This window comes from Physella acuta, unplaced genomic scaffold (genome assembly GCF_028476545.2).
Source record: "Physella acuta isolate Inbredline_101_S28 unplaced genomic scaffold, ASM2847654v3 ptg000571l, whole genome shotgun sequence".
Taxonomy (NCBI): Eukaryota; Metazoa; Mollusca; class Gastropoda; family Physidae; genus Physella; species Physella acuta.
In genome coordinates this window covers 85,005-140,058 of record NW_026732090.1, presented here as the reverse complement: position 1 = coordinate 140,058, position 55,054 = coordinate 85,005, and the positions used below count along the sequence as shown (strand labels likewise).

General features: G+C 32.5%; 3 protein-coding genes across 3 annotated transcripts; 2 read left to right on the top strand and 1 right to left on the bottom strand.

Moving 5' to 3' along the window:
• Positions 1–242: 242 nt before the first annotated feature.
• LOC131946773 (activator of 90 kDa heat shock protein ATPase homolog 1) lies at positions 243–4,589 on the top strand. The gene is made up of 9 exons (XM_059307701.1): positions 243–484; positions 1,644–1,723; positions 1,902–2,012; positions 2,156–2,241; positions 2,428–2,548; positions 3,239–3,315; positions 3,533–3,685; positions 3,850–3,951; positions 4,078–4,589. Exons 1-9 carry the CDS (start codon positions 405–407, stop codon positions 4,300–4,302), a joined length of 1,035 nt encoding a protein of 344 aa, XP_059163684.1. The 5' UTR covers positions 243–404; the 3' UTR covers positions 4,303–4,589.
• Positions 4,590–5,615: 1,026 nt separating this feature from the next.
• Positions 5,616–38,322, bottom strand: LOC131946774 (ubiquitin carboxyl-terminal hydrolase 34). Its single transcript, XM_059307702.1, has 80 exons — positions 38,179–38,322; positions 33,350–33,440; positions 32,586–32,985; positions 32,238–32,288; positions 31,683–31,832; positions 31,132–31,392; positions 30,912–30,970; positions 30,658–30,736; positions 30,436–30,528; positions 30,209–30,334; positions 29,955–30,063; positions 29,761–29,846; positions 29,340–29,604; positions 28,633–29,231; positions 28,097–28,272; positions 27,778–27,989; positions 27,553–27,665; positions 27,162–27,289; positions 26,904–26,993; positions 26,222–26,317; positions 26,002–26,084; positions 24,993–25,147; positions 24,714–24,827; positions 24,442–24,627; positions 24,146–24,340; positions 23,640–23,885; positions 23,361–23,549; positions 23,043–23,171; positions 22,792–22,911; positions 22,567–22,641; positions 22,263–22,349; positions 22,022–22,174; positions 21,388–21,464; positions 21,230–21,273; positions 21,002–21,126; positions 20,695–20,850; positions 20,483–20,581; positions 20,217–20,390; positions 19,926–20,109; positions 19,673–19,836; positions 19,494–19,559; positions 19,183–19,329; positions 18,906–18,962; positions 18,671–18,748; positions 18,440–18,534; positions 18,152–18,321; positions 17,889–18,018; positions 17,096–17,174; positions 16,850–16,903; positions 16,649–16,747; positions 15,794–15,858; positions 15,567–15,696; positions 15,414–15,479; positions 15,138–15,289; positions 14,969–15,041; positions 14,578–14,760; positions 14,305–14,484; positions 13,885–13,989; positions 13,755–13,796; positions 13,530–13,634; positions 13,294–13,441; positions 12,955–13,049; positions 12,790–12,822; positions 12,641–12,689; positions 12,419–12,528; positions 12,232–12,315; positions 11,765–11,871; positions 11,454–11,631; positions 11,159–11,316; positions 10,974–11,052; positions 10,631–10,754; positions 10,435–10,545; positions 10,159–10,263; positions 9,936–10,057; positions 9,699–9,822; positions 9,495–9,577; positions 9,002–9,145; positions 8,683–8,820; positions 8,220–8,550; positions 5,616–7,144 (listed from the first exon to the last, which is right to left on the bottom strand). The coding sequence occupies exons 1-80, from the start codon at positions 38,219–38,221 to the stop codon at positions 6,468–6,470; spliced, it is 11,058 nt and encodes a 3,685-aa protein (XP_059163685.1). The 5' UTR covers positions 38,222–38,322; the 3' UTR covers positions 5,616–6,467.
• A 185-nt stretch (positions 38,323–38,507) lies between these two features.
• On the top strand, positions 38,508–46,563 carry LOC131946828 (uncharacterized). Its single transcript, XM_059307800.1, has 9 exons — positions 38,508–38,581; positions 41,884–42,029; positions 42,156–42,201; positions 42,435–42,506; positions 42,875–42,958; positions 43,202–43,247; positions 44,228–44,279; positions 44,456–44,558; positions 44,959–46,563. Exons 2-9 carry the CDS (start codon positions 41,894–41,896, stop codon positions 45,107–45,109), a joined length of 690 nt encoding a protein of 229 aa, XP_059163783.1. The 5' UTR covers positions 38,508–38,581; positions 41,884–41,893; the 3' UTR covers positions 45,110–46,563.
• The last annotated feature ends 8,491 nt before the right edge of the window (positions 46,564–55,054 follow it).

Genomic DNA, 55,054 nt, shown 5'->3' with positions numbered 1-55,054 from the left:
CGCATCATACACGCTACACACAATACACCACATTTTTACTGCCTCTTTTCAGGTAATATTTAGATCCAGGCTTACAGTTGATATCTTGATTGTAACAATCTCATTAACTGGTAGTTTTATTGTTGAACCCGTCGATTTACAAATAGGGTCTACTAGCCTTTAATCATCGAGAGGAGGGGGGGGGGCATAACGGGCCCATTTTTTGTAGTATTAAAAATTTGCCGTGAGATGTCGTTGTTAGGAACATGCTACTTCCGGTAAAGTATTTATAAAAGTTTAGGACCTGTGTTCCAGAAAAGTCCTGTATATTCGAGTCTATTTGTTACAAATAAACTAAATCTGGGCCTAAATAAAACTCCAGTTGTCTACGTAAAAAAACATAAACATAATAAATCCTATCTAAGATGGCTAAATGGGGAGAAGGCGATCCTAGATGGATTGTAGAAGACCGTCCTGACGCCACAAATGTTAATAACTGGCACTGGTGAGTAAAAGAAATCTTTAAAAACATCGCAAGTGGGCACCTGGTTGGTAGGTAACAATAACGTAACAGTAAAACAGATCTAGATCTCTAGATCTATAACCTACTCACGGTTGAACTCACCAATAATATTAATTTAATTAATCTCTAGTCTAGATCTACATATTACATAATATAGTATAAACGAATAATTTCTTATGAAATCACCTTTTTTTCTACGAAGTGTCTACTCGGAATAAGATTTTTCGGCAAAAGATAGTTCTGCGCATGCGCAGTGACCTATGGCTAGGGTTAGGGCTAGAATGAGGGGTAGGATTAGGGTTAGGGATAGGATTAGGGATAGGGTTAGGGATAGGGTTAAGGATAGGATTAGGGTTGGTATTAGGGTTCTGCGGTTGTAAACACACGCATGCGCAGTACCATCGAAAACATCGCCGCTAAGTCGTAATTTCTCTCCATTGCGCATGCGTATCGCATGCGTATCTTATTCCGACTAGAATCGGCCTTTTTTCTATTGGTTAGTTCAGTTACAGTGTTAGAGTCTGTTAGAGAGGAGTTGAGCCTGAGGAGAGTAGATATTCAGATATTCTGATTATTATGTCTGTTAGTAAACAGTGTTAGCCCTAACTGTTGGTCTATTTAGATCTAGTATTTTTTAGTAGATTTAGTATTTTAGTAGACTAGAATCCTAGATCTAGTACTAGAGTAGACCTGACCTACTGACAAGATTATTGAGTTTCTTCTAAGTTTTGAATTAAATTAATAATATGGCACTGATTGGCACCAAACTACTCTATTTAATAAACTGTCTTAAGTCTTAGAATTGAGATTTAATTTTTATGTTTGCTTTGGCATTGTGATGAGACTAATTATTTATTAATTGTTTCGGTACTCTACAGTACACTACACACATTTACATGTTTCTTTCAGACTTATTTTCTATGGGAGGGGGGGGGGGGGCACAAGTAAATTATATATTTTCTATACAGCAGTAGACTTTCTTCAGGTGGGGGGGGGTGGGCCTTCCCCCTGAAGAGATGCCAGGAAGAATCTGACATTTACAAGTGAAATGTCCTTGGATCTGGGTCCTTTTACAGATTTTAAAAAACATTCGAGACTTGCAGTTACTCCTAATTTGATTTATTTTATTATTTAAATTTAGGGTTGAAAAGAATGCAACTAATTGGTCTAAAGATCGTATAAAAGAACTACTTCTGGGCTTAAAGGTTGAAACTGAAAAAGGTAATCTATTTAATCAATTTTGTCATATTAATTTTTCAATGTATTTTTTTTATTAAAAGTATCATACTTTATTTACAAATCAATCCCATTTTAATGTTTGGGCCAATGTACTTTTTCCATTTTTAAAATTGGATTCTGTCAACTTTTTAATTAATACAATTTTTATTTATTGTTACAGGAACCTGTGAAATAAAAGAAATATCACATATCGAAGGAGAGGCTAGTGCTAATAACCGAAAAGCTAAATTAATATTTTTTTATGAGTTCGAAATTAAAGGAGAATGGTCAGGTAATTTTTATTTTTGATAATTGGTAATTGTTTTATATTTTAAAATAAAAATAAATGTGGGCTCTTAGTCAAATTAGATATAACAATTTCAAACATAATTTAATAAAATGAGTTGGAGAGACAATGATAATTTTTATTCCCAGGTATGTTGAAGGATGACATAAAGTCGTATAAAGGAAAGTTTGTCATACCAAATCTTAGTGAGGAGAACGAACCCAGTGATATTGATGTATGTAATGAATGAAATATGTACCCAATAATCTATTACCTCTTTGTGGAAGTTAACCAACCTTTTTATGTGTATTGGTTGTAGATGTGACTGTATTTTTAATGTAGTGGTGCATAGTGTAAGTTATAAATTGTGGTTTGCCGATTTAAGACCTTTTCAATTTGAATCATGTTTTGGTTTCACCAGGTCAATGTAACAGCAGATAAAAGTTCTAATGAAGCCCATGAATTAAAAGACATTTTTAGAACTCAAGGAACTGAACTTATACGCCAACAGCTTGCTAAATACATATCTGATCTCAAAACTGGTAAGTATCACTAAATTTGAATAAATCATAGACAGTGTCATTCCACTGCTAGGTTTCGGTATTTGAAATTTAATTATTATTTATCAGATTCATCTGTATTTTGTTACAAGTGCCTAAATAAGATTTTTAACATTTCTAACTTCTGACAACAGAAAAAATAGAAATTTCATTAATATTCTTTTAGATTATCCACAACATGAATACATGTCTTGTGTAAATGTGTAATGCTATTTTCCTTTATTCATTACAATTTTAGACCTGTTCTTTATGAATCAAAAATATTCTGCATTTTTTAAAAACTGTTTTAAACTAGTTATGCTTTCAAATATAATATAATATATGTAGTATAATAAAGAAGAGAAATTATTTCTTTCACATGCAAATTTAAGTGTCAGGTTATGGCTAGTGTTTCCTTATTAGTGATTATTTAATAGCTAGTCCCTATGATGGATAAACTTGTACCTCAGTATTGGCTTAATCTATGTGGAAAATTATCTGTAATGAAAATGTAAATATCATGAGTGAATACCTAAGGAAGTGAGATTTAAAAATTGTATGCATATAATCCCATCTAAGAAAATTCTCAGGAGGCATTTTTAGGAGCATTGCAGTGTTTTTTGAAAACAGTTTTTTCTCCCCATTTTCGTAGAATGAAAGTAATTATATTCTAGTTCCTCTTGTATTTTACAGAATATGGTCAAAACATAATTCTTCCAACAAAATCTAGTGATACAGCTCAGACATCTCAACCTGTCCATAATAAAGAGGTAAACATGGACATTGTTTTTATGTTGATTATAAAAGAAAATATTGTTGTATTTCATGTTTTTTTTTATAATATAAGGTAGTGTAATGGTAGCTGCAAAAAGCATTTGCTAGTTAGTTACATATAAATGTAATATACTCTAGAGTTTAATTCTAAACAACATATAATGTTATTTCATTTTAAATCATTCCTTAACCTACCACTGAATTTTTTTACAGAATAAACCCAAACAAGAATTAAACAAGTTTGTAACTATAAACAATGGTAAACAGCCTGAAGTAGGCGTTCGAATTCACACAAAAACTTTGACCATGTCTGAGTCTTTTAACTGTCAGGCGTCTGACCTCTATAGGGCATTAACATACAAACCAGTAAGTTATTTTCACTTAATTTGTGGTCACAAATAATTAAAACAAAAATATAATTTAAAGTTTTTAATAAACTTGCATAACATAATTTTTAGGTTGCACTAATTGGTTTACATTATATTTATAATGACTATGTTTTTACTACTCAAAAATGACATGTTTAACAGATGGTGGAAGCTTATATGGGATCTGGCATCACATTTGAACCAATCAAAGGGGAAAAATTTTCATTAGCTGGTGGTAATATAACAGGAGAATTTGTTGATTTGGTAATTTTTTTTCTTTTTAGCTCTAAACGTCAGCAATTAACTATGAAATCATTATTTCTGGCTTATTTATTTTTGTTTATTCAATTTTAAAAAGTTCTATTCATATTTTATTTCAATTAAAATTAGGTGCCTGACCAAAAAATTGTCAAAAGGTGGCGAGTTAAATCATGGCCGTCTGAACACTATTCTGAAGTAACAATAGAATTAATAGACAAGGAAGGGACGACAACTTTAAACTTGAAGCAAACGGGCATACCAGAAACTGAAATTGACAAAACAAGAGAAGGGTGGAAAGAAAATTATTGGAATAGAATGAGACAAATATTTGGCTTTGGTAGTAGAATTTTCTGACATTTGTTTTTTGTACAATGTAAGCATTTAATATTTGGTACACCATGCTTCATCATTTTTCCTGTGTGTTTGATATAGTATGAAAGTTTTGAAATTCACTCTTAAGTTATCAAAAAATTAAATGATTTTAAAAATTTCAATTTTTAAAATACAAAAAAAAAAACTTTTTGCAGTAGCTTTATCTTGAGTCACATCTCTTCTGTACATAAATGGTAGTCAACAAGTAAATGATATTGGCTGCCAGAAATGTTTTTTATGCCATATTTAATAAATTATGTAAAGTCCAGAGGCCTTGTTTGTGTGTTTAATTTTTTACTTATATCAGTAATGTGAGGTCATTGGAAGTAATGTGTTGAGAATGCCAGTGTTGGTATACTTTTTAGGGAAAATTTTTTTATAAAATAGTTATTGGTCAAAAAGCAATGTGCTTTACTCACTAAGGCTATTAGTGACACACCAATATCTAGTAGAAATATACATTATTAGTCAACACCTTTTTAAATGCACACACTAAGAAACTTATGTTTCGTTAAAAATCCAGCTCTTCAATGTAAATTGTGTAGTTTTTTTTTAAGTAATTAGTATTAATTTAGGCCTAGATAATTGAATGACATTTCATAAATTATGTCTTGAAAAGTAGAGTTCTGTATCTAAATCAAATTTGAATGAAATCGTTCATTTCTTCATAAATTTAAAATTGGAAAATGATGCCATTAGTGTTGTGTACTTTCCATAGTAGTTTATCATTTTTTGCCTTCTTGTCACAACCATAAACACTTTTCCGGTTGCATAATTATGTGTTTCTACATTCGAATATGCCTTTATTTTATTCTTTTAATAAAATTTAGTTTATACATTTAAATTTAATACATCCAACAAAAGGTCCGTATTAAGTGCTCCATTTATTGTTGAATATACTGATCTCATACCTCGGAAAATATTTTGCGGACAGAGAGAAATGCGCACATGGGCTTTTAAATTTATACATTAGGATTATTTGTTGACCACTTGAGTTTGATCCACATTCAAAATATATATACAATAAGATCATCCAGTGCATTTGACCTTGCACAAGTCATACTGTTTAAAAGAAATGTTATGTAATATGCAAATATTTCATTTTGAAGTGTAATGGGGGGGGGGGGGTTCCCTTTTTTCTCATTGTAAAAAAAAATAGGTTAGTATAGCAGCTAGAGTTAGCAGTTCCTGAGCTCTCAACATCTGAAGAGATGATCAATAATGGTAAATTCACTGGTTAAAATGGGTACCATGTTGATAGTAGCAGTGAATCGTCTAACAGATGTGTTCTGAATTAACAAGCAAAAAAACTGTTTTAAGAAATGAAAGAAGAATCATTTATTTCTGGACAACAAGCAAGTAAATATTTTAAATTCACAACTACATTCATTGAGGAGGGAAAATTTTTTAAAAAGCTTATTTTTAATCTTACGATTGCAACTTGCAATCTAGGCGATTGCAACTTGCAATCTAGGCTTAAGAGACAGAAATGTGTCATTTTTTCTTTACCGTATATTATCTGCAGTGTATTGAATTCAATATAACACATTTTAAATTTAGCATTAACATATTTTCAAAATTATATTAAAAACAAAAATACTAAATTCACAATCTAACAATTTAGTTTTCGTAAAAGCAGGACCAAATATTTTTAATTGGTCCCTGGATATAGTCAAAGAGTTAAATAACTTTTTTCTTTTTATATACAAATAATAGTATGTACACCAAAATAGGACAATGCATTGATTTACAATGTGTGTACTGTGTTAACACAAATGACAAAATAAATGCTGATATGGTAAAAAGTTCTAACAAACTGGGGCAATTTTTGACATTTCTGGAAAAATAAACTGACACTTACTTCAGACAAAATATTTACAACAAACACAAAGGACTGACATAAGGCACCAATTACTACTAGAAGCTTTGAAATAAAGCAAATAATGACACAAAATTATGAAATGCTTGAGAGCCCAGCATAAATTATTTCAAATTTAAGTTACTGAAAATTACTTCAGATAAATGCATGCATTCATTAAAAAGTGGTCTTTTCTTGCCAAACAAATAAAAAATAGTATTTTACTGATAATCCTACACACAAAGACATGATTTTATTTACATTTACCTTTATTCATTCAAGTAAAACATCAATTTTGTGAATTTTCATGAAGACGAGACAAAAGTGCCATCACAGCATCTGCACTTTTCACAACCTTTTCATAAATATCAGCTCCTTGAGATCGGATGCATGAACCTATTCCTTCACTAGAAGATGTTCTCTGGGCAGGCAGGATAATTCCACCATAAGAGGCTTGTCTGGAGGGGGTCTCAAGCCGTGAATCGCAGCATTTATCTGAACTGGTTGATGGTTCATTTAAATCACTGCATTCATTCTCTGTGCTAGATGTAACTTCCATGTTGGATACAAGCGAGTCTTTAGTTGAGTCTGGAGTGCTTTCATCCCTGGGCTCTTCTGGGTCTAAAGATGAAGATGAACATGGCTGAGGTGAGACAGGCCCACTGGCTGAAACAGTTTTTGAACTGACTAGATGCTTGGAGGATGGAGATTGTGGTGAAGAGGAAGTGGATGTGGGTAAAATAACATGTTCAGATTTCGCTTCATCTGGTGCTTGTTGTCTGCTGCCTTTGTCACAGGGATCTGAGGGTTTTTCGGGGGAGACATCACATGAGGCTTGGTCTGTGGTGGACAGTTGAGAAGGTTTGTCAACACTGGAATGTGAGGCTACATCAACCTCACTTGATGAGGATCCTACTTCTTCTGATGTTTCACTTCCATTAGGTCGTCTTCTCTTAACTTGCTCACCTATAAAAAGGCATAACAAGTTTAATACAATCTACATAGTAGTGAAACTCACCAGGGTTGAAATGTCAATTCAATTGCCCTAAGATTAGAGATTAGCACATCTTTTTTACTTGCAGCATTTTTAAATAATTATGTAGGGAAAAATGAATGTGGGAAAGTTTACTTAATAATAAATATTTTAAACCTATAATTACACAAATAAAAAAATAACCGAGCTATTTCCCTTTACTGTTTTGCTACCAAGCTCCCTAGTAGTAGAAACTTTTAAATCTTTTTATCGAGCACCATATTCTTTGAAGATTACAAAATATTTTTTTAAATCAAATTATGAAATTAAATTATGAAACAGAATTTCTAACTAGCGCATATTTAATTATTTATGTTGTTTAACTTCAACACTGTATTTATTAGAAAACTTTATTAATTTACATTAAGTTACATGTAGGGAAAAATGAATGTGGGAAAGTTTACTTAATAATAAATATTTTAAACCTATAATTACACAAATAAAAAAATAACCGAGCTATTTCCCTTTACTGTTTTGCTACCAAGCTCCCTAGTAGTAGAAACTTTTAAATCTTTTTATCGAGCACCATATTCTTTGAAGATTACAAAATATTTTTTTAAATCAAATTATGAAATTAAATTATGAAACAGAATTTCTAACTAGCGCATATTTAATTATTTATGTTGTTTAACTTCAACACTGTATTTATTAGAAAACTTTATTAATTCTTTAAAATTATTTTTTTTAACCTATTGTGAAATACAACTATTTTCAAAATTTAATAATAACCCCAAACTGATGAAATTATAAAATGAAATTTTATTTATTGCATAATTACTAAATTAGTTACTTAAGTGGCTACTAGTAATGTCGGTTTAAAATGGAGAATGTCAGTTATTTTGCTGTAATAAAATTTAATTTGCTTTCATTATTTAATTTCACTTTTAAACTTCTATTATTTAAAAAACTGAATTGCCTTTTTTAAATTAATAATTTTAAGATATAACTACTTTTTTTACACAGTCGAGACATACTTAAAGTGAATATTTTACAGCTGTGATTACTGACCAGCATTGTGTTGAGAAAGGGGACTGGATGACTTCCTTCTCCTGGATATCAACAAAGTGTTGTCCTCATCATCAACAGATCTCATGCCTACATCTATCTTCTCTTCATCTTCTTGCCTTCTCTTCTCAGCCTCATCTCTTCTCTTCCTCTCCTCTCTTTCCCTCCTGGCAGCTTCAGCATCTGCCCGTGCCTGTGCAGCTGCTAACATATCAGCCCTCTGTTGCTGATGTAAACGACAAAGTCTAACAATAGACTTCAGAGCTTTGGGTAGCAGACCACTGGGATGTTGCTCTGGTCTAACAGTTAGGATCAGTTGGATGGCCCTTAATTCCTTACATAAGAGAAAAGTAACAACTGAAATATCGTTCAAATTAATACAAAAATACATGTAACCAGCAGTTTATAATAACTACAACTTTGACAATGGAAATTTTTTTTTTCCTATAACATCATAAGTACTTACTCCTAATAATCTGTTGAGTACTGGCATAATATCTCTCTCTGTTTCATTCCTTTTTAAAGTGTCAGCCTCAGCAAGAATTGAAGCCACTAAGTTCATAATAATGTTTTGGCCACCATCAGATATTATATGTTCGTGAACCTGAAAATAATGATTTTATTAGATTTATCTTATAATAGTACATTAATGATTTATAAAGTTGTACAGAGTACATTTCAAATAGTAATTAAAAAACTAAAATAAAATATTGAATTATAACTTATATGAAATTTTCTAAACGGCAATAAAGGACAAGATAGAGCAATAAATTGTGTTAACAAACCTTAGGAAAGAAATTTCTGAAGAACTGGTAAATGTGGTCATTGTTTAGAGATCTACGCTCATCCATTAGCACAGTTTCAATATAATCAATAAAAGAGTTGCATTTACACAAAGTATTTACAAGTGTGTGGTCTGGGTCAGCAGTCTGAGAAAAACAAGGAAAAGATCACATTACAAAAATATCAGGCTTCCCCCCCCCCCCCCCCCATGTTTCTGACAACAAATCAAAGGCATTTTCAGGTTTTTCCAAATTTATACAATTTAATTAGTACAGTAAACAACACATTTGAAATGTAGGGTTTTTAGTTTCACTCTTCAAAATTCTTGTTTTGAAAAATTTACCTTTAAGGAGATTACCACAAAAAAAAGTATTAATTGAAATGACATTTTTATAGTGACAACAAACCAACAAAGGTTTCATGCAAGTAAAAAGAATCAAGCAGTAAAAGCAATGCTGCATAATTTCTTATTGGTTGGATAAATAGGAAAAGTACCTGAGAAGTTTCTATAATTTCATTCCACATCTTGGCAAAGTAAGGTAAGTGGAGAGGAACACCTTCATATGCCACCATAGCATCTGGAGAAAAACATCAAATAATGTGGTTTTATTGTCCATTACCCTGGTTTTTTATTTATATACTTATTTTAACTCATATTCTAATCACAGTTATTACTTTCATATTGTTATGACAACTTACATAAAGTAATGAGATCAGCATTGAGAATCTTTAAATTGATTGCCATTCTACACATCCTGTCTATGAGACGATGATAAGGTTCATAGTAATTCAATAGAGCTTTGTCATAGTCTTCATCTGTTCCCTGAAACAAATTATTAGGTCAAAATGGATTAAACATAAATTAATGTGTTGGTGAGAGAAAATGCTAACTTTGAATGGTGACTTAGTTTGATATGAAATAATAAAGGAACTCACCTTACTAACCTCCACCTGCCCCGCATGCAAATACATCTGAAACTGTGGTCGGGAAGGGCGAACATTTGCCTTGTTGCTCAGTCCTTGATAAGAGCGAGTAGGGAAGAATGGTCCCACGTTCACTGTTTATAAAGTCACACAATTTTAGTTAATTTTAGAGAATATAAGTAAACATTTGCAGGTAATTTTTTTTTAAATCTCAGCAGTAAAAAAAATGACTTACTAGCAGTGTTTGAATTTTGGAAAGCACTATGAGCATGAAGTAAAGTTGTAGTGAGAAACTGTGTGATGTCCTTTTGGATGACAAGCACCATCTTGTGGAGAACATCTGAAATAAACAAAAATTAATTTAAAATTATTTATGTAAATGTATCAGTTTCTAGAGGGGTTAGCTTTTATAACTTGAACATAACTAAAAGATAAAGTACATGTTAAGGTTAACAGATGAGTCAGTTATATAAGCAAGAAGAACTTTCAGATGAGCTACACAAATGATTACCTAATGCAATGCCTCTTAGATTATTTGGCACAAAAGAATTGAGCAATGTAAGGAGTTTCTTGGCTACATCAGTTCTTTCTTTCCACTGATTAATCATAGACCGGATCTCAGCTGAAAGGGTAAAACAGATTAAATAACATTCTTCATGATTATTTTTTTACTATATTTTCAAATCAATGTAATTCCAGAACCCCACCTTTTCTCTCTCCGTCTTTGGCAGCCATCAGTAAAGAATTGATGAGCTGTAAGACATCAATGAGGTCACCTGTCATGTGACAGGCTGTTGCCTCATGGAACATGGTGTAGATTATTGAGAAAGACTGGAAACAAAAGAAAACAGTATCAATCAGCTGGCACTGATATAATAATTATAGTCACTCAACATATTTATTACAGAAACTTAAATAATTTTTAGACATCCTAAATATAACAGGCTCTGCTGTATACCAGATACATTGTATGAAAAATAGTGTTTATAAAAAAAACAACTCAAAACTGTGTTGTTTGGTTTGAATAATTAAGCCAAATGAGACACTCACCTGGCTGAGGACGGAGAGACCATTCTGATAGAGCAATGTCATATAGTCATCTGTTGTTACTACCAGAATTTTATAAATTCTGAAAAGAAATGAACAGATACAATTGTCATTACAAGCAAAATATTACTAACAATCTTTCATCAAGTAACAACTAGCAAATGAAAATCATCCATTGAATAACATACGAGCACAGTGTCTGCCACATGACCCTTGGATCCAGTCCTTGAGTGCATAAAATTAAAGTTGTTTTTCTGAAATTCTCAACAAGCTGTGCTTCTTCCTGTGAGTGTTCACGCTTTCTTTCTGCCATCATTTTCATCATGCACATAAGCTCTTCAGTGGCCTAGGATTTATCAATATGAATTATTTTACTATAATTCAGTCAATATGAATGATAATAGAATAACTCACTAAATATAAATGATTTTAAATATAACTGCAAAAAATGTGCAATTGTTCTAGATGAAAAATAATAGTGACCTGTACATATTGATGTGGATAGGGTAAAATGTTTTTAAAAGCCCACTGTAGATTCTGGTGACCTGCCAGTGATCTCATAAACTGATTGGAGTACTCGCAAGCCATTCGAAGTAGGCCATAGTAAGCTGGTAACATTCCACGATTAAACAGGATGTTTTGTTCATCATCATGATCAGCTCTAGAAAATTTTGAATCAATAAAAATGGTCATAATTTATTTTATAAGTAACACAAAGTTAAAAAAGTAACAAAAATAGTTGTAACAAAAATAGTTGTGACAAAAATAGAAAAAAATTACTCAAGAAAACTTACAAGATATAATTGAAAGCTATGTTTTTGCACACATGAGGGTTTGATACCATTTGCTGCAAATTTTCAGGGCAATCTTGACTGACATTGTACCAAAACATAAGAAGAGCCTAAAGAGTAAAACAAAAAGATGAGAAATGAAATTTTAATAATGTTCAGCAAGGATAGTCTAGAGATTAGTTCAATAAGATGGTTAACCCTTTACAGTCCTATGTGCCAGCGTTTTATTTACACTTTTTTGGGGTTAATTAATTTATTTTTAGTAATTTATTATGCTATTTAACCCCATATATAGTAAGCTCGGACCTATTATGTGTATAATGCTTTTTATTTAATTTTTTAAAGTAAGTGATTGTTTTTTTTTTTTATTTTTAAAGTGCAGTGATTAAAAAATGTGTTTTCTTTTCACCTGGCCACAGGGGTGGTAAAATAGTATTGATGCCCTGGACAGGAAATGGTTAATGACCTACCTGTTTATTGTGATTGAGTGGAACTTGAGGCTCCAGCATAAATGGATGGAACAGCTGCCACAGGTCCATGAAGTAAGGAGTAAACTGTAATAAGAACAGACATTTTATCTTTGCCAACTCTTATTTGAAAAAATAACTCTTCCAAATAAATGAGTAAATAATGAACTATGTCAAACACAAAACCCACCAGAAGTTTTTCTCTGCGTGAGTAAAGACAGTAATTTAGAACAGAAAACAATGACATCAGCTTGGCATGAGATGGGCCAACCATGTTTGCTTGATTACTGTCATATGGTGCTGGGGATACAAGAGTTTTATTTCTGATGAAATAAATACACAATTGACATTAAAATATTTTCATCTTTGATATGCAATACAAAACAACTGTGGAAAATGTAATTAGACCCACCTATATGTACATGCGCTCTTTTAAGTAATAAGAGCAAGTGCTGATAAATCTGTGGAAGAAATATAAAAACAATTAGTATTACATTGTGTTACACTGAACAGATAATTATTTAGCTAAAAGATAAGTATACAAATATTGACAAGTCTTACCCTGTGCATAACTGCTAAGTCTTCTTTACCCCACTGAAACAAAAAAAATTATATATACTTTTTCAATGTAAAAATCCAGGACTAAGGATTAATGAGTTTGGGTAATTCAAAAATATTAATTCCTAAAGCTATCATCCAAAATAAATAGCTAAAAGAAGTAGTTACCACAATTGTACTCGGGCATGTTGCAATGACCCTTGGTCTATATGTGGATCTGAAGAGTTCATTTGGTACAAGAGACACTAGAAGCTGTGCACTGGCTGCAAAATTATTGAATATAAAAAGTTCTCATTTTCATTTTTAGTTATATTGTTTAACAAAAATTTGAAATTATAAAGAAGTACTAGTTTTCACTTTTACCTTTTTTTTCAACCAAAAATTAAGAATCAGATTAGTTATGAAGATGTAAGCTTATTGATATATTGATAAAGATACCTTTTCCAATGTGCTAGTTTTTATGAATTTAATGTTAAAAAAGTATTTAAAAACCTTTCCTCAGCTTACCCATTCTCACAAGATTGCTGTTGTATGCTACCATGTATTGTTCAACCCATCCTTCCATACAGTCCAATGTCCACTGTCTGGCTAAGCGATTGTGGGTCACTTTATGGGTCAACCATTCTAGACATTGCCTAGGTGTAACTTTAGTCAGCTAAACAAATGAATACAAGAATAGTTAACTTTAATGCTTCATAGTACTCACAATATAACTATGAGGTTCTTGGTTTGATTCTACTCACCTCCCATAACCTTGATACAATTAACTGTGTAAAAGGTGGATAGCCTGCCATTCTGCCTGAGTATTCTGTTAGGTGTGTCAGGAGATCAAAAAATGGCTTAGCCAACTGAAAATAAAAATCTTAATGATGCAACTTTGAAAATAATGCATAATTGTCATGTATAAATGAAAAAATTAGAGTATAACTAAAAAAATATTTTTTATAACAGTATTAATGATAACTTACATCTCCAAGTTTTTTAATATTGTTAAAAATAGCTGTCACAATCTGAAATAAGAGAAGGAAAAAGTGTAAAAATAACTTTTAAATTTCAGTATTCTTTACAATGTAATCAGGCAACAAGAAAAAAACTTACAGAGACTGCTAGGGGTTCATTAAACATACAGAGGCTGACAATCAGGTTACAGGTGTGTTCAATGTTGATGTTGTCACGCACTTGGTACATCAGGAAAGGGTGGCCCTATATAATATAACAATTTGTAATATTTAAAATAGGCGCTAAACTGGACCCCTCAAGGAAAAAGAAAGGGAAAACCAAGAGAGACGTGGAGGTGCATGATGGGGAAGTAGCTGGCAGAGGCAAGACTGTCAAAAGGGACTGACAGGAAAATTGTCAGAGACCAAGTGGAGGGAGCTTTATGTGGCAGCCCCATGTGCCTTGGGCACAAAAGGGAAAAGATAATGAACATTTCAAATAAACAATTTTTTAAAATTGCTCAAATTGCAGTACTTTTAACTTAAACCTTAACAAATCTGGTTTTAAAAGATGAATTACCCTTCCTCTAATTAGATAGTTCATATCTGATTCACTGAGCTGAAGTATATGACCATCCCTGGATGTTTCCACCAAGTAAGCAATCAATGAGATCATTTTGTTCAAGGCTGTAGGTCTGGTCTCATCAGGCGACATGACTAGAACTTCCTCATCTTCATCTTCGTCAGACAAAATTTCTACCTGCAATACCAAGTAACCCAGTGTAAACCTAATTGTAACATTTGCAAACTGTGCAAGACACATTACAATAAGCTGATCAGTTGGTTCACTCACATAGTCTGGCTGAGAGGTTTTACTGCCCATGTAGAATCTGACTACCATGCTGATGGTGTTGATTGAGTTGAGGAATGATGCTGATGGGAAATCTGTGTTTGTGTCTTGAAGTTTAGCAAACTCAAAGAGAAAGGTGAAGTACTCCATCAAATACTTGTTAGTGGGCCGCATGCCACACTCAAGCTGAGGGGGGGTAAATGTCATGACCTTAATAAAAAAAGCTAATTAGGTTCTGAGCTGTATTTAGCTATTACATTATAATGTTTATTTTCATGTTTCTGAACTTAACAGAAGATATAATACATTTAAATACAACACACTTTTTTGCCAGTGTTTCTACTATTTATGATAAATAGTATAGATTTTTATTTTTTCTAAACTTTATACTTACATTTGAAAGCACTTTAGTAATGAACCTTGTAAGACAGCTATGACCACAGAGCTCTGATGTGTCCATGTCACTACTAGAAGATTAGAAATTTTAATATTAGTAAGGCCATGTATAAATCAGATAAACATACACAAAAATGTTGAAGATTAAATAAAACAGTGTGGCTCACCCTAAAGCAATGTACTCATTAGATGCCTTGCTGAGTTGGGTTATCATCATGATTAGCAGCCGTTGAAACATTTGTCTTATCATGTTGTTTGGGCATTTAATAAGTATGTGTTGTATCCACCAATCATCTTCAGCCATATGGTCCAGTAGCCACTGAATAGAATACACATTCAGTATTCCTCATTTAAAATATACATTAGTAAATAAACAAACTTTGAAATCATTTAAACTACAAATGTTTTTCCCATTACAAAAGTTATTTATTAACTTATCTTACCTCACACGGACCCAAACAGCTGCTGAATTTCTTCATAAGGTAATCAATCCAATTGGGCATTGATTTCTGTAAAGAGTTTGAAAGAAAAAAGGATTCATTTCCTTTTTTTTAAACTACACATCATACACTTAAAATGTTATATTAGCGACAAACCTTTTCTTTAGCATGAATAAAAGACTCAAGGAAAAAGCAGGAAGCTAATATAACAGCCTGGTGATTGGCCCTCTCTGTATCATCTATGTGAAGAGTGCTGGGAATGTGTGCACACATTTGCCAAACATGCCTGTTTTAAATTATAAATAAATTTAAAATTAGCTCATTAACTTTTAATAATCAAGTGGAAATAGAAAATTAGGATAAATAAATTTCTTAAATCTTACTCAAAGTACATTCTGTCAAAAATACTTCTGTCCTTAAGAAACTGTGTGTTATCATTCCAGATCCACTGTAATAAAAAAAAAGCAATCAACTGAAATCCTATTAAGCTGAAAACAAGTTAATTAAAAAGTCTAGTGACATTTAAGCGCAATTTCCTTATGTTATCTAAAAATAGCTCTGTCGTAGCGTAAATCAAGAGCAGGGTTAGTAAGACCATTGGTTAAAATACATGTTTTATTTACAATATAGTTACATGACTAAAAACCATTGCGCGCCTAGCTACTGAACGTGATTGACGCAGCCATTGAACGTGATGGCGCCGCTATTGAACGTGATGACGCGTGTGGTGTGGTTGGAAAAAATGCCTACTAATTCGGTCAAAATTTTAATTAATTGAAAAAAAAATTTGTGACCGAACGAAAGGATATTTTTGAAAACTTTCTTCGGCAATATTGTTCTAAATTATAGCAGGAATCGATTGGTACATGTTTCAAGTCGCTAAGTTGTCTGGTTGCCGAGATATGGGCCAAAAACTGCATTTTTTCGAGGTTTTTTGGCTTTTCCGGGAAATCCATGAAAGAAACCCGGAATTTTTATGGCCTATGCTCATCCTCGTAACTTACTTAACATAATTGCTTTTGGAACTAGTCATCGATATTGCTTCGTTGAGGAGGAGATACGACTTAAAGCTGCGGACACACATTCATACATTCATACATCCATCCATCCATCCATTCATCCAGAAATGACGGGTTAATAAACGCAATTCTCCAGAATGGAAATTGCGCTAAAAATATTAACAGAAAGTGAAATGTTTAGAGCTCGAGTTAGATTTTAATTTTAAATTAAAAACTTACATTGGCCAAGTCAGGATTCAACTCAAAGTTGTATTCTTCTTTCACATCTTGTTGCTTTGGAGATACTCTTTGGTAAAACAGCATGTAGGCACTGTTTGTCTGAAAAGGAATGCAAAGGGACACAATTGTATGATTGTTGGTTTTTTAAAAGGTATGAGTATCACTGTAACAATATCACTGTAACTACTAAATCAATCTTACCTTCTCAATAGGGAAATCCAGATACTTCTCTGATACAGAGTCATACGTCTTGCCCTGGAGATTCACACCACGTAATTTATATAATTATTTTAACAAGATCAACTAATAAAGATTAAGATAACAGTTTTCATAAACTATTTTTAGATTTTAGTTTTTAATTCCAAATAAGATGAATTACAACCACAGAATAAAACAAGAATAGGTTTTATTTTTCTGGTTATCTAGTGAAGTCTAGTAAAACCTTACATTCATTTCTCCACCAAAGGCTTCATGAGGAATGTTGCTTGCATCAAATGGCTTGACATCAGCATCATTAAAATGGTACCTACAACAGCAATCAAGATTATTTTAATAAGAAAAGACTTTAATTTTTTTTTCATTATTTGTTTTATTCATTTGCAATCACTAGATGCTCACATGGCTAAGAAGACAAGAAGGCATAAAAACAGAGTGTTGTATCACAAAATATAGATAAAAAATAATTGCACTTGTTAAATCCTTATAACTCAGGCATTTTAAAAGCTAAATAAAATAAATTAGTTAAAAATTATTAATGATGTTGGAAATGGAGCAATGTCTATAGATGACTAGTTATTTATGGGTTGGGGAAATGTTTGGGCTATGCAGAAGCAAATAACAAAAGAGTTGGTAAAATACAAAGATTAGGTAGATACTGATGCATATTAGATCAAATAATTCATTTGTTGGTAAAAATTTGCTGTAGAAAAAATGATTTTTTTAATAAGAATTGATATTAAAAAATTTCATTCAAATAGAAAATATGATTTATCTGCTTTATTCCTTTGTACTATTCAGTTAGTAAATTCTACAACCATAATAGTTTAAACATTTAATTATCTCATGTGTGATAAGCCATAACTTAAAAATCTTTTTTTTTTCTCTATCCTTTTGATGGGCTTCATGTTTTAATATCTGATAATTTAATATATATTACTAAATGAGGCAATGAAACAAACACTTTAAATAAAAGTTAGTATTGAGTAAACTAAAATGTATCCAAAATGACAGAACAACTTACCATTTATTGGTCTGAGTATCTTTGATAAGGTTATAGTAATGACCACCTTCAGCACTACCAACATGAACTGTAACTCCTATTAATTTGTACTCATATGACTCATCTTCTTGAGATCCTTCACCTTCTACATCTAAAGACAAAATGTTATTGATGTTAAGAAACACTTCTATTTTTAAATTTGTTTAGTAACGATACTATAAATTATAACACTAATAAGAATACTGTTTTAATGGGAGCAAAATGCATAAAAAATGTACTGGTACCTTTGATTTTGTCTTTCCCAATTAAATTATGCTCCATATATCGTGACATATCAAGTGTATCAGGAAAAGAAAAATGTGTATTCACTTTTTCTTTCATCATTGTTAACATATTAAATGAATATCTCAAAGTGTTAAAGCAAAGGATTTGTGGCAGCTTGCGAAAACAGGTTCTGGAATAACAACAGAAAAAACGCATAACAAATATGTAGTGATGCTGTCATTAAATACTACCTTTATTATAGGTTTTATTTCAACAACAAAAATATAATTTGTATCAAGTTGACTGACCTTTTTTCAGCCCTGACTTTTTTGTGGCAGTGTGAGCAAGTGTACATATTATCACCCTCTAACATGTCTTTCACTGTGACTTCATCCAAAGATTCCTGTATTTTTTAACAGAGATAAACACAAGATTTTTAATACATGAAAGGGATGATAATATTATGTTAGGTGTAAAAAAAAGATTGTGTTAATAAATTATTGATAAATTTAAGCATCTATTACTGTGATTCAACTTACATAAAGATCCTTCATGTGGGCAACACCACACCTTACAGTATAGAATTCTTCAAATGTTCGACTCACATGGTTACAATCCTATATAATAATCATCATTAATTTGAATTATCAATTTATGTAAAATCAACTAGTAAAATATAAATTAAAAAAGTACCATGAAGACAAAAGATGATGGAAAGACAAAAAAGAAGACAAACCAACAAGAAGGTGATATAACAATGTATAAACAACATACCAGAGAGACAACATTGTTTGTAGTTTCTCCTCCAAACATTTCTTTTATCACAGTTTTCTGTGAAAATAAAATTTAAAAATCTTCACAATTGCAATTAAATCATTACTAAGTGATGAAGTGTCCTCATCTTAGTGTGTTAATCAATTTTCATGTGGTTAATCACAAAAATTTTCAATTGTTAGTAAATTATTAAACAATTTGTAATACTACCCTGAGCTAGAAAAAGAAATATCATGCTTAAAGACTTGCAAAGAAAGATGCAGATAAAAACCCATACCATTTCTGAAGAGGTTTCCTCCAGTTTAGTTATAATATCAGTAAAGAATTCTTGCATATCCTTTTGTTCTCCTGTGTTAAGGGGACATCTGTCCATTGTGTATGTCTTACAGAAACTTTTTGGGTTGTATGCTCTACGTTCACTTTCCTACATAAACATAATTTATTGTAACATACAAATAGTACGGTTGGATAAATGCAGTTTAATCATCAAAAAGTTATCATTATTTGGAAATTTTTACTAAGTGAGGTGAGTCAACTTTTAAATTACTGTTTACAGTGACAAAATAATGTCATGTATATTTTGGTTACCTGAAGATAGGCAAACATTCGTTGCAGCTCCATCATCATAGCAGCATGAGGCCGAGAATCATCAGCCTGTAGGGTTAAATGAAGGTTGTAAAGCAGCACGACATAAAATAATGCTTAACTTTCAGTTTGATAGATGCATCCCATTAATTTGACACAATTGAATGAAATTCAAGACAAACCTGGAATTGAAGAACTGACTGATGAATCCTGGGTATCATAAAAAGCTGCTGAATAGCTGTTGCCATGTAGCAAGTTGCACCTAAATTTGTAAGCCCAACATAGCCACACTTTGCCCTGCCATCTTCCTGGGGCCAGTAATCCCATGGATAAGGTGCATGAGCCTCTGATAAAATTTCAAATTTAGATTCATATTTGACTTGTGTTTCTATGTTATTTCATGGTTTAAAATTTAACTATGACTTATAATTATACCTCTAGTGTTCTGGCGCCTGAATTTGTCAACAGCAATAGAATAATTCCTCATATTTCCACTGCACATTTCAGCAATAAGATCATAAGCTGCTTGTCTAGTTTTCTGACTTTTACACTTTGGAAAATGGGGAAACTTCGGACTTGGCACCAGAAACAGGAAATCAGAGAGGGCATCAAGGAAATGCTACAAGAGAAACAACAGATTATCAGCACAACTTATAAAAATATCCTCACACATTTAAAACCATTTTATCTGATCAAAAAATAGAATGATCTCTACAAACATCTTACATTGTTTTCCTCAGACATAACAAATGGAGGGTTATGCCTGTACAAGGCAGCAGCCACATTAAGGAGTCCTATCAGTCCTTCATCTTCTTCATAACCTTTGTATGTCTCATAGAATGGACGGTTCAAAATATCATCTGTTACTTGCTTCAACAAAGCATCCATATTAATGTTTGTCTGCTCAAAAGGGAATAATTATATTTTATTCACTGTAGCAATAGCAATTGGTTGACATAGTAATAAAAAAAGCCCACTTAAAATGATGTTACCTGTTGTACATCGAGCTCATCAAGGCACATAGGTATAAACAGAAAATAGTCATGGCAACCTGCTCCATAAATTTCTTTTTCCTCCCTGGTAAAATCCATCTATTTAAAAGAGATGTTATAACTTAAATTAGTAAATGATTTGGTGTTTCTGAATTATTATTCATCTTACTTAAGTATTACTGAATAGTTTACCAAACAAGTTTTAAACCCACCTCAAACTTTTTAGGCTTAAAAAGTTCTGTATCAGAAAGAAAGCTAAGTAGCTGTTCAAGCACAGGCGCTAAGAATGCAGTTCCTTTTTTCTCTTGCTTTGTCTTTCCTAGGCACAGACGGTGTAGGCCTAGACAAGCCTGTTTACGAACATGAGCCTTCAAAGAAAAGAAATACATAAACATTGGACAGGGTAGCAATTTCTCTTTCCATGCTTGCTTATTCAATGTATTAAAATTACAATTTACATTATTAATTCATGTAAAAAAATGTCTAAATAACGAAGAATGGATAATTCATTAGACTTACCTCAGGTGCTTCCAATGTAAGACGTTTCAACCAAGAATGAAAATTATCAGCATTGCACAGATAGTCTAAAACTTGATCACAAGAAAATGCCAGAGATACCAAGAATGACATTGCATACTGCACAACTGAAAAGTAATTGTTCATGGGTAACCACTATGATTTCTGTAGGGTAGTAATTATTTTTAAAAATGTTGTACATTAGGCTAATAAGAAACAAGTTTTATTTACCTTCTCTTCTCCCCCAAGTTCCACAGTACAGTTGATTAGAGTCCCTGATTGATGAGAAATGTTCAATTTAAATTATATGCTCCCTCGGTAATCTACTTTTTAATGAATTTTTTAGAAGCACAAGTATGAGAGACAAGGTAAGGTGGGTTTATACTTACATAGGCATGGCAGCATCAAACAGGATTTGCATTAAAATTTTCACAACTGCTTGCACATCCAATTTCTCCAAGATAGACTAAAAACAACAGAATGACATACATGAAATAACTGGTTTAAACCAGATTTGGTCACCTGAGCTACTTTCTTCTTTGAATATTACCTTTTTTTTAAAATTAAATTTTAATAAGTTTTAATTTCACTACCTATGCTGAAACAAAGAGAAAAATGTAGCTCATTACAATGAGGCTTCCAAAACTGTGGAACTGAAAATACTATACACTTCTGCCACAATTAGGTACATGAGAAATAACCACTAAAGAAGCATCTTTAGATCCCTTCTAAAACCTGACGTTCCTTCCGGCAAGTGAAGTAGAGTTCACATGTTTCTGTGACCTCTGCATATATATATGGATAGTGTAGTCAGCACTATGCCCAGCTGCCTTTACTTTCCCTAACATGAGTTACGTGCCCTTCAGAGCTGGGTGGACTTAGGGACATTTTACTGACTTGAACCTAGGTTTGAACTTGAGACTTTCCGGGTACCAGTCGAGCACTCTACCCTAGTAAAGGGTTTAAAAATAATTACCTTTTAACTTTAAGTTCATAACTTTTCAGAACACATAAAGTTTATACCTGTGATATAGTCGAAATAATGAAAGAACTGCCTTTTTTGTTCACAGCTCTTCTGTTACGAGGGCTGTTACTGCCCTCACCTTCTTGGCTTGGGTCATCCACAGAGAACTGGGAAATTAGCCTTAGCAGATAGCCTAGGCATTCCTGGTTCCACTAGAAAGAATAACAAGAAGGACATGCGTAGAAAGTTTAATAAGTGAATTAGATCAACTAAAACAGAATAAAAAAAACTTATAATTACTTGACTCCAGATATTTCCTTCTTTGCATTGCAGAGATCCATTCATAAAGATATCCATCATATGGCTGAGCCCTCCTTTAGAAATAAACTGCAAAAAATACATCAGAAAAGCAATTACATAACTAATCACTTTAAATAATTAAATCCTTTTTTATTTTAAATACAATAAGATAAAGATTAGATTAAATGTGGATTAAAGATTTCCAAAACTATTTTAATGCATTAAACCTCAGCAAGTAGTTGCTAACTAAGTTTATTTTTGCTTTCATCTGACTAAACATAGGATGGTAATTATTTCCACTTACTTTAATACACCACTGGGTTTTACTCACTCCATATGCCTTTTTTTCTTCTGCAGCATCGCCACTACCTGACCGCATCTAACAAAAATTGATGTTTTTTAAGATAATTTTATATTGCATTCTATTTACCTTTATTTTCATTAACCTAAAGATGTAACTCAAAAACTGTGTAATGGTAAATTGAAATAAAGAATTAGAGTTGAGTATTATTTTTTAAAGGAAACATACCATATGTTTTTGACCAAGCTTAGTACCGTGCGCAAGAAATTCAACAGTTTGAAGTGAATAATACAGTCTGTGAGGGCTACTGGGTGGGAGAAGCTGATTCCATTCATCTTGAGTAACAGCCTAACACAAACAAAAATGAGGCATATATTTATTCAACTAAGATTACGAAAAGACAATCTAAAAAATGTAAGATACAGAATGACGAGACTTTACAAATATAAAATAATATATAAGGTATTTGAGCAATTAACCTGATCAGTGGAAATTTTCATGAATCCATTGATAAGACTTTCATTTGTTGGAAGCATCATTAGCAGCTCCCAAACATCTCTAGACAATCTTCTTGCTTCTGCCTGAAGGCTGGCTTTCCTTTCTTTTTCCTTTTGAAAGAATTTTTTTTTTTTAAACATCCTTTAACATTTTAAGTTTTTAATTATTTAGATTTAAAGTAAATTAAATAGACTACATTTAGAATCATTATCACTAGTGTCAAAGTTTACATATTTTAACACAGTAATACACATGAGTGCTACTAATTGCCTATAAGAACAACACTTAAATCAACATACCACATTATCTAGTTGAAAACTAAGGTCACTAAGCTGTTCTAATAATTTAAATAAATTATCAAAGTGAGGCTCAGCAATCAATAGATTCATGGGTAATTTCTTTCTGTCTGGAACTGACAAGCCTGATGATGGAATAGAACCATCACTTTTTCTCTGTTGTCTGTTTGCACCAATAGACACAAAAACATGCTGTGGAAAAAACATTAGAAAATCAATATTTATACCGTTTTAAAAAATCTAATTAAAGACAGTTATGAAGAAGAATCCACATGTTCTTACTTGACCATCGGTCATATGAAGATCTCCTAAAGTTCTCTCATCCATATCAACAAACAGCTCTTGACCAGAGCTAATCATACGAAGAGGCCCTTCACCCAGCATATGTCCTAGTAGAGGGGACATTATCCCAGGACTTGAGGATGAGGATGTCTGTTTAGGTTGTTGCTTTTGAAGATCTTCCCACCAATGGGTAACTTCAGCTCTTAACTCAGAGACAAGGTTGGTTGGATGCATCTCAATCAATGCCTACAAAATAATCAATGGTAATTATTGAAGTGGCTTTTATTTCTGCAATATCAAGTAGTAATTTATGCATGGGTTTTTTAATTTAATTTATTCTTATACTAATGAAAAAAATAGTTTTAAAAATATATAGCAATACATAAAAAGAACATGGTAACAAAATACTAGACCAAGATCTCTAGATTATTTCTAGATTCAAGGCCTATGAGTAATTTAAATTTCTAGTTAATAATCAAGATATTTTAATTTTTTAAATTCTAGACCTTATCAGACATGTCTGTGTTCTGCAGATAAATATTGATGGTCTGTGGTTTATTTGCTGGAAGATGGCTAGAAATGCCAACATTCTCCAACTGCCACATATGTAGATGGTATGCATAGCGCTGACGGAAAGCATCAAGATGATGCTTGTAAAGGAAAAGCCCACGTTGAATAATGGGGAGCTTAGTAGCTGGATCCTGTAAATCATTTGTATATTGAAAATTAGAATATGGTTATCCTACAATAAAATATATACATTTTCATGGACCAATATAGGTTAGCTACTTTTAAAATTTACCTCTTTTAATGTATTCATTGTCTTCATAAGACTGTTCATACATCGCTGCACAAACTCTTCTTCCTTATCTAAGGTCCCACCACCGTAATTAATGTAATAATTGTTGAGAATGTGGATGGCTTCTGTAGAAACAGCCTTATTGTTGGCTTTCAGTGCAATTTCCCACAGTTGGTCCATACCGCAAGCCTGTAGTATTCAAAAATAGTTTCACTAAGAAAATGTTACTTTAGTTCTTCTATCATCTAGCAGTAAACAAAGAAGTAAAATCTTACTTGTTCATCAGTTAGGAGAGACTTGCCATGCATTGCCATACAAGTTATGTTAGAAAGCTGCTGGAAAAGGTTTAACCCAATCATAGGCATAGTCTCAGCCTTAAGTTTAGGCATCTGAAACAATTATAGTAATATACAATGAGAAAAATGAAAGCCAAGAAAGGAACAATGATGATACAAGTACAGGCATCTGACAATGCCTAATAGAATTGAGTATTTGAACCATACTTCAATGTTTTAAAAAAAAAAAAAAAATCAAACAAGATTTGCTTTACTTACTTTTACAATGAAAATGTGTTTTAAAGTGTCAAGATCAAGAGCATGATTCTCTTTTCCACGAGCCTGGTCATAAAACCAGCTAAGACAATCTTCACAGCTTTCAGGGTTGGTTGCAAGACATTCCCATAGTTTGTCTGTTTGTTCTTGATTTAGACCTACATTTTAGTAATATATTAAAAAAAAAATGAGATATACTGAAGCAGGTAACTACAACAACCTCTGCAAACTATATACAAAACAACAACTACGAACAAAACATAAAAAAGAGGTCAAAGTCAGCTGAAGTCAAATAAGTTCTAGAAATTTCATGAATGACAAATTATTTGCTCAAGGTTACACAAAACATAAAAAAGAGGTCAAAGTCAGCTGAAGTCAAATAAGTTCTAGAAATTTCATGAATGACAAATTATTTGCTCAAGGTTACAACAGCTTGCGGACCTCACTTTAACTTTCAAGTTATGGCTATATATACCTTCCAATACTCTTCAGTAAGAAAGTTAAGGGTTTCAATATATGAATTTTCCAAGGATTTAAATACAAAAATATATCAGTAGTTATTTGACTGTTTTTATTTGATGAGTTATCAACATATTTAAATTGATTTTCAAATATAATTTAGCCGCTAGTAAATATGTTGTAAATAAAAATGTGTTTTTAAATACAAATATACTTTTTGACAAAGGAATTTAGTTATTTCCCTTTGTTGATGGATGATTATGTCCCTTGATGTTAAATATGCTACTCTTATTTTCTAAACAAATAACCTATTTTAAAAAACGTAAGGTAGTCTATATCTAGTTCCAAATCAGTGGTAAAAAAAAAACTTTTCTAACAATTGTTTATGTGCTATGAAATCTATTTACAAAAGGTTTTTCCTTAAGTAGTTTGTAGTTATTTATTTCATTAACAAATAATATATAATAAGCTAGAATCCAATTATCAAAATAAACATCATAGAGAATGAAATAAAAAATAAAAGGAAGAAATTGAAAATAAAAGGGAAACTTACGGAATGTTTCAGGAGAATACTGGCATGAAAACACACATGATAAAAAAACAAGTCGAGCTGAGACTTCTTCTTTGAACCCATGGCTAGAAAGAATAGGTAAAGAGGGTATTTCTAAGCCATTTAAAAACATTTAATTCTCTTTACACTTGCATTTAAGAAGTTAGATTGTAAAAAAATTTAATGAAAGTAATTAATTTTCTGGAAGTTTGTATCAACATACTGAGATGTCCATGTTGTCCTGTCTTTGGCTTGTTCAGTGAAGTAAACCAAGTTATTAAAGAAATGTTTCATCATGTCCAATGTTTTCTCTGCCCACCTAAATAAAGTGTAAATTAAATTAGCAACATTTCTAGGAAATAAATTTTATGGGTAAGAAGACCTTCAGAAATGTAGAAAACAGAAAATAAATTATAACCAATTTCCTTTGATACATGAGTCTACACTAGTTTAATAAAGTATAAGGGTAAACAAATATTATTAGTACATATTTTGCTGAAATTCAGGCTAGGCAAATGGTCTTTATCTTAATTAATATATTTTTACCCATGTTCTATATTTTGTAGGATGTGTTTAGTAAACCTAAAACCATATTTGTGCAAATAGGCAGTAGGAAGTGTTTTAAAAGCAGTTTTTATTTCATTGTTTGTTAATTTTTTTTAATTTATGTTGTATTTCTTTTCACACTATTACTCTGCACATTTTATTAAAGAGCAACTAGTATCAATAATAGCACAGTTAAATTTTAAGTGTCACAGTTTTACAAAAGATTTTTTTTAAATGTATTATATAATTTGCATAGTATAACAGCCGAATAGATGGAATTCAATCTGAGTGAATTTTATTCCTTTTTAATAACTTTAGTTTTTTCCACACTGAAGGATCTAAATGGAATAAATACTTACAAAACAATTTTATAAGAGCCTCCCATTGGGCGCATACTGTTAAAAGAGCTGAACAATTTTGTCAGTAAACGCATTGACACAACCACTGATCTGAAAGTTAAAAAATAATTGACTAAAACAAACTAGCCCTTTTAATATTTGAAGAAAAGTGATTTGATTAAGTGAATTCAAATGCATATTTTATTAGAGTGTTCATATTTGTATAACATAAAAACTTATTTCATTAGAATTAAATTTATTTTGAGACAACATACTTACTTGTTATTTGCAAGATTGTCAATTATTGCCTCAATAAATTTAGTGCGGATTTGTCTATCATTAGAACAACATAGCAGATTAGTCAATGCCTTTTCAGCTTCACTAGCAATACCTTCTGGTAGCTGACTCTAAAAGAAGATGTTAAAGAAATTAAGTTTTAATTTCATTCTTCATGAACAAGAAAAATGTAATAATTCAAAGAAATTATTTTTTAAAAGCTATTTTAAGCTAGTTAATTTAATCAAATAAGAGTTTTGATCAACAATTCTAAACACTTTGATTTTTATTTGTAATTTTTAAAGACTGAGCTAATAAACGATCCCAATCCCTATTTGAATACTGAATGAAGCTTGGCAATGTACCACACTAAATGAGTCAATGGACCACTTACTGCCATATTGTCCTGAACTAAATCCCACAGTAAAGTGTGTCCTGGTTTACAGACATCACTCAGGCAAAAATCTGATGCTGGACTTTTCAATTTTAGTCTAGGTCTTCTTACACCTGTAGTTTTGTAATAAAATATTAATATATATTAATAACAACCATCACAGAACAATTTTATTTTCAACATACACAATTTAAATGTTAAGTAAGCCAACAGAAAGTAAAATACCTCTAGCATGTGGATGGTATAGAGCTGTCATATGTGGGGTTGTCTGGTGAGCATTGTATCTAACATGGGCATTTATTTGAGCCAATTCTTCTTCGCTTAATCCCTCTTCACCATCAAAATCTGCCATATTTTTTTCAGATTTATTACTGATGCGAGAACTGTGGCAACTGCCTTCATCATCATCAGGGCTTAGGATATTTAGACCATAAGTTCTAGAAAAAAAATATAAATGGTATTGGTTATCTAGATAACAGGAAATAAAAGAATGAAATGGTTGGTAACAACTATAGAAAATAAACCAATAATAAAATACACTTACCCTGGTTTAAGTTCTTTTGAAGAAAGATTTCTGATTAGAGTATCATCATCTTCAATCATTATGTGATGATGGCTATGACCTCTTGCAACACCATATTCACGTAATCCATGAATAGCTTGCCATTCTTCATCACTCATGCTGTTGTGCTTTTCATCACTTTTGCCATGAGCTGGAGCCTTTAAAAAATCATTTTATGTTGCTTACTATTTTAGCATTCTGTGCTGTAGGTAGTATTTTGCTATACATATACATACATTACATATATGTCTGTGTATATATTTTTATATATTTATTTATGTGTGAATAAACAAATTTATTGTAGAATTGAAGTTTTTGAAATTGAATCATTGCAAAGCAAAGCTTAGGGGTACTCCTCAACCACCACTCAGGGATTTGCCAGTCTAAAACATATTTGTGAAACATTTTGATACTCTTAATTAAATGATAACTAGAAGATTCAAATTTCTTTAACTAAATTCAAGTAAAAAACAAAAGTGGGTTTTTTCAAACAGTTAAATACAACACTATAACAATACCTTTGAAGCTAATGTTTCCTTCGAGTCTTCCATATCTTCTTCTTCATCTTCTTCATCATCTTCTTCTTCCTCATCATCATCTACCTCATGAACTTCTACTAATGGTGCATCTTCAGTTCCTGGTGCCAACAACTGCCTAGTCAACCTTTGATGCCGGATAGCTTTTTCAGCTTCCATCTGCAACTGCCTCTCTTGCTCTTTACTATGGTGACGATGATCATGATGGCCATCACTTCCTTCTTCATTGTCTGAACTCACTTCCTCATCTTCATCCTCCTCCTCCTCTTCATCTTCATCCTCCTCATCTGTTACATTGTTCACCACCCCAACCAAAGCATCTACTTCAGCTTCATGGACATCATGTTTCTGAGAAAATCCTTCTGGTTTTCTAGCCATTCTAGCCCTGACTGTTCTTGGTAAAGGGATTCCTTCTTTGCTAACTACAACATCAGCACCACCATCCTCTTCACTGGATTCCCCACCATCATCCATTTCTTCTGACTTTTGCTGCACATTTCTAGCCATCACACTCTGAACTACTGCTCTAAGTTTTGGATTTTCTTCATCATATTCCTCATCGAAACTAAAATCAGATTGACCTGAAAATAAAAACTTTATTAAAATTTTAAAAATTTATTCTTACAACGGACCAATTTATATATTTTTAAGTATTATATGGAAACTGATATATCTGAAAAAGTAATAACCTTCCATAGAACTATCTGAACCAACACCAGCTCGATGAAGATTCATGTGTTGTCTTGGGCCATGATGATGATGTACATGTCGATGATGGTGCTGTGGGTGATGATGACCTAATGTATGGTGAGACTGTGGTAGATGATGAATGGTGTGTCGTGGTACACACCCACCACAACAAAGTCCTTCCTCTGTTCCTAGAGCACCAGCCAGCTCATCAGCTACAGCATTGACATTGAGATCAGGGATACGCTGCAGGAGGTATAACAGATACTGACATTTTTTAAAGTGTCATCATCAAGTAATATTTCTTTTTTTTTTTTTAAAAACATCAAGATAAATGCAAACTAAACATTCTTCTTGATATTTTTAAAAAATTATTTTTACATTTTATTAATCAAGAAAACAATATAAAAATTATCTTTTCACCCTTTGCATCTTGGAAGGGGGAACACCCCCATCATCAGATTCACTTTCACTGCTACTCATATGATCAGCTGAGGTTTTCACAGCTCCTATCAAATTAAAAAAGTAATCAGATTGGCTATGTTTATTCAATATTTTATCTTTAATGTGACTGCATCCTTTAAAATGGCTCAGCCTATAAAATATTACAAACTTACTCCTGTTTCCAGCAACAGCAGATGCTGAGGCTAGTTTGCGTTTCTGAATTTCTTCAGATTGAAATGCCTGCCATTGACTGCGTGTCAAAATAGAAGATAAGCACAAAACCTGTGGAACAGATTGTAAGTGATAATAAAAAAGTTTAAAAAGTAAATTTCATACCAAAATGGAAAAAGAAAAGTAAAATATGTCAAATCTATTTTGTTATTAAGCAGTCAAATAATATGTTAGTAAAAGGTCAGTAAAAACTTACAGATTCATTGAAACTTGCAGGATCCAATTTGTCAATGAGGTGTCTAAGATGAAGATTTTGTTCCGGTTCTACTGATTTAATCAGTGGGAGCAGAACTTCATAAACTTGTTTACCACAGTGTTTTAGCTTGAAGAGGTTTAAACAATTGGATTATAAGTGTTGTTCATTTTATACAGATCTAAACATATCTTTAAATTTATAAAATGAAAATTTTGAATTATCTATACCTGTGCAGCAGCCCAAATGCAATCCAAATGCTGGTTGTTTATTTTTCCCTCAGCTCCTAAGAAATTTAGGATTATCTGGCTTTGTTTAATAATCTGGAAAAAAAATTGGTGATCTCTGAGTTTACTTTTTGTAAATAACTGCTGTAGAAAAGAAATATGGCAACCAGTACAGAGGGGGTATAGAATGAAGATTAAATATAAACATTTTAAAACTATACAAACCTCAATATGCAAATTTGGTCCGAAAATTTGTTCTACGATCTTATTTTCAAGCAGCCACTTAGCCATTTCTTCTCCAAAACTGTAAAAGGTATTGTAACAATGTTAATCAAGAAGTATAACAAGTAATCTGGTTACTGGGCCAATATCTTCTATTTATCATAATACTTTAGGTAACTTAATGATGTTCAAAAGTTTCCTTGTTCCACATAGAATAATATATAATTTACTGACAAAAATAAAACCTGATCACTTACGTTTCTACATCAATTATTGACTCATTTGTAATGTTATCGTTGTAAGTGTTGATCAGTGTCTGTAATAAAACCATAGAATTACCAGTTAATGGATTAATTAATCTCAACAAAAAAACTAAAACGTTCAGTAATGATAATTTACAATCATGATTCAACAGATTTTTAAAAACCAAATAAAATCCAACAAAGTGCTTATGGCAGGAGAAATTAAACAACTTACACTTATTTGACAAATACTGCCTAATCTGATGGTTAATGTGGTACTGGTAAAGCACTTGTATACCAGAGCCATGACTTCCCTGTCAAAGGTCATTTGTGAATCCACAGGCTCTTTAATAGCCTGCCACATAAGTTCCATTGTGTTATGAGCTGCAGCTGCCCTCATATCAGCTTCAGAAAGTGTGCACATATATCGAATGATTGGTGAACGTAGAGGTAATATACAGGACATTATAGTTGGTGTATTCACCCACATTCGAAGCTAGAAAAAAAATATATTTTTTATAATAACAGGCACATGAATCATTTTCTAATTTAGGTTCTCATTAAAATGTAACTTGAAAAATGCAGTATCATATTTAGAGTTTGCTCTAAGACTATCACTGTACCCATAATGATCAGGGTAAGAATCAGACACAGATTACCAAGAAATAAATAGCTATAACACAACATGCCTGCAATTTTATAAACTTTTTTTAAACTTATGGGCCAAGCATTTTGAAAGCCTGAAATAATTTATTTTATTTTATATAAATATTCAAATTTACTTACATTCTGAATAATAGTAATAAGAGTGTGTGCAAAAATTAATGGCACATTTTTGTTGTTAGCCTTTTCAAAACATTGACTCATTGCACCTACTCCGTTGCTATCGATGAAGAAGCAAATATTTCTGAGCAGTAAAAGTGGTGCATCTATATCCTATAAATCGAGGAAGAGGTAACAATTTTTAAAATTATCAATAGTAATTAATTAGTCCTATCTGACTAATTATTGTGAGTGAACATACTACAATACTTTAGTTTCAAAAATAAAAATCTCACAGGCAAAGTATCTAAGTTACAACAAAGTAATATAATAGCTTTAATATAATTAACATTTTATTTTGTGCAAAATAACTATTCTGTGAGGAAATTGTTTCTACTTTAAAATGAAAACTTATTTGTATTTTATGTTTATAAATATCTTTTTTTATATTTCACTTATGTTTTAGCAACTGTTGGTGGCAGTGTATTCATTATAATTCATATGTCATGAGCCCCCAAAAAGCTGACTATTTAAGAAAAAAATGATCTTATAGTTTAATGATCTTATTGTAAAACTTACATTGATCTCACAATAGTTATGTAAAGCTGTTGTCTCAGCAGATGATAGCTCCTGTAATTGGTCATAAAAATCCTATTATTTTAGCAGTAAAACAAGAAAGCTAAGTGACCTTTTACTTTAGTTGTGCTTTTATTTCATGTGTTAAACATGAATTAAAAGCAATTAATAAACTTTAAACTGTTAGTAAAATTAGAAATTTTTAATTGTCTAAAGAAACCTTTAAAAGAATTTTAGGAAAGTTACTTAATTTAATTACTAGTTTATAAAATGTGTAGATTTATATAAATTTATTACAGCTTACTCAAAACAGAATTTTGTATTTTGCAACATGATATGAAAAAAAAATACCTCCATGTTGTGTGCAGTCATTACTTTATGGGCCACATAAACAGCAAAGTTAGAGAGGAACAAAGTAGTCTGAAAGTCTAACAACCGCTTCAGTTCTTCAATGCTCCAATCATTCCAAATACTGTCTATATCTGGATCTAACCCAGACTCTTCTTTATTCTCATCTTCCATGCTTTTGGTTTCATCATTTGCAGACTCTCTCTTAGACAAATCATCATCAAAAGATGACTGTGATTGTGTACGTTCTTTTCTTACTGCTTCCAAAGCATTTGTTTTAAGTTTGTGTGGAAGTATTTCTGGCAGTGACTGTATGAGTTCCATCCCCATGTTCAGGATTACCTGAACTAGGTTTGTAAGCTTGTCAAAGTTTTTAAAGTCTTTATAAATGCACAGGCATCGCCTAAATATGAAAAAAAAAAAAATATGATGAAATTAAAATGTGATTCATTAGCATAGGAAAATGTCATAAAAACATAATTTTAATCGATTTATTTAAAAATATCAATTACGCCACCGTGACTAAATACAATAAAATCTAATAAGAAAAAAAAAATCCCTTAAAATTACTAAAACAAATTTTCATTAATAATGTGGATAACTGAATGTGGTTGTATTATAAAAATTTTCATTTGGGCTTGAGTCCGTAAGACATCCCAAGCTCTAATGGGTACCAGACCAGACTATTCGGTTTAATGCCTATCAAAAAAACTGGGGAACAATTCAACTGCACTATGGGTAAATTTTTACTTTTTACTAATACTTACTTATTGTTCCATGTGATGGCATATCTAATAAATATCTCTACTTCAGTTCTAGTCAGCTGTGCTGGACCACCAGATACATGCCGACTGTGATCTATTGAAAATTAAAATATATTTAATATTAAATTTTACCAGAATTTGTGTATTGGAGGGCTTTTTTTTTATTCTTTGAAACAGATATATATATATATATATATATATATATATATATATATATATATATATATATATATATATATATATATATATATATATATATATATATATATATATATATATATATATATATATATAAATCAAATAGAAAGATAAGACAATAAGTGAACAGCTCATAAAAAGTAATTTCAGTCTACTTATTTACAACATATAGGGGTAATTTCCACATATTATAATATATAGGGCTATTAAATTCATTTTATTTTGCAAATTCTGCAATAATATTGACTTCTTAAAAAACTGTAGTAATTACACATTAAATAGTACATAAAAGTTACTTAAATGTACTAAAAAGTTGTCGTACATAATTATTTCCATCAGAAAATAAATATAGACTGAAGAAAAGTTGGTAAAAAAATAACATTTTCTAAATACAAAGTATTTATTCCCAGTTCACAGAGAATAGCACATAGGCCAAATATGGACTATTCATAGAAGGACAGCTTGGACTGTTATAAATAGACTTAAGATTTACACTAGTGAAGATGACATGGCATAACATGGTCAGATAAAATACAGCAGGAAAGTATCTGTATGCCTCAGGTATAGATCCCAGGAGTACCCAAATAATCTGCCTGCTAATAAAATGATATATGTATTTGTTATTTACACAAGGGAAAATACTTATTTTTATAACAAAAACCCCTGAATAATGGTGTTTTATTTCTTTTTTAATGCAATGAGATCACCAGCGTATTTACCACCTTGCCATTTTGTGTCTTGAATTGCACACTAACACGATAAACACTTGTGTTTGCTGCAAGGTTGTTTTAGCATTTTCCCCCAAATGTGTTCAAATGTTACATTTCACACTATCTGAACCTGACTCCTAATGTAAAAGTATGTCATACCACCCTCCACTGGATTGATCGAGGAATTATGACCCACAAAAGAGACTCATTTGGTAACTAAGAGTCAGCTTTCATATTAATGTTACTGCATAATTAATAATTTACTTAGCAAATAATAACCTTAAATCTTACCCTAATACTTTTCCTTTTACAAATAATAATTTTTTTTTAAACTCTGTTCTCTGTCTAAATCTACCTTCCTTCTGAAGTGCCGATAAATATCATTATACTAACACCGCGTTTACACTTACAACATGTATACTATACATTTCTAGAACACAAAGCCTGCCAAAAGTTAATTGTATTTGTAAACATTTTGTCCACAGAACATGTATACTTTGGCGTTCACACTTACAGAACATGTTATAGAACATTTTATAAAATAATCAAGACCTTTGACCTGGAGCGTCTACTATAGCCTAGCCTATAGGCCTAGATAATTAAAAGAAAGAGTAATCAAAGTTGTTTTTTTTTAAATCGTAGATAGTAGGCATGTAATTTTATTATTTAAAGGAAAATTGTGTAGCTTACAATTCAATAATAAATTATACAAAAATAAGAACATGCTAAATTTTAGAAATTTTATTAGAGTGTGAGCAACTGAGCTAGAAAGTTTTTATAATGCTATATATAATAGCATGGGTCTGAGACATTACCCATCTGCTATTACCCCTGCTATTACAACGCTACGATTGTAAACATTTTGTGTGAACTACAGCTCACCAGACGGTGAACATGTCCTTTGTTTTCTCTCAGCAGGGGAAAACCAAAACTTGACACAACATAAAAAGGGCATGGTTTTGTGCCCTGCGACTCAGAAGATGTTCCATATACCCATAACATGTATAGTATACACTGAAGTAGGTCAAGTCTATTGTACATGTCATAAGTGTAAACGCTGTGTAAGATATTCCTAGTTGTATTGCTGATGGAGTGACTGCAATAGGCATATCAGGAGTATTTCCAGTCAGTTGGGAATAGCCTCTGCCTAAGTACTTTATTTTAATTATAGAGCTTTAAAGATTTATAGTGACAGCTGGAAAACATAATGATAAGTAGGCTTACTACTAGTTCTAATGATTTGATCTCAACCCAGTCTAATATAAATCTATAGCCTAGACCCCTATTTAATATAATAATGACAAAGTAGCCTAAGTAGAGTTTTTCTAACAATAAAATTAGATTAGCCTAGGGCCTCAATAATTTTTAATAGATCTGGGCCTAGGGCAAATAAAAAAAGACTTGTAGAAGTAGAAGTTCAAGAAACTAGTCTAGATTTTTGGAATTATGGAGGTAATTCTGTGTGACTGTATAGACATATTTGGGAAAAATGTACCTAATTAGGACTAACATAGGACAATAAAATAGGCCTTTACATAGATTAATAGGAAATTATGTGCTGTTTATAAAAACACTAAGTTTATCCTTCTATGTAAAATAGTTTTTTACATACATTTTTTAAGTTTTAGGCATAATATAGGTCTAATTTGTTCTATATTTTTGAAAACTAGAAAAAAAAGGTGTGATTAGCTTTAGATCTGCATAACATTGCTTCTTTTGAAGATATGATATAATTAGGCCTATCCAATGGATAATGTTAGCATTCATGAAAATGCCATGTTCATTAGCCTAAGTAAAAAAAAAATTTAATTAAAATTAAGTAGATGTGAAAAAGTCTGGATGTAGATCTAGATCAAGTTTGGATCTCAAGATGGTGGCGTAAAACAAAAACTCTACTGTGTAGCCGGTGGGCCTAACTTTTAAACCTGTCTTTAACTTCCACCTAATCTACTAATAACTAATCTAGGTCTAGATTCTAAAAAATTCATCATCCGTCATCACAAAAAGACAGACCTCCCCCCCCCCTAAAATGACTTCACACCTCAGCCTACAACCCCCCTCAAAAATGCTGTTGAATTTTTCTTAAAACATCGAAATTTTTCCAAAATCTTGTCAGAAGTCTGTCAACATAAACTATTCTGATCAATTCCTATTACAATTTATTGAAACTGTTTTCTTAAATGCGAAATAATGGCTAAACCTCGTTTTCTAACATTGCTTTTTTATAATGCAAAAAAGTGACATCACACCATCTGAACCCCCTCCCCCTTATCACACCGTCACAAAATTACAACTCCCCTACAAGTGTGATGTCATTTATGGATGACCCCTTGTTAGTTATTGATATTGTCAGTAGTTTTGTAGTGTGTTGGATAAATTAATAAATTGTCATGGGGAAAATATAAAGTTAAAATAGTTAGGCCTTGAATCTAGATCCTAGATCTAGACTCAACTAGATCTAGATCTAGACTCTAGCCTCGACTAGATCTAGAATATCTTGAAAATAATAGTAAAATAATTAAAAAATTTTACTAGATCTAGAAATCTAGATATTCTAAATCCTAGTTAAAATTACTAAACTATAGGCCCTAAAATAAATTAGAATGTAGAATTGGAGTAGAGATCTAGATCTAGGAGATGTGATGTCATGTAGTTTACTAGATCTACTGCTAGTCTAGATCTAGATCTAGAATCTAGATTCTATTCTAACAAGTAGTGAAGTAGACTAGGCTCACTAGTACTAGGTGACTACTGACTAGAATCTAGATCTACTTAAAATAAGATGAAATACAAATATAGATGTCTACTGTCTAGGCCTGCACTACTTAGATCTAGATTTCTAGATCTAATCTAGATTAGTTCTCTAGATCCTAGAGTAAAGTGGCGTCTGCGGACAGACGTAGCAAAAAAAAACGGAAGTGCCGATTTCCATTGAGCGCCGTTCAGTAACCGCTTCACATAGAAACAAACCGAAAGTACCGTCTCACTCCGCATTCTTTCTAGTTTAATCACGTCTGATTCATTTTGTATTCATACGCATAGCATTGAATGTATTAACATTTTCAGTGGTGAGACTCTGTGCGGACAGTAAGTGCACTTTTTTTTTACATTTTATTTTCTGTGCGCACACTTGCTCCTTATGCGGACAAGGCATATTTTGTTCATTTTATTTCTATTTAAATGATTGAAATAGACACGTTTGATGATCAAAAATATTTTTAAAACCTAAAAACATTACTAAAAACTTATAGATCTAGATTTAGACTTAAATTTAAATATAAATCTGGAGTATCAAGATTAGTTCAAAGCTCCTTTTTACTTAAAGTGTAAGAAATATATTCTACTCTGATTTTTCATTAGTGTCCGCAAAAGGTTAACCCTCAAAAAAGATGCGGACACCCCAATTTTTCCTCTAAGATGGCTTAAACAACCTTAACTATGATATTTATAGCTTTCTATATATATATATAAGCTATTTATAGTTAACCCAGTTAACTAAGCTATGATTGGTTCGATTTATTCCTCTAATCCGGAGACTAGTGCTCTTCATCCGGGTGAGGTTCCCTTTCATAAAACGTCTTACATCGCAACTTTGAAAAATTCCAATTAATCTCCCTATTGAGTGAAATAGAAGAAATGGACTCAGATGTGTTTAAAAATGGACATGCTTTGTGTTGTTTGCGTTAGTTTCCTATAAAACATTCATACAGTTATTGTTTAAGCGAAAAACAGCAAGGTGTCCGCACAGAGGCAACTGTCCGCATACGCCACTTTACTCTAGATCTATCTATTGTCGATGAACTATTAAAAAAATATTAAAATATAAAATACCGGTTGACACTCGACTGACTGGGGACAACAACAACAATTCATTTTATTTAATAATGTATTTAATATAGCCAAAACATATTGGCTAATACATACGGTTATTTATTAGAACCAGCACTTCGCTGCATTGGTCACACATTGTTTGATAGTATGTTTTATTAAATCCACAGAGTAAAAATTATCCATACAGAAATATTCATGTTTAATATTGTTTAACCATATTCCCGCAACATTAGGAGAGAACAAAATTTGTGAATATTGTCTTTGCGCATGCGTTAAAGGAAGCAGTCTACTGATAATGAAACGAAATTATATTTTTAAGATTCAATGAAATATATAAATATAATCGTTTACATTTTATTATTTATTACTATTCATTATTTTAGATGCAGTATTTTAATTATTTTTTTCAACATTAATTTACTTTAAATATTAAATCAAAATTAAAGCTCGTTGCTTCATTTAATGTGCTTCAGACTTTTGAAAAATCAGCAGTGATGTAAGGCCTAATAATAGATTGTATTTCTTTCTGTTACTAGCCTTACGCATAGTTATACACTATACAGTACTACTACACATGATCTTATCTAATGAATTGCGTGTATTTAGTATTTGCGTAGGCTTGAATAGAAATCTAAACGTCTGAACCGAATGTGTTCATGATTAAGTCACACATGTAGCAAAATCCGAGGATTCTCATCAATCACTTTTAAATTCACTGCCAATTCATTAAAGTTAAAATTGTTTTAATTTTTTTTATAAGCAATTTTTTTTCTTCGACATTTTTCTTTCCCCTATCATTTTTCACAGCTCACACAGTAGGCATACCATATAGATCTAGTTATATATATATATATATATATATATATATATATATATATATATATATATATATATATATATATATATATATATAGGCCCTATATATATATATATATATATATATATATATATATATATATATATATATATATATATATATATATATATATATATATATATATATATATTTATATATATATATATCAGGGGCGTAGCGAGGGGCGGGGGGCGCGGACCGCACCGGGTGACACCATTTAGGGGGGTGACACCAAGGCAAAAAATAGCAAAATATATAGAAAAAAACTTGAGGGGGGGTGCAAATCGAAAGTTTGAGGGGGGGGGGTGCAAATCGAAAACTTGAGGGGGGGGGTGCAATTCGAAAGTTTGAGGGGGGGGTGCAAATCGAAAACTTGAGGGGGGGGTGGTGCAATGCGAAAGTTTTAGGGGGGGTTGCAAATCGAAAACTTGAAAGTTTGTCCCCGGGAAGGGTCGCAACGCCTCTGGGGGGTGACACCATTAAGTGCCGCAACGGGTGACACCCGACCTCGCTACGCCACTGATATATATATATATATATATATATATATATATATATATATATATATATATATATATATATATATATGCCAGTATTGCTGCGTGTTGTAGGACCACGTGAACATAATGGGAGGGGAAGGGAGGAGCTTTGAATATGAAGCTGGTAGGCGTCGAGGGTATTGGGTGTCTGAGTCACATAGAGTTTTTATTTGACTATGTTAAATGACAGAAGAAACTCTCTTACTATTTACAAGCCACTAACGAATAATATAAATCATCATTTTCGTGGAATCCTTGTGAAGTAGATAGGGATGCAACCACACCTCTCCATCGTATTCGGTTTAGGCGATTCCTCTTAGGTCCATCTCTTCAGCATCCCCCCCCCCCCCCGAACGAAACAGAATCTATATAGAGAATATATACGGGTGTCCGCACCCTGCCCCCCCCCCTCTGAAGGTTTTGTCCGCCCCTTCCACCCGAAAGTTTCAAGTGCTCCCCTCCCCCCCCCCCTCCCATACTGGAGAAAGGGAGTCTGAAAGAAATAGTGCATTCCGGCTGCTTAATTATGCTTCATTAACAACTGATCTTTTCCAAGTTTGTTTTGGCCAATGGGCAGAGTTTCTTCCAGGCATCTCTTCGGGAGAGCTTCGCCCCCCCCCCCCCCCCCAAAAAAAAATTTCTACCGCCCCCCCCCCCCCCCCCCCCCCCCCCCCCCCCACGAAATGAAATTTATATAATTTATATAGAAAATATATACTTTTAACAGTGTCCGCCCCCCCCCCCCCGAAGAAAGTCTACCGCCCCCCCCCCCCCGAAAATTTCAAGTGCCCCCCCCCCCCCCCCCCGGAGAAAAAAGTCTGGAAGAAACACTGCCAATGGGTTTCCTCTTCCTTGGGGATTCTAATCTATTTAATGCCTGTCTGGGTTTGGGCAAGGTGTGTCCAATTCATCCCCATTTGCTCATTTCTATTTCTTTGCTAATAGGGTTTTAGTGTGTGTGTGTGTGTGTGTGTATTTGATGTAATACAGTAATAATATGGCCTTTTTCTATATGATTAAGAATAACACGCAATAGAAAATCTGACTGCGACGCTACCCCTTTGGGTGCCTTCCCTCATCCCCTCCGACCGCTTAAAAACTCCTCCCCGTTTTCTAGAAGCGAAATAACTGTTTATTTGTAAACTTCCGGAAGTTTTATAATCAATTAATCCATCTCAACAGATATTTATTATCATTCACTAAGTTGACTAGATCTAGAAGATCTAGATATATAATCTGGATCTAGATTCTAGATCTAGTAACTTACTAGATCTAGTAAGTAAGTAAACAGAAAGAGTTAAGAAGAATTTAGCAGTAAGTATTAATAAAGTAATGTTACAGTAACTTGAGTAAGTTAGTCAGTGTTTGTTGAATTGTTTACATTTTGAATTTACTACACTAGCACTAGACTACTAGTCTACTACTACAACTACTACTTGACTCTAGACTAGTCTAGACTAGATCTACTACTAAACTTTAATCATTTAGCCCAATATTACTAATATAATATAATAAATATTTATTTAGGCAGGACTAGGTAGGTAAAATAAAATCGCCCGCGGCTAGTAATGTACAATGTACACAAAAGGGATGATTAGGCCTATATTTTAAAAAATGAGTAATAGTTACTAATTACTAATTAATTAGGGTTAGGCGTATGGTTGGTAACTTGGTATGGTTGGACCAGAGTTGGTGTTACGGTTAGGGACAGGGTTAGCATTGAGATTAGCCAGCCATGTGTGTATTAGTATTTAGTTAACTTAGTTAACTACCACTAACCTAACACCCCTTTTTTAAAGAAGATTCCATAAAAATTCTCCCTGATAAAGTTACCTAATTGTCAAGGGCTTAATAGAAGTATATTAATATTATGATATATTTGTGTCAATATTATAGATAACTGAATAATAAACCAAAATCAATGGCTAAACATATCGGCAATCTATTGTTTTAGGTACGTAAAATTGGCTGAGGCTAGTAATGTGCGACAAAGTTGCCTCATTGTTAAGGCTTTAACGTTAATAGAAGTATAATTTTAGTATATTGTGAAACACTTAAAAATAATTAGCAATACAAAATGATTAGTAAAGCAGTATTTAACATGGAATTTAAAAGCAATCTATTTTTTGTTGTTTTCTGTAACCTATCACACAAATGATTGTTAAAGTAAAATGTAGGACTATAGAAAGATTTCTAGAGATTTTATGTTGATTGCAATCAGATGCATCCATCTTTGATTTAGAACAGCTACCAGTTAAGTTTTAATTATTAATTAGTTTTTCAATGATCAGCAAATATTATTTATATAATCTTTACTTTATCATCTTGCAGTTATTGAGTTTTAGAAAAGTATACTGCTAACATTGATAACAGAGTGAATCTTCCTTTGTTACAACTTTTCAGTATTAAAATAATGGATCAATTACATTCGAATGAGAAAAGCCAATGGCTGATGGATGATTCAGATGATTTGTCTGCGGAAGATTTGCTAGAGATGAAAAACAAGCTTGAAGATGAATTGAGGCAGCTTCAAATTGCACATTCAACAGGTGAGTTTTAATAAGAAAAAGGCTAGATCTAGGTCTATATCATTAGAAATTTAAGAAAGCTTACTTCACTAATCATATTGTATATCTTCATACTTGTTTTCACTTGTTTGTTCACACTTTCAATAGTTCAACAACAAAGTTCCACAAGCGATATTGAAGAGCTGTATAAAAGGTAAATATTATTTAAATTTTATTTGCATTTTGAAATGTTTTTGTGATAGCTGTTCAGTTCTTGCATGCAAGATACTTTTTTTTTCTAATAATTCTATGATAACTTTCAGAGCAGGAAATTTTTTTTTATTAGACAGTAGGTTTTGTAGAAATATGTAAGCCTGTCTTGGCCCCCATATATTTATTTTTTAATAGAACGTAAAAAGTTATTAATGTCTCCTTTTCATTATATAGAGTTACAGATTTACAGGAAGAATTATTGGAAGAATCAAATGTGTGTTCTAGAAATGAATTGTTCTTAAAAAGGTAAATAAGCCCTTATGTGGTGGTGTCTTGCATGGTCCCCTTTATTGTGTATATGACTTAGATTAAGGTATTAATTTAACTTTGAAGATACAATATTTGAAAATAAATGATACAGCTTTTGTGTCTACTATTCTGTAAAGCCAGAAATACGGGAATAATGCTTTATTTCTTAATTTTAAAATTAAGTTTGTTGCTAGTAAACTGAGTGTAAAGTTTACTGTAGGAAGCATAAAGCAGATGCCATTTCTAAATATCAGATTCTGTTAGTCTTTCTCAATTCAGGCTACACTAAATACTTTGTTAAATTAAGCATGTGTTTTTTTTCCTATTTTATGGTGATTTCATTTAAAGGTTTTATATTTTTTTAGAATTCAACTGGGAGAAGCACAGTGTGAAGAATTGTTTAATGAACATAGAAATGTGAATGGGACAAATCAGTTTGTAACTAGAAGGTGGGTATTGCTTCATACATTGTTTTAGTAATTTATTTATTTACAATTCCAAAATTTCATATTTTTGTTAGTTTGTCAATCAAAAGCAACATAAAATCCTGTTATAAATTCAAACATAAACATTTTTATCTGACTAGTTTGCAGGAAGAGATAGACATTTCTATTCTTTAGAATTAAGTATTACTTCATTTAACAAGCAGGTATTTCATTTTTAGTTGGTTTTTTTTGTTACTCTCCTATTAGTCTTCAGGAGTTGGAACTTGCAACACAATTAATGAGGATTCATAGGGTATGTTTCAAAACAGTTGTTTGCCTTTTTGTATTTTTGTCAAAAATATTTTTATTTATTTAAAGTTAAATTGTAAAACTAGATGTAATATATTGTTAAGATTTTTAACTTATAACTAAATGTCTGAGAAGTCAGCATGGTCATGTCAGTAAAGCTCATGGTTGCTGAACCGAAAAGTCCAAGTTCGAACATCGGGCAGATGAGGCTCGATAGCTGAGGACAGCAACTCATCTAGGAGAGACATCTAGTTTGTTCTTGGTTGGAAACAAATCCAAAAAGAAAAGCAGGCTGAAACCGGAGTCTCTGGTCTATATGGCTCAAAAGAAGTTGACACATAATACTTAATTGTGTTTGAGGGAATCCCTCCCAACATTAGAATTATGAACAAAGAAGAATGAAGACTAAATGTCTGTGACATATTAAATTAACATAATTTATAGAGTTTGTCTAAATATTGAACTTTATTGTTCTATATATTAGATTCAATGAATTTTTACATCTAGGGGGTCATCCATAAATGATGTCACACTTGTAGGGGGGAGGGGGGGTCCGTAATTTTGTGACGGTGTGTGATGAGGGGGAGGGGGGGTCAGATGGTGCGACGTCACACTTTTGCATTATAAAAAGGCAACGTTAGAAAATGAATTTTAGAAGTTATTTTGCGTTTTTGAAAACTGTTTTAACAAATTAAAATAGGAATTGATTAAAATACTCTATTTTGACAGAGTTCAGACAAGATTTTGGAAAAATATCGATGTTTAAAAAAAAAATTCAACTGCGATTTTGAGCGGGGTTGTAGACTGAGGTGTGACGTCATTTTAGGGGGGGGGGTCTGGCTTTTTGTGACGATGTGTGACAGAGGGGAGGTAAAAATCGTCAAAAAAGCATGACGTCATTTATGGATGACCCCTAGACGTTTTTTTCACTTTTTGTGGAAAACATAATTGGTGCTTTTTTTTTTAATCTTTTAAAACATTCAGGAAACCTGTCAGTATCAAGAAAAACTAGATGCTCAAAAATTAGAAAACTTGAGTAAGATTTGATGTTTTTAGGATTAAATACATCTTGTTGGCTTGAAGTTTTGTTAATTCATTTTCAAACAAGGAACAGTATAAATTTAGTTTACATTGTCTTACATTTATATTTGTATATTTGTGTTAATTTCAATTGTCATCTACAAAACTGTTTATACTTTTTCTCTTTTACAGAACTGAAAAAAGAAAATTTAGAACTAATGCAAAAATTAAAAAGTAGCAAAGCAAAAGCACAGCTGTTATCAAGTACAGTTGCACAAAATCCTGATTATAAGAAGTAAGTAATTTATTTACTAGTTTTCCTTTTCTTTTTTATTATTGATTTAAAATTATTAATGCTACAAGAAAATGATTACAAAAAGAAAATGTTTATACAATTATAGTGATTAGCTAATTCTAGAGCATCAGTAATGAAAATCTTACAACAACAAAAACCACCATCATTATAAGCAGTACATACAAGATAAGAAGTTAATAGTTGTAAGAGTAATCACATTTAATAATATTGTGAATTATCAGATGAGTTTTTTTTTTATCTTAAAGAACGATTGCATCAACGCTCCAAATGTAAATGGAACATGCTACACAATAGCCATGCTAGTTAGGGATCTTCACAGGAGAAGTTCTTATAGTTCAGTTATTTCTTTTAATATTGTTTCATTTTTCAATTTTCACAGATTAAAGAGTAAAATAGAAGTAAAAAGTAATTCACTGGAAATCTGTAAGAACATCCTTAGACTGCTGGTCATGGGAGCAGAAATAGACTGGAAGCAAGACCCAGAACTTTGCCAAAATTTGTTTGAATGTGGTGAACATATTGGTATTTAGTTACATTCCAACATATTCATCTTAAGTTGTGTATGAACATATTGCTCTTTAGTTATGTGTCAACATATTCATCTTTAGTTGTGTATGAACAAATTGCTCTTTAGTTATGTGTCAACATATTCATCTTTAGTTGTGTATGAACAAATTGCTCTTTAGTTAGGTGTCAACATATTCGTCTTTAGTTATGTATCAACATATTGCTCTTTAGTTGTGTATCAACATATTGCTCTTTAGTTGTGTATCAACATATTTGTCTATAGTTGTGTATGAACATATTACTCTTTAGTTGTGTATGAACATATTGCTCTTTAGTTATATGTCAACATAGTCTTTAGATATGTATGAACATATTGCTCATGTGTTAACATATTCATCTTTAGTTGTTTGTAAACATACTTGTCTTTAGTTATGAACATTACAATTAACGTCATTGTAACAAAAATAGATGACTAGTTTTGTACACATTTCTTTGGCTTTGTAGAGAATCTATTAATCTTAAGATTGGTACATAATAATGGTATTTTGGCTTGAAAGACAAAAAACTGAACAATTGTCATTGATAATTTAAACAACTTTTGCACATGGTTGATTTTAATCTTCCACACAGCTATATTCCCCTTAAATTTGAGCATGTCAGACAATGTTGATCATAAATGTATAGTAACTAAATGGTATGTTCTTTAATGTTTTATAAATATACAATTTGAAAAGGCAATACAAGTCATGATAAATGTGAATATTATTTTAAATTGTATTCATTTAAGGTCATTACTTAAAATGACTCATAATTATATATATATATATATATGTGTATATAATGTAGACATATTGTTAAATAATTGTAAAATATCTTTTTTTAGTATTCCTTTATTACTGTAAATATCCATTATGCAAATATTCCTTTTTCAACAGTCCACGCAGCTCTTACAATTAATATTTAATAAAAGGGAGATGGATGTCTTATTAAATTCAATATTTTGAGCCCCAATTTTAGTCATACTAAACATACATTACCTGTGTGTGAATGATCTGTTGGTAAAGTGGTTTGTTTTATTTTTAAAAATTGTAACGAAGTTATGAAAATTTTGATTTTAGAAATAAAATACTTTACACATCAGAATTAATTTTTAAAGTATTCAAATTTTTTTTAAAATACTTTTTTTCCAACATATTAAATTCATTTAAAACATTTACCTCTCCATTGAATATAGATACTTATTGTAAAGGAGATAACTCTATATCAATTGGGGGTTTGTTTTTATTCAGGGGTCGTCCATACGTGGTGCACATTTATATGTTAGGTATTGATTTTTAGTATTATTTCACGTTTTAAAAGGCTGTTGTAGAAATTAATTAATTTTTAGGTCTACTCAATGTTCACAGAGAAGATTTAAAGAAAGAAATTGATGTTTTAAAAAGCAAAACTGCAATCTTGAGGGGGTAGGGTGGATTTAGGCTGAGGTGTGACTCCATTTTAGGCGTTGGGGTCGGGGTTTTTGTGATGATAGGGAGGGGCGAGTCAATCTTTTTTAAACTGATTTAATTAATAGGTTTAAATTTGTGTCTGTCTGTGTGTAAACACGATAACTTGAGTACCGTTACAGCTAGGTTGATGAAATTTCATATATAAGTATTTTATAAAAATCGTAGATCCCTATCAACTTTTGAGCGATTTCCGATAACCGGAAGTGGTATTTTTTCTACTTTGAATTTTTCAAAAGCATATAACTTGAATAGATAGATAAATAAAATTTCATATGTAATGTAAGTAAAAAATCTAATTCTCTACCTTCTATCAAATTTAGAGTAATTTCCGTTGACCAGAAGTATTAATTTACGCTATTTCCCATTTCTCAAAAAACGCATGTAAATTTATAAAGTACTAATAATATTGCGCACTATTATGAACATCTTTATTTGGCGTTCGCTTGGTGCGCAATTCTTTTTTCTATGAGATTCTATTCTATTTTTAAAAGTTTAAGTATTTAAAATGGATTAAAAATCATAACTATATCCCGAGTTCCCATCCCCTGTTGTTTTATATAAGAATATTCGAGAAAGTTTAGGGGAGATCACTCCCGGTTTATAAATTAAAAATTTAGAACCTCTGACATTTATAAAATAGATGTTATGCCTCCCCCTCTCCCCAATGCCCCACAACCACATTATTTGTAGTCAGTCTGATGAAACAAAGATCGTAATGGTGCGTTGTCTTGGTGTCAAATAACTTCGTAATCCTTGATCTAATATAGCAGTTGTAATGTAGGCTACAGACAATTTAATGTTTTCTCGTGTGTGTAGCAAGTTTTAGTGTGAGGTTGGATGTGTGTGTATGTGTGAGGAGCAAGCTTAAGTATGAGGTATGCCTTTGTCAAAGCGTATTCATTTGTAGTTAACATTTCGTCGTTTATTTGGGATTAAAAAGTCACGCTCTATAACTCCTTGAATGGCTACTTTAACGAGCATGACGAGCCTATTCCGAGGTGGAAGAAGGACCAGTTTACGAAAAGTAAGCACAGTTACTTTATGGGACTTTTTATTGAGTTTATTTTCCCGTGAGTTCCAAAGGGTGTAGGACAAAAGGCCGACATCCAAAAGGCCGACAAGACAAAAGGCCGACATGGACGAAAGGCCGACATGGACAAAAGGCCGACATGACATAAGGCCGACAGCCATAAGGCCGACAAGCATAAAAAAATACTATCTCCAAATATATGTTACTGCATAGCTGCTATCTTGACAGCTATCGAAATAAGGCATGAAATAAGGTGAAACATTCAAGAGAGGAGACGATGCTAGTTGCTATCCTTATTAGGTGAACCATCGGCTCCAAGCGACTGAAGATTACGGGAGTGTCTTAAAGACAAAGGATCAACATCTAAATATTTTGATGTCTCGAAAAACCGAGGCTTTGTATACACGAGCATTTCAGGACCTCGCAGTAATCGCAGAAAAAATGCGCATACACTTATCTCCTCGGTTAATTGTCACTGACTTTGAGAAAGCTGCAATCAATGCTTTCATTGAATTCCCAACAGCTACAAGTAAAGGGTGTTTTTTTTTTTCATTTTAGCCAAAATATATGGCGAAAGCTACAAGCGTTGGGCTTGGCACTTCTTTATGGTCAGGATCCACATTTCTGCCTGCTGATGCGGCAAATAGCACCACTGGCATTTCTTACAAGTGCAGAGATTCCGGCAGCATTTAATGCATTAAAAAGCATTTTCCCACCAAACACAGCTGAGTTGGTGAAGTGGTTTGATGAGACCTACGTTTGTGGTCGAGCGAGGTTGTTAAACACAAGAGAGGTGATGGTTCCATCACTTTTTCCACCAGAGTTCTGGTCTGTACATGACAATCATGTACATGGGATTCCTAGGACACAAAACACGGTTGAGGGGTAGCACAGGAGGTGGCAGGTACTTGTAGGGAAGGATCACCCTGGAGTCTTTTGTTTGCTAAAAAAACTAAAACAGGAACAAGGTAGAGTTGAAGTAGAGATGGAGGCAATATTGCTTGGAGAGCCAGCAAAAAAAACAATATTTACAGAAAGAGGACAGGATAACAAATGTAATTGCAGAAAGGGGAAACAGAACAACACTTGAATTTTTGCGTGGCGTCGCGTACAATTTGTCATACTAGGCCCTATTTTTTCTATTTTGTAATATACCTTTATCATTATGTAACTGGTTTTTAATAAAAATTAAACATGTCTGTAATTGTAGTTTGTTGTTTTATAAAACTTGTCGACCTTTTGTCTTGTCGGCCTTTTGGATGTCGGCCTTTTGTCTTGACGGCCTTTTGTCCATGTCGGCTTTTTGTCCGGATCCCATTCCAAATGACCATCTTGAACTTAAAGTGCGAACAGGAACTGGCCAAGCCATCTCAGTTAATTAAGTAGTGATCAGTAAACAGTTTCTCTCCTCCCACAGCTTCTCTGTCTCGCTATCGTTGCCCACTTCTCGACATGTCGTTGTTTCGGAATTATCTTTTTCCCGGAACTTTGCCCAGAAAATTCAAAACAATTTGAAAATGTAGCTTTCAAATAGTGAAAACTGCTAACAAGTTTCGCAATTAGCTGGACAGCTGTTCCATGTTTTTGGAACAAGTATAGAGCAACAACTTGACCCACTTTCAGCAGTTCAAGATCTTCTGGCTAAAAAAACAGCTAAGTTCCCCACATCATTTGCATGCGAGATCATCAAAGACCTCCAGCTGCAGTTTCAGTAGCGGTTTTCTGACTAGGATTCAAAGACAGAAGAAGTGAGACTGTTTTAAAACTTAGATGAACTGCCTAAGTAGGTCATTGAATTGCAAGCAAATGACTTCCTTAGAGACAAGTTTAAAAAATAGCGGCTGGGTTTTTGTGTTTGCCATAGGAGAACAAAATTGGACCTCGAGTGTGTTGTCGGCCCACGACAGTGTTTTCTTTCAGACTTTTTCTCCTGGGTAGTGCATTTAAAATGTGTATATATTTCTATATAAATTATATTTCGTTAGGGAGGGGGGCAAGGGGGACACCGTCACCCCAAAGAGATGCATGGAAAAAACTCTGGCCCCCGAACCGATATTTGATAATCAATGCGGCCCTCGGGCTGAACAGTTTGGAGACCCCTGCTTTAGCCAGTAGTCGGCAAATGGGAGACCACTCACAAACAACGGATATACGACAGTAGACACAAACGGGACACCGACAGTGCTATTGCCACGTTTATTGTCTCATTGATTCTTGTCTGCGTCTGTTGGCTATTAAAACGATATACTTGGTAACCTTGTGTTTTTTTACTAAAAAAAAACTGCACCATTGACAGTGCAGTGACGTAATGAAAAAACGTTGCCATAATGAAATATTTAAAATAATTAATGTACGCAACAAAACCCCAAATAAAAGCTTAATTCAGAGATACTGAAATATATTTTTATTAATTTTATTCAACATGAAGGCCAAGTTTCATCATTGTACAACACTACGTAAAACACCTTACAACACTGAAGTAAATCTTTCTTATACAACATCTTCAGTATCTCCTAAAACTGGTAAAATTTACAAGTAAAATAAAACATCACACAGGAGAAGATGTTGCCACTAGGCAAGAGATCACATGTCTTCTATTTATACTTTAAAACATCCTTTTAAAGAGCAGTAGCCCACATACATTACACTTGGAGCTGTAATGGAGAATAATTTCTGACTCACATTAATTAACATTAATAATCAGGCCTTGACAAAAGCAACAGTGCATCCTACACATGTAAATACATTCCAAACACAATAGCAGCAGCTACATTTAGGATATACATAGCAAACTAGCATTGATTTAATCTACTACACTTGCACTTGTTAACAGTTATTCAGCATCCTTTACAGCTTTAAGAACGAAGCTGTAAGTGATTGACGGTCTATATATTTCCAGCAGGAATAGCACAAATGGCAGATGTAAAGTGGACAGACCTTGTGACAAAACAGCGTAAAAAGTTAAGATTATGGTAGCAGGATTTACCTTTAGCCTGCATAATCTACAAGGGGTCGGATTAAATTTTCCAGAGAGACGTGGACACCGGTAAAATAATAAATTCTCTATACACAGTATGTTTTGTTCGAGGTCGCTGTGATGGGGGGGGGGGGGAGGGGGAAATGCCGGTTCAGAATACAGTCTTGTTTCCTGTAAAATTTAGTACCTCTATTGGTTTCGATTTTAGTTAATTTCAGGTTGCGATTAAATCTCCGTTTGAATCTAACTTCCGTATCCGGATAAGTTCAATTTTAGGTTACATTTCGTTACCTGTTAAAATGTCCTTTTGCGGATAAATTTATGTTTCCTTTTTAGTTTTGTTTCTGGTTACAAAATCATTTTTCAGCTAAAATTTCAATTCTGGTGAAGTTTTCTGATTAAGTTAAAATGCCGGTTCTGAATAAAGTTCAGTTTCAGTTAAATTTCGTACCTGTTAAAGTTCTAAATTTCCGTATCCGGATACATTTACGGATCCGGTAAAAGTGCCGATTTCGGATAAAGTTCCATTTTTAATGAAATTTTGTATCCTATTAAATTTCTGTTTCTGCTCAAATTCGTATCCATCATGTGAAAGTTCCGGAAACGGTTAAAGTACCTATTCTGGATAAAACTTCAATTTCAATAATATTTCGTTTCCGGTTATTTATCCAGTTTCAGACTGAATTTTCATATCTGGCTAAAATTTCTGGATCTGATTAAATGCCGATTCTGGATAAAATAAGTTTTCAATGACATTTTCGTTTTCGGTTTCCGGTTAAATTTGATGTTGAGTTGGTGATTTTGGTTAAGGTTTAGAGATAAAAGAGAACACTATCAACCAGCGCCCGTTGTATTTCTCCCTTTAGTATTACTATTACTATGTTTATTTTATCCTTTTTAATGCTTTATTACATAAAAGCTTGTTCTTACACTTTTTTTTTCACTTTTTTACTTTCTCGTATATACGAAGTAGGCTATAGAGAAAGTCTTGTAATCGTGCAAAAAAACCAATCAATTTCGATCTAGACAGACAGGATTTTTAAGACAAACAGAATTATTAAGACAGAAAAAAAGAAGTAATTTAAATAAAGCTTATAAACTAAAAGGAGCGTCATAGGTTTAAAAAAATTAGATGGCAAAAAAAAACCCATTCGCTTGCGATACTCCACATTATTTTTCGCTCTATTTCTTCCGGATATTAACGATATATTTTTCGCGCCAGAGAGATATTATTAAGTATTTCTATACAAAATTAATTCGTGGCCGAAACTAAATTAATCATACTAATCGCCAGTTATCACAGTCTTTCAGTACTAGGCCATAGTCATCTCTGTTTGAATGACAGATTTACCGTATCTTCTCCAGTAACAAAAGTTTGCCAATTCCAAGCTGAATGACAAGTATACAACGTAGTTCCAGATTTACCAAAAAAAATTTAATAGAAAAGTCAATTTGAACTCTCGCCACACATTATAAAAATTAAATCGCTGCATAAATTGCGAATAGCAATGGCTGGTCAAAATGCCGAGTTTTTCCTTCTGTCACTAAGATGTCACATTATGTTTCGCTATTTTTCCTCCAAAATTATCTATCTATTTATTGCGACAGTGAGATATTATCTCTTTTTCTATAAAAAATTAATTCGCGGCCGAAACTAAATTAATTATACTAATCGCGAGTTATCACAGTCTTTCAGTACTAGGCCATAGTCATCTCTGTCAAATGACAGATTTACCGTATCTCCTTCAGTAACAAAAGTTTGCCAATTCCAAGCTGAATGACAAGTATACAAAGTAGTTTCAGATTTACGGATGTTTTTTATAGGAAAGTCAAGTTTACCCCTCGCCACACTTAAAAAGAATAAAATGATAATAAACTAAACTGCGAATACTAATTTCCGGTGCATATATTATAGTCCTAATGTTTATATCGTAATTTAGAGTTCACATAAATGTGTTGGGCTAGCTCGTGAATAGCGATATAATCATAGTCGTTCCCTGGCCTCACCAATAGGATAAGAACCTACGTATTAGTCAAATAACACACGAGTGTGTCTCCAGCATTTAAGTTTCTTCTCGTGATGGCGATATGTAGGCCTAAAATACGCTTGACTTCAATTTCACACATCAATTATTATTACGATACGAACTTCCTCGAAAGCACATTTTGTGGCTTCTAATTACGGGGAAAATCCCTTTTGAAATAAATGAAACTCAAACGCTATTTTAAAAAATAAAACGGAAGTGATCTCCCCTAAACTTTATCGAATATTCTTATATGAAACTTCAGAGGATGGAATTCGGGATATAGACATGATTTTTAATCCATTTTAAATACTTAAACTTTTGAAAATAGAATAGAATCTTGTAGAAAAAAAGAATTGCACACCAAGTGAACGCCAAATAAAATGTGCATAAAAGTGCGGACTATTTTTAGTACTGTATAAATTCACATGCGTTTTTTGAGAAATCGGAAATAGCGAAAATTACTACTTCCGGTCAACGGAAATTACTCAAAATTTGACAAAAGGCAGAGAAGAGAATTAGATCTTTTACTTACCTGTGAAATTTCATTAATCTATCTAAAATAGTACTCAAGTTATAGGCTTTTGAAAAATTCAAAGTAGAAAAAGTTCCACTCCCGGTTATCGGAAATCGTTCAAAAGTTTATACGGATCAACGATTTTGATATAATACTTATATATGAAATTTCATCAACCTAGCTATAACGGTACTCAAGTAATCGTGTTTACAGACAGATACACACACACACGCAGACATACGGACAAGATTGCAAAACTATGTTTTTCCGACTCAGGGAGGTGTAAAACGTCGAGATTGCAAAAATCTCATTTTTTCACGATTACAAGACTTTCTCTATACTTAGTATATACGAGAAAGTAAAAACGTCTTATTAACAAGTTTTTATGTAATAATGCACTAAAAAGTAGAAAATAAAACATACACTACTATTTAAATAACTATAAAGAAAAGCGTGGGTCACTTTAGTATCTATTGGATATGACATTAAATTTGACTTAATTGGATGAATAGAGATCAAAATGTGTTTACTATGGTAAAGTTGTTTGTTTTATTAAAAAAAAATGTAACAATTGTATGAACATTTGATTTTAGAAATAAAGTACTTTACACATCAGAATGAATTTTTTTTAAAGTATTCAATTTTAAAAAAATACTTTTCTCCAACAAATTAAATTCAGTTAAAACATTATTTACTTCTATATTGACCATAGATACTTATTGTAAGGGAGGTAACTATATAAATTGGGGTTTTGTTTTTATTTAGGGGTCGTCCATACGTGGTACCATACTCATATTAGGTATTGATTTTTAGTAGTATTTCACGTTTTAAAAGGCGGTTGTAATCAGAGCCGTAGCGAAGGAGGGCGGGGGATACATATGTCCCCGGGCGACGACCCTAGGGGGCACCAAAATGGGTTGGGAAAAAAAAATTGAAAGCTCATTTTAGCTACAGTTTAGCATTATAAATATAAAAAATATATGGGAGGGGGGGGGAAGAGCGGCAAATTGAAAGTTTGGCAGGGGTCGGCGTGGTCGAGTCGGTAAAGCTCATGGTTTCTAAACCGAAAAGTCTCGAGTTCGAACCCTCGGGCAGACGAGGCTCGTTAGCTGGGGACAGCCACTCTTCTAGGAGAGACAACTCCAAAATCAAACATCTGCTGCCTTGTAGTTTGTTCTTGGTTGGACAAAGGCTATGGAAGCAAATCCAAAAAGAAAAGCAGGCTGAAATCGGAGTCAATGGCCTCAATGGCGCATAACAAGTTGACACGTACCGCTTAATTGTGTTGGAGGCGTGGTCGAGTCGGCAAAAAGCTCATGGTTGATAAATTCGAACAAAGTCTCGAGTTCAAACCCACTGGCAGATAAATCTCGATCCCCTTCAACACTAATAATTAAGAACGAAGAAGAAGAAGAAGAGAAAGTTTGGCCCGGGGCGCCGTGAAGGGTTGCTACGCCTCTGGTTGTAATAGAAATGGATTAATATAGGTCTTACTCAATGTTCACAGAGAAGATTTAAAGAAAGAAATTGATGTTTTAAAAAGCAAAACTGCAATCTTGATGGGGTAGGGTGGATTTAGGCTGAAGTGTGACTCCATTTTAGGTGTTGGGGTCTGGGTTTTTGTGATAATAGGGAGGGGCGAGTCAATCTTTTTTAAACTGATTTATTTATAGGTTTAAATTTTTGTCAACTTTCATAAAACTAAGCATGGAGCAGATTTAGATTAGAAAGCATGTGGGATGATGCGTTATGCATTACCCCAGACAACATTGGGATTATCAAAAGCGACTATTGTTTCGTTTGACAACGTCTAAAATAATATCTAATTATCGCGATATTTAAACGAAGCTAGATACTGAAAAGACTCAGTAATCTGGTTAAAGGATAGAGCTAGATGCAGTAATCTAATGGT

Excerpts from the sequence above, each read along its gene's own strand:
- LOC131946774 (XM_059307702.1), bottom strand. The coding sequence starts at position 38,221 with ATGTGTGACCAATGCAGCGAAGTGCTGGTTCTAATAAATAACC. Across the intron at positions 22,912-23,042 it reads TGAAAATTTCCACTGATCAG|GCTGTTACTCAAGATGAATG; the intron begins GTTAATTGCTCA and ends TGTTTGTGTTAG. Across the intron at positions 19,837-19,925 it reads CAGGCGCCAGAACACTAGAG|AGGCTCATGCACCTTATCCA; the intron begins GTATAATTATAA and ends AAATTTTATCAG.
- LOC131946773 (XM_059307701.1), top strand. The coding sequence starts at position 405 with ATGGCTAAATGGGGAGAAGGCGATCCTAGATGGATTGTAGAAGACCGT. Across the intron at positions 3,686-3,849 it reads GGGCATTAACATACAAACCA|ATGGTGGAAGCTTATATGGG; the intron begins GTAAGTTATTTT and ends CATGTTTAACAG. Across the intron at positions 3,952-4,077 it reads CAGGAGAATTTGTTGATTTG|GTGCCTGACCAAAAAATTGT; the intron begins GTAATTTTTTTT and ends AATTAAAATTAG.
- LOC131946828 (XM_059307800.1), top strand. The coding sequence starts at position 41,894 with ATGGATCAATTACATTCGAATGAGAAAAGCCAATGGCTGATGGATGAT. Across the intron at positions 42,202-42,434 it reads ATTGAAGAGCTGTATAAAAG|AGTTACAGATTTACAGGAAG; the intron begins GTAAATATTATT and ends TTCATTATATAG. Across the intron at positions 44,559-44,958 it reads CAAAATCCTGATTATAAGAA|ATTAAAGAGTAAAATAGAAG; the intron begins GTAAGTAATTTA and ends CAATTTTCACAG.